Genomic DNA, 59,843 nt, shown 5'->3' with positions numbered 1-59,843 from the left:
ATTGGACTAAACATCATCTTAAACTGCAGCAAAAAAAGTCTGTATCAGAGTTTGTAGTACTTTTAACATTTATTTTGTGACTGGGTTATATAGTAGAAATATATCAATTTAAATATGGATGTAATATAAGAAAATATTTAGCATATTAACAATGTATAGGCTGTATTTCCAATACATTTTAGTCTGTGAATCATATCTGAATATCATATATGAAGCATTGTATAAATTAGGAATATTGCCAACAAACATGTGCTAGAGATTATTGATAGGAAAAATGAACCACATCTCTGGAATCAAGAGAAACCATCTGAATAAGCTGACCCAACAATTGCAAGGTATATTTGCTAGTTAGTAAACTGCAACCTGTGAATGCATACCAAGTGATAAGATAGAGGTAAAAATAAAGAACTGCTGGGAATTACAGACTAGTTTCAACAGCAGGTATTAAGGATGATTGATTTATACATGATCATGTCAAGGTGGGTGGCATAACAGAGCACTTTTCAGTGCTTCATTCCTAGAACCGGACCTAAACAGCAAGTCCCCTAAAGACCCATATCCAGAGGAACAAATATAACCTAATGTAGTTTAGTGCTACAAACTCCTCTTATTTTGTCCCTCTTGCTTATTAAGACCCATTCCATTCAATGCAAATACATGTAGTTAGATGTACACTGATGTTACAGTTCATAAGGAAATCAATCAATTGAAATAAATTAATTTGGCACTGATCTGTGGACTGTAGATTGTAGAAAGTTTTGAGGAAGTGTGCAATTAGTCTGCTGACTGCAGGAATGTCCACCAGAGCTGCAGTCGGGTCAAGACCCTGGTGAGGACAATGAGCCGCAGATGAGCTTCCCTGAGATGGTCTCTGACAGTCTGCAGAAATTCTTCAGTGCAAACCCACAGTTTCTTCAGCTGTCCAGGTGGCTGGTCTGAGATGATCCCGCAGGTGAAGAAGCTGGATGTGGAGGTCCTGGGCTGGCGTAGTTACACATGGTCTGCGGTTGTGAGGCCGGTGGATGTACTGCCAAATTCTCTAAAACGATGGTAGAGGCGGCTTATGGTAGAGAAGTGAAAATTAAAGTCTGGCAACAGCTCTGGTGGACGTTCCTGCAGTCAGCATGCCAACTGACACTCCCTCAAAACTTGAGACATCTGTGGCATTGTGTTGTTTGACAAAACTGCATATTTTAGAGTGGCCTTTTATTGTGCCCAGCACAAGGTGCACCTGTGTAATGATCATGCTGTTTAATCAGCTTCTTGATATGCCACCCCTCTCAGGTGGATGGATAATCTTGGCAAAGGAGAAATGCTCACTGACAGGGATGCAAACAAATTTGTGCACACAATTTGAGAGAAATATGTTTTTGTGTGAATGGAACATGTCTGGGATCTTCCATTTCAGCGCATGAAACATGGAACCAACACTTTACATGTTGCAATTTTTGTTCAGTATAGATTCACCTGTCCTTACATTTGAACTGAATGGGAACACCACTCCCTGCTGCATCAAGCCTTCTTATTAAACCTGAACTCCAGCCTTTTCTTGTGACACACTCTCCAAGCAATTATTAAATACATTCATTGAGCCTCATTATGAATTGATTGATTGTAATGTTTTAGTGATTAGTTAATTTATTTTTTGTCCGACAACAATTTGGATCTTTTAACCCTTTGCCAACACCCATCCCTCCCAAGAGCAGCAGTGTGGAGTGGTGGTTAGGGCTCTGGACTCTGGAGCAGAGGGCCCTGGGTTTAATCTCACACTGCTGTTGTACCCTTGAGCAACATACTTTCCCTAGACCACTCCACTAAAATCTCAGCTGTAAAAATGGGTAATTGTATGAAAAAAATTATGTGATACATTGTAAGTTGCCCTGGATAAGGGTGTCTGCTAAGAAACATATAATAAAGACTATTCAAAACTGCTGTTCTGATTGGGGCATATTAAGATGAGTGTGTTAACCTACAAAAGGTATAAAACAAGCAGGGTAATGCAAGACTAGTGCTAATTGAGGTCTGTGAATAACTAAAGTGTTTTAGATTTCATTCCTATCAAACAATTGAATATATATTTCAAAATTATAATTCTGCTTCCTAAAAATACATTTTGCTATGGGTTGATGCTAGATTTACTTATGTATTCATTTCAGTTGGGGGTAAATTAATAAAACTGGTGGATCTGTCTTAAGTGTTCTCATATTATGGGGTTTAGGTGGCAAGTTTTCATAATACATGATTTTGGTTTTGATCATTATGCAGAGTTCAAGCAATGAGGCGTGCAATTAAGGGCTCAAGACCCCATTATGAGTGGACTCTTTTATTCCTTTAAGATAAACCTGTGGTCTTCTGGAAAGCATCATGTGCACTTTATTACCAAATGTGAGGAGAAAGGAATCCCTCTGCCAATATCTGATGGTCCCAGAGTCTGTGGAGTATATGGGCCATTTCTCCCTGACAGGCACCGTGACTCTGTATGTAGTGCGAGAATTTGATGAGGAGTGTCCTGCCACCCTTGACGAAAGTTCACATGGAGTTTAAAACAGAGGCTCAAGGACAAGATCATTGCTAACATTTCTTTGGCCTACTTCAAGTGCTGCCTGTGGTCCCCCATGGCACCTCCACCACAGAGACAAACTTCTCTGACTGCGCTGCAAACTGCACTGTGGGAGAAAGTGCCTCCTGTCTTCTTGACTGAAAACACAGAAAGTTTGGGATTTGCAATCTTACCTTCAATGTGACCCCAATTTAAATACAGGCAACTATACACACACACACGTAGAGAAAGGTTTATCAAAATTAGTTGGCGATGACTGCATTTAGAGTGTGAAATACTAACCAATTTTAGACTTTAGAAAGCAGTTTGCAGAGATTCACTTCAAGACTTTCATTTGCAAATTTCAATTATGGACTTAAGTACCAATTAAAGTTGTAGGTTGAACTGAATTTGAGCAGGCGCCAGATGGAGGCCCATAAACACTCATTTGGCACCCTCTAGTGGGAATGTATACAAGCACAATCCTTATTTAAGCCTGAATTGGCTTTTTTATTTTTTTGCTACAAAACAATATAAAATGTCAAAGTCACAGCACTTTAAGTTAGTTTATGTAATAGACTGAACTTTTCTGGGTATACTGAGGTCTTGTATTATAGGTTTCTGAATTTGAATAATGGTAACAAAATGTAAAGTTTAATATTTGGTTGATTTCATGCAAAGGCAGATGCAGGCGACCATTTATATTTTCTCCACAAAAATGGTGCCCACTTGGGCAGTTTTTGAACCCACTCTCATTCAGTCTATGATCGTGTGGAATTATAACACCATTTTAGAGTCTTATAAACTGGAGTACAAAACATGCGCTTAACTGAAGGGAATCAGTTGAATGAGTTCAAAGACCACGTTGGCAAGTATGAATTTCAAGCCTTGTTCAGCTTCCAACACATTCAGCTATAGTGCTTTCTTTGCTTTTGATCTTTCATTGTTCTAATCTATGGGAAGAGTAGTACTGCTACACACAAACAAAATCTTAAATAATATTAAATTTTTAATCCTGTTTTTCAAACCTAAAACCGCAAAATTCAGGTATGAATTGCCACTCACCTCACCATTCCATATGGAAAAAACTTTAAGTTTAAAGCAATATTAAAGGAGATAAATAAATAAATAAAACAGATATACACAGAAACAGATAAGACAAAATACTGTATTCAGGAAAATTTATTCAAAGCCAGATCATTTTTTTCATTGTTGTAGTTGAAGATAAATGCATTTAAAAATCAACAAGAACACAGCCAAAACCCACATCGCAGATGCCTTTTTAACCCACACAGAAATGGTTATGAAGAAACAAAAGATGAACATGAGAAGGACAAGATCCAGAAGTTTGTCCGGTAGTGTTGTCCTGAGTTGTGCCAGGTCTGTGGTAATACCGGGATTGACATCACTTTCTACAATCAATTTGGTGAGGGAAAAGGGCAACCTAACTGCATAACTACCACCTGCCCTTCCCATTTCAATCTGAATTTGATTGAGCAACATAACAAAAAATCCTTAAAAAAGATCCTTAAAAGTAGTATTATATGGGTGTCTCACTCTAACAAATGCTTTCTATAAATCCAAGAAAACACTGTATCAAAAAACAAAACAAAACAAAAACAACGTATCCAACAGGAAGGTCTCTTCAAAATACACGCTGTATGGAGAGGCCGTTTGAAACCCCCACTAAAAAGCACTACTATATCTTGTTTCAATACAAGATGGAAGGAAATCAAATGGCCCAAACAAATCTACATCCTGCCCAGCAAGGTCATTTTCGAAGATTATTTTTAAATGACAGAACAGTGTTACCAAAATCACTTTAAGCAAAGTTCAGCTGTAGCTTGCTCACTGTCAGACACAGTAGTTTCCATCATAAAAAATATAATGCACATAATACTGGTGGTCAGTCTCCTAGGAAACATAGGCCACCATTTCAAGTTCAATCTTTGGAAAATTATGGACAGTCAATTTGTTTTTCTGGTAAAGGAGCCTTTTTATGTTTCAGGGGGAGAGGTAACTTTGAAAATGCCATTTCCCCATTAAGGTTGAATGATTTGTATTGTCTACCGGTTCTATTAGTCACTACCGATGTTAAAATAAGTAATTCCTAAAAAGTCTGTGACTTAAAAGTAACAAATTGAATGAAGGAGGTTCAACCATCCTGATTTTCTTTACCAGAAATTACAAATGCTCAGCCATTACTAACAAATACTTGCAAATAGATAAAAATAGGAATACTTATTGAAAAGGATGCATGTGATACAGGTATCAGATCATCTGCCTTTGGACAAATCATAATGATAGTCCTGGCTGCAACTCAAAATCCGAATCCAACAGAAACTGATTAGATGCAGAAATTAATTTACTGGGTCACACAATCTGCCTTGTGACCAGAAGCTTCTTAAATCAAATGGCACAAACTAGGTACAGAAGAACAAAGTTTACAAAATGAGAGGAGGCCATAATAAAAATAAAGACCTTTTGTGTCACCTTTGTATTTGATTAATGTTACCCACATAAGAGTGTAGCTATCTTAGGGTGACTTCTCATTCAAGTCATTAAGAGAGCATGCCACTTTCCCCCCCTCGTAGAAAGTGTAAGCTACTGTAAGAAAGAGAGAGATAAGACTATACACAGGAATTATTACAGCTTAGAAGCAGCCTTATGCTGAAGGAAATGTCTCATGTGACTGTAGTTGCCCTAAATAAATTTCAGGGAGTCGTCAGAGTGACCGAAGAAAGTTAATTTGCAGTGATATATGGAATATATCGTTATTACATTATGCAAATGATTAACAGTAACAAAAAGGAAAAAAGGACAATAAAGATTTGAAGATGCCCTATTTTCTTTACAGTATGGAAGTGAAATGTCTGTCATTTTAGATAAATCATGTGACCTCAGGTTGTGAAGAACGATGCCCATATACAGATCATGGAACAATAAAGGATGAGAAAACTCCTGCAACCAGCTTACGCTGCAGCCAGCTCCTCAGATTTTTATGGAGTTTAGTACTTGATGAGGGCTATAGGCAGTGTAAAGGTAAGGGTTGCAATGGAGTCTACTTCTACAAATAAAGCATGAAGGTTTATTACATTCAGTATGGAATCTCTGTCATGCAGAGGCTTGTCAGGAGGCAGGCCCTTAGTTGTCGCCGTGCTCCTTCTCTTTGGCTGTGACATAGTTGAGGAGGTCGATGGCTGTCACCACGCCAAACACCATCTGCTTGTTGCAGGATGAGCCTTCGGCAAAGTCTGCAAGAGAAGAACAGGGCTGTGATGCAGGAAGACACCGAGACGGGGGTTTCCGGACACAGGCCTTCCACAATGCCTAGTTCTGAAGACAGCAAGAGCGTTCTGGAAGCCTGATATACCACAATTTAATGGCAATGCAATGGATTGCAGTCCACTCTCAAGCATTAAGCACATTAGCTTCCTTTGGTATGAAAAGTGCTATAGAAATGCAAGATATTACAGAAACTTTTGGAGAATTAAAACAATTTATGGATATTGGACAAATACCTTGCAGGTTCTCATTAAGGCTCAGACCAAATTAAACCTTTGACATGCCTTTATTATTATAATTATTTCTTAGCAGACAAAACAGAAGAGCATTATAAAAGTACAATACAGTACAAAATTACAGATTTCCAACTTTTAATTTGATATATGACAGGAGCTGCTCTCTACTACCTATAAGTGAAAATGCAATAGGGTACAAGTTTGCAATTCTTAATTCACTATTCTCGAGCAGGTCAAAGCTTTGATTTGGTCTATAGCAGTCTTGGTACAAACTTGGGTAGTGCATAAACAAGCTCTTTCAAGATCAAATATAAGCTCTTAGCTCTCATCATCTTCAGTGTGTTAAAGCAGTTGAACCGGCCCTGCTCTGCTCATACTGGGGATGAGAGACATCTGAAAAAATCCTGATGCTGCTGGGAGATGTGTTGATACACCAGCAGGTGGCACTCTGGGAGCACAAAGTTATACACAAATGGATTCTGGTGACAGAGGTCCGGACTACTTAAGATCATTCAAAGAAAATCCCCTGGTCCACTTTGAAAGATGTGGCAGGCCAGACTGAATATATTTGGCACCTTCATTTCCTCCCTCTTTAGTTTAATAAGGGTAATGAATTATTAGCTATGTGCAGTGAACGTAGTAAAGAACTTAAAACACCCTTCTGAAAACCTCTCACACAATCTATGTAACAAACCTGAATCTATGAGCGAATATGGATATTCAGACAAATTAACAATATTACTGGTGTGACTTTTCCACAACACTGGCGTTCCCCTGATGTTGAAATTAACTTGAAAGCAAACAAAGCAGTTTTATCTCTATGTAAAGTTCACATGCCCATCTTCACCGATGAACAGATATCACAGACATTTCTACACCCTATCACGTATACAGAGGTAGAGAAAGGTGCTAGGCTTTAACATGTGATACTTGCATGGTTATCAAGAAGATAATCTTACACTGTCTAAGTCACATGAGTAGCGAGAACCTGGCTACTACAAACTATAGCTAGACCACATGTAGATTCTGAAAGATGCTCCGAAAGTCAGGTTATCAAAGTGTCAAAACCACAGGAAAAGACCGAGAGCTGCAAGACCACAACTGGCGACGGAATGGAAGCCGGGTCTTGACTGTGTGGCAGAAGAATTAGAGCAAGAACTTAAAACAGGTTTAACGGCAATATTCATAAGGCTCACATTTAAAGGATCAGACCCAGTGGTCACACAAAGCACAGCAATAAGCTTGAGCTGAGAACCTGCACAACATCTGCATCATTGTAATATGGTAGGATCCTTATATGCCTACCACTTTCCTTTCACCTGACTATTAGGTTTAATTTTGGTTGCTTCGTCGTTCCACTTGAGGTGAATCAGGCTTAGGCTACACGATGGACAGCGTGGATTCTGACGGATCAACACAATATTTTAACAAAAAAAAAAAAATAATAATAATAATAAATCGCCCACCCCGACAGCTTATGTGCCCCTCCTATGATATTTATTTAACGGACAACAAAAACCTTAGGTCACCATGTGGAACCTAAAAAAGTCAAACAAGTTACGAATAGACTTTAGATTCATTATTATAAAAATATATATTTTGTTCAATATACTTTCTGCGGTCTAAGGCTACGTGGAGAGAAAAGAAGGAAACATTGAGGTCATAAGCAGTCAGTTTATCTAATTGTGTAACACACAAACAAGGCCAGCAATGAAAAAATATTATTTTGAGAAAGGACTCTGGAAGTGGGAAGCAAGTAATTCTAGTTAAAGACAGTAAAAGGACATGTATATCCTTACTAGGCCTTTATAATACCATCATCCATCCATTTTAAACAAACACTTCCTCCAGTTTATGGTCACAGTTTCTAAAGACTTCCTATTTTTTCATTTTAACAAAACCAAAAACGTATCTAGATTACTATTAAGCCTCACATCTGTAGGCCTACCCAACATCATTTAGCAATTGTATAGGTACCCCAAAATCCTATGCAAGGTGGAAGGCACAAAATGAAAAACATTACCAATACCTTGCACACTTACTATAGTGCTGGACAAATATATTTATACCTAAATCTGTGGGGATGTGTTTGGGGACACTGCAGAATGATGAAAAAACATTGATTTTGATTTAGGTTGAAGAAACACAAGTGTGTATGTTATTTATTCTTTAACTACAAGCATACCCAGTGCCAAGACAATCTGCTTTCAGCTTCAGTGCAGGCAGAGTAGGCAGCTGCAGTCCTCAATGGCTGGGTTGCTGCAGGTTCTAGAGGTACCTTTCAATTAACAACTTGATTACAACCTGGAGTAAACAGGGGATCTGATTTTGCATCCTAAACATGGCTTCAATTCAGTCATTAAAACCTAAGGTAGACTGAAAACTAAAATACCTTTTGATCGTCAAGGACTGGAATTGCCTAGGCCTTTAAGTGAGTGAGTGGGGGAGAGGGGGAAGTGAAAGAAAGTGACCCTGAAAGGTTGTTGTGATAAGGAAGACCTTTCTGTGCACACAGCCACTTGAGCATCTTAAATGGCTCATTCAGATTTTTTTTCCCCCAGGGACAGGAGTGACTTTGGCTGGCAGTGGGAAGGCTTTACCTGGGAAGGCACCAGGTGTACTTTTATCAGAGCACTTTGACTCCCCGACTGTCCCTGGATTTAAACTCTGCACTCCTTGAGGATGATCACCTGCCAAAGGAAGAAGCTTTTCTGAGTGTTTGTGTTCCCCATGCAGCAACAGTTAACCTGTGCCTCGAGTAAGCATGTAAAATTACCCTCCCCCTCTCAGGGTTTTACATGGTCTTAGTTTATTGCACTCGGGACGAGCAGCGGTTAACCCCACATCATGCAAATTGAGGGTAAAGGAGTGAGTTAATCTGTAAATTACGCATACGGACAGCACGCATACCGTTTTTGCAGGAAAATCACAGAAAGGGTGGTTTATGGCCTTTTTACACTTTCTGATCATTTTCTGTTACAAATTGCACATGTAATTTGTGGGAAAATAATAAAAAATAAAATTCATACATGTTCCATAACAGAAATGCATAGGAAATACATAGTTATGATTTGCGACATATTTAGTTTTCATCTGTGGTTAATTTTCTACTGCGGCTCCCCATCGCATGCAACCTCTAGAAATTAACCCTCCATCACCAGACATTGGGAACCCCTGGTCTAGAGGTTTAATACTTTGTTTTACTGATTTTACACAAGTGGTTTAATCAAGTCACTGATGGAGCTAACAACCCGTGAATATAAATATTTTATAAAGTTAGGATTACAACACAAAGTACTGAACAGTGCACAACCAACACACTATAGAGAGCCTAAAGATAATAGAAGAAAGAGGAGAAATCTGCATTGCCATTAACATGAAATACACCATTGCTAACCATGAAACATCCATCAGCAACTTACTTTACCTTGAAACCCACAATAAACTGACCAGTTATCTTGCCCTTTCATAATTTCGTCATGTAAGGATATACAAAACTATCTGGATGTGTTTTTCCTGTGTTTTTGTATTTGTTACGTCCTTTACTCGAGTATTTGGGTTCAACCCTATCCTTCTCTGTGGCAGTTTTTTTGGCCTCAAACCTGAATGTCATTTTGCGGGCCAAACGTGCAAGCGCATCATTTCAGGAGTTAACACTCCCCCTAAGAGATGCCACCAGAGAGAGAGAGAGAGAGAGAGAGAATGCAGCAAGAAGAGACTTGGGGGCGGAGACAGCTGCAAAGTATGGCATCGCAGTATTTATTTTGTCATTTAGTGATATAGGCTACATACTTCGCAAAGTCTAATTCAGTGATTTCATTTAATCATGGTTCTTCTCAGCATTTTATCATTTAAACAATCCTTATCAACTGCAATACCACCACTGAAGAGCATTAGTATAGCCTGTTGTAGCTTTGAAGGCAGGCAGGCTGAAACTGCCATTTAGCTGTAAACTGATCAACATCTGGTGGAAACTGTGAAATGACCCAGCCAAATTCTCCTGTGTACACTTTCACAAGGGATATCCTGTTGACTCACTGCCACAGACAGGAGCTCCTGTCAGGTGGAGTTTGTTATATAACCACATCACACTGTCACATACACCTCACCCATCAAGAGCCAGAGATGCCGAGAGAAAAAACTCACACTGAATCTGCTCATGGACCACAAGGGCGAAGTGGTCAATCTCGAGGATCCGGGATAGTTTGCCAAGGTTGTCATGCAGCTGGATCTGGAAGACAAGTTAAGGGGATGAATTCAAAACTTATGCAGAAAACATCAGCTCTGAGCAATCTGTAAATCAGGACAGTGTAGATAGCTGACGGCAGGTTTATTCCTCCACATGAAAAATACGTACCTTTTTGAACTGTTTGTACAGAACTTTGCTGACTGGATCAGATGGCTGCACTTTTCCTGCAAGTACTGAGGAAAGCATGTTGCCTAGGGTGATCATTCCCAAAATGACCCTGGTAGAAAATAAAACAAAATAAATAGAAAATCTTAGCCGGGTGAGAGTTTTAAGGCAGCGACAATTACTCTTTTTAGTCAGTCATTACCCTGATGCAACATTAGGATAGATTTCAAGCAACTTTATTATTGGCACCATCTACTTCTGCTTCTGGTTTGTCTTCTGTGTAAATATATACAATAAATCTTATAAATACATTTAAATAACTTCAACAAAACTATTTCCTTAAGATCATGAATGTTTCGCAAACAAATTCAAATTGTACGATGACAATTTAAGAGAAAAAGGGACAGTGGAATTAGTCCCACCACTTATTTCATAGGGCAGTGGAAACTGCTTTTGTGATTATATTTCATAGACACCCTGATCTAGGGTGACTTACAACCGTTACAATAGGTCACATTTTTTGCATAGAATTACCCATTTATATAGCTATTTTTCACTGGAGAAAATCGAGGTACAGTACGTTGCTCAAGGGTACAACAGCAGTGTCCCCCACAAGATTGATCACAAGACCCCCCAAGACTTCTATATAGCATCACCACATGAGGTATCCTTAATAATCTACGAAACTACAAAAATAAAATAAAATATTTACATTAACATCTGCTGTGACCTTTACTGATCTTGGTTAGTTATGAAATTCCCTTACATTTATAAGGTAACCAGATATGTATGAGTGATTTACATAATTCACAAATTGCATGCAAAAGAGGCTCCCCAAGCCACCACATTTGAATTGCATTCAGAACGGAACAGTGGTTTTGGACAACACGCACCCAGAGTCATTGACCACCGGGGCCTGATCGAAACCCTTCTCCTTCAGGATCTCAATGGTGTTCTGGCAGGTGACCGATGGCAGTACAGTTAGTGGCGCAGACAAGTTCAACACTTGGACCTTCATATTCCACCACCTGTAAAGAAGCAGAACGAGGGTGATGACATAATTCTGCTTTGACTCAGATCCCAGATGCCCTTTAGGCCATCATGCCACACAAACACTCTGTCGCACTGTGCGTGACCTAGGAATTGAGAAGCTCTGTGTACCCAATTTGCATGGGTTTATAAAGAAGCAAAACAAGAGGCACTGAAATCTCAGCTGAGGTTAAAAAAAAGTATATATCTATGAAGCAAAACAGACACCTTTGGCCACAACAGAACATTTAATTCAGAATTGACTATGCTTTTCTTGAATGCTAGTCCATGTCTTGGAGGTTGCTAGATAGCCTCGGTTTTTACTAGGTCAAGGATTTAGCTCGGAGTGAATCACAATAAAAAAATAATAATAAGTCTCACCAAGGCTTTGTCACCATGTTCTCTTCCCTGAGGAACCCTTTCTGGTACATCCATGAGTCACTCAGGAACTTCGACCTTGGGAAAGACAACACGCTAAGAGCTTTGGTTTAATCCTTTTCACCTTCATCTAAATCCTCTCCAGGTGTCATATGGAATCAGTATACACATCATTTTTGTGTACACACATAAGAGTACTTCATTCATAAACCAAAAAAAAAAGTCTTAGCAGTTCTACTTGAAATCTTCTCTGGCCTTCAAGACTTATAGAAAATGCACACAAAACAATTATCAATGTGCCAAGACATTGGATAAGAGTTTTCAAAGTTGTATTGTCATTATAGGCCTGGGTAAGTGTGCACACCCTTCTAAGCCTAAAACCCTAACTGTAACCCCAGTGCTCTCTCTCGCCATTGTATGCAGGGTCTCTGCTATCCCTGTTGTCTTACATGTAGTTGCGGATGGAGTCTGGCAGGATGACGACGCAGCGTTGCCCTTCTTTCAGCTCCTTGGCCACCTTCACGGCCGCCGCCATGGCTGTGCCTGAGCTGCCACCTGCGCCAGGGGAAGGGAGAGGCCATGAACCTGGGTCAGCCTTTCGTCCCACACAACCTCATACAAAGACGACTTTAAAAGGACCTCAGACGTGCTTGTTATCCTTCCTAACTCAGGAAAAATGATGATGGTATTACATCTATAGTTTTTGTGCAAAATACAACATTAAGTGCTATAGTAGTTCAAAACGACAGTCAGAAAGAGGCAGAGAAGAGAGAGAGAGAGAGAGAGAGACGCACCACAGAGCAGGCCTTCTTCTTTGATTAGCATACGGGACATGGCAAATGACTCCTCGTCATTGGACTTGGTCCACTGGTCTACAACCTGCCAGGGGCAACAGAGTGGTTAACACACAACACACTACACACACACATTGAATATTCTAATATTGTAATCCAGGCGCACCACCTTAAAAGAGGTCATGACCCCACATCTACTGTCATGAGTCATTATCAGAATGTAAACACTGGTTCATTTCCAACCGTCTTTGCAGCCAGAATTTACATCTTCTAAAACAGCAGCTGATTACTTGTTTTTGTTTTTTCGTTCTTAAGGAATGATAAGCAAGAAGACAAAAACAAATAGAGAAAATAGAAATGTAAATTATAATCTTACTGGTTGCCACTTGAAATAATCGAATGTAGGGGAGCAATATTTGAACACAAGAAGTGACCTCTTCTGTTGTGTGCTCCCAAGCTAACTGAAAAAGCAGAGGGGAAAGGTCACTGTGGTCAAACAGCTGAGGAGCCCTGTGTGGAGACTGTTCACAGAGGTGGGGCTGGGGGGACGACGACAACTGGATGATGAGTGAAGGTCAGTAAACCACCTACCTGCCATTTTGGGGCTGACTTAGTGATTTACACAGGGGTATGGGTAGTAAACAAGTAAATTAACAAATATGAAGGAGAAATGTCTGTTAACTAAGAATTGTTCTACAGTGTGTGAGTTTTAGTGTAACCTGCTCTAACACGATCCAACTCACCGATCTGTCCAGCACCGTGGGGATGAAATCGTATCCGATGCCCTCCACCTCATACATGGTCTTGTCAGTCCGATTCAAATCTTCTGGTTCAGCCAGTATTGAACCCTCGGGATCCACGCCGATAATCTGAGTGTCATACACCACACCAGAGAGTGTTTGAACAGTCCCGCAACAACGGCATTGCAGCAGTATAAACTCACAACTTGTCTTCTGTTATCATAAGCCCCATTATTGTTGTGAAGTCTATGGCATTGCCACTGCACTCAATGGAAAATCCCGCGCAACAGAATGTTACAGAATGATCGAGGGGCAAATTACGGCCACGCGACAAATTTAATTCAGTTGAAAAACAAGCATTTTAAACACAGTAAAGGCTGCTTACTAGGTTGTCTGATGTTGGGTGAACACTTTTTTTTTTATGTAAAAGTAAATGTTTTAAAACAATTTGGTCACTGGAGGTATGGACAGGCAGAAGTAGGAAGCAGTTCTTGAGATCTATCAAGCAGTGTAGTGAAGACGCACCTTGCAATCAGGGCACTTTTCCTTGAGTTTGCGGGCGATGCCAGTGATGGTGCCACCTGTACCAGCTCCAGCCACCAGCATGTCCACCTTGCCTGAATTAATAGACACAGAGAATGGGCACTGTGAGACGACAGGGAAAGCCAGGGATGGGCTATATATGGGTAGGTGACACACCCTGGTGCTTCAGGGCTGGAGTCAAGCACACTACCTCCAATGATCTCTTTTTTCACTGCAGTGTGTGTATGCATGTGTACACTTGCATGCAGAGAATAAGATAACTATCGGTTACATATATTGCATCTCCTTATGAAATAGGGACGCATGTGTTTTAATACTGAGATTAATCAAATCAAAATCTGGAATAGTTTAGCCTGCACACGAGAAAACAACAAAACCAAGGTGGTCTACCATCACACTGCTGCAGAATCTCCTCGGCCGTGGTGTCATAATGAGCCAGGGGGTTGCTGGGATTGCGGTACTGCAGGAAGAGGAGCAGAATATTAAAAAAATATATATATATATATATATTGATTATGGAGATTAAATGGAAGAATATGTAAAACACCTGCCAATTTCTAGCCTTGTATTTAGATCTAAGGAATCGCAAGAAAACTCTTGTTTGAATATATAAATCTTTTGCTTAGCCATGTGTCTGTACCGAACATCATAGAAGCAGCATTTGAGGCAACAAAACTTCAGTATTGATTCCAATCGCTAATACAAGCATTAAACACACTGTGCTCATGATGTAATCACCACAGTAAAAAACAATCCCTGCAATGTAAATCACTGGGATAGCAAATTTGTACACGTAGATTATGTCAGACACTTCAATGATAGTTCTGACGAAATACCCCACATATGCTTAAGTAATTTGACTTACTCTGCCTCCATGCCTAGAGCTGTTAATCACTCACAGCATGGTGGTGCTGTGAATTTAAGGGGTGTGGCAATATCTGTTACAAAACCACAGGATGCGTTTTGCAGGTGTTGGTCTGCGTCACTTCACCCGTCACTCAGAATGCGTGAACAGAGTAAATGCTTAGTTTTAAACTCAAGGGTGGTGCAGGAAACCTCATAACACGGGAAAAGCTGGTGCTGCTTAACATCTCTCCCACATGCCTTCACTGTGATTCACTAAAGTTCAACATGGGAATACCAGGCAGGCTGACTATGGTAGACCATGGTTATTTTTGTGGTAGAGCGTAGTAAAGTCATGTTTAATCCATAGGGAACCACTGGAGAACTATGGTACAAAACATGCTAAAATCTGCTGGTAAATTACCCAGGGTAACCTGCTCTTGACAGTTCGGGCAGCCTGCTGGTACAGTACCTGGTCCAGGATGTGGGAGTTGGGGATCTCGTTCTTCAGTCTCCAGGCCACGCCCACATGGGACTCGGGGGAGTCAAAGCGTGCGCTAGTGGGTGTCCTCACAATCTCAGCCCCCAGAGCTCGCAGCACGTCCACCTGCACAGACAGCACACAGCATACCGCATGCTCAGGGCACAGCAATTCCCCTTTAAACACCACTGGACATCACAGATGGAAGCCAGTTAACAAGGACAATCTTATCCACACTTCTTCAGAAATCTTACTGGTAGTTCAGATTACTTAAATTGTCTTTAGGTGCAACTGACATTGTAAAAAAAAAGCTGCAGAAAATGCTACTTGTACTGCAAAGTCAACTGTGCAACTTAGAGCACAGGTATGCTCCAATGATATACATTACAGGCCTCAGGCCTAGTCGTACATTTGGAATCCTTGGCTGAAAAATGCTCACCTTTTCCATGCTCATTTTTTCAGGCATGACGATGATGCAGCGATAGCCTTTAACAGCAGCAGCCAGCGCCAATCCAATGCCTGACGAACAAAGAGATAGAAACATTTCAAACATCTCTGCAAGTACCGGCAAAGTCATTTAAATGGAAAGAAGACAACCGCTACAACAATAATGTGAGTATCTAACTACTAAGAACACATAGAACAGGGTGCAGCCTAAAACAGTGTCCGTGAGCAGAAAACCATTTCATTCTGAAAATAGTCAAGGTTGTGTCCACTAAGCAAAGACCATTACACTCCAGTATTCAAAGAAAAGGGTGGAATGAACACAGAGTACAAGCAGGAAGAGGGAAGAACTGAAGTCTTTAGGGTCAAGGTTTGATCTGCACTGACAGTATAAGCAAATATCTTATAAATATCAAATATCAAATATCTGTAGTTTAACTGCTGGAAAGGAATGAAGAGCTCCTAATTCGATTACAAATAGGGGAAAGAAATGATTGTTCAAAAAAACGAAACCCCGGAAGGTTTCATGTGACACCTCCCCACTGTTTCTCCTCATTGGGGAAAAGGTGCAAACAGAGTGGAAAAACATTGATGAATACACCCCATTATGTGCAGGCGTGTGTAACAAAGTTTAGGCTCACCTGTGTTTGCTTCCATCACGCCAGCATAAAGTAATAAGTTAATCTTATTATTCATAAACAAACAGATTTTTTTTAAGAAATCCACAGATTCACTATAAAATGGACAGCATCGTTGTTAAAAAGCCACCATGACATTCCAGTGGCAACCTCTTACACACTTACCCAAACACAAACACACTACAAACACACTCACCCGTGTTTCCTGACGTTGGTTCAATGATGGTATCCCCTGGCTTTAGAATGCCTTCCCTCTCAGCATCCTCTACCATCCGCAGACTGATCCGGTCCTTCACGCTGCCGCCCGCATTGAAGAACTCACACTTGGCCACTAGGGAGCCAGGGGGAGAAAGACCAGTCAGATTAACTTCAGACATGCAACACAGGCTAAAGAGAACAGAGAGCAGAGCTGACGTTGACCTGTATTCATTTGATTATACAGTATACTATATGTATCCATACTATGTTTCCAGTAATAAAACCAAGTATCAAGGGACTTTGGTTTGGTTATTGGCATGCAGGCACACAAACAGCTCCATAAAACCAGTTCTTCTGCTGAACTACATAAGCATGTTCTATTACATAAATGCCCAGTTTTACATTGCAAATATGAGCAGCTTGTCATTTATATATATGCGAAAAGGACCCAATAATAATACGACTTGGTTGCTTGGTGGGGAAAATTTCTACTTGTACTGAAGTGATGAGGAGATCCTTCCAGTACACATCGTAAGCTTCCAAATTCCACGCCAAGGTCAATTCAGGTCAGTATGAGAGGTCATGGTATCTATGACTCCCTATTCAAACTGCAACACCGCTGTCAGCTTGCATCAAGAGTGGTTCTGTGCATTGTCGAAATTGCGTGGTTCACACACTGCATTCCTCTCCTAGTCCGAAAGGGCTTTCAGTATTGGAGGCTGAGTTTTTCAAAACTGACACACATACAAACTTTTGAGATTGTAACCTTTCTTTTAGCAACCTGGGTATCTTGTATAAAAACAAGGACTGTTTGGCAATAAAGCACTGCCTCGATAAGCCATGAATGGTTTTGTTATTGTTATTATACGTCTTGGCAGAGGCTCTTATCCAAGGCGATTTACAATGTATCACTTAAAAAAAAAAAAAAAAGTGTGTGTGTGTATATATATATATATATATATATATATATACACTTACAATTACAACAGTGCACCTGGAAAGTATTCACAGTGCTTCACTTTTTCCACATTTTGTTATGTTACAGCCTTATTCCAAAATGGATTATATTCATTATTTTCATCAAAATTCTACAAACAATACCCCATAATGACAACGTGAAAGAAGTTTGTTTGAAATATTTTCAAATGTATTGAAAATATAAAACAAAAAAGCACATGTACATAAGTATTCACAGCCTTTGCCATGACACTCAAAATTGAGCTCAGGTGCATCCTGTTTCCACTGATCATCCTTGAGATGTTTCTACAACTTGATTGGAGTCCACCTGTGGTAAATGCAGTTGATTGGACATGATTTGGAAAGGCACACACCTGTCTATATAAGGTCCCACAGTTAATAGTGCATGTCAGAGCACAAACCAAGCCATGAAGTCCTTTGTTTTGAAGGCAAAGGGTGGTCACACCAAATATGGATTTGATGTAGATTTTTCTTCTGTTCACTCACTTTGCATTTAGTTAATTGATAAATATTATCTATTAACACGTCTATTTTTGAAAGCATTCTTACTTTAGAGCATTTGTATACACAAGATTTATCACACACTTTGGAACACCTGCTTGATACAGTTTTGTTTTCTGTATCTGAATGCAATTATGTCTTATTGCAATAGTAGATGATAAACATGTTTTTAAGTAGCTTGGGAAAGATTTGACCTTGGGAGATAAAAACAAACAAAACACAAGGAGAAATGAAAGGGCTACAAGTTAGAGAAAGACATCCCATTCCAGGCTCTGATAGAACATTTGGAATAAAATACATTTCCAAAAGAGATTATACAAGGTTTATTACAATTTTCTTCATGATGCAGACTGCTCTTGGAAACGGATGTCGAGATGAAAACACAAATACTAAGTTAAAATGTGTGAATACCCGCCTCCCGAGTTGGCTCAGTTGGTAAAAGTGTCAATGCTCTATGAGCGGAGGTTTGCTGGTCCGATCCCAGTTTATGTAATTAGCTGATTTTGACCAGGAGAGCTCATCATTAAATATGTATAAATGGGATCTTTATAACATCCACATATTCCTGACTTTTTTAAAAATCTGATATGCTATTCTGAATTCGTTTTTGTTTTTTTACCTCCGCAAGGAACCAACGGTTAAAAAAAAAAAAAAACTCACAAAATAGCCTAGCAAGGTAAATGGGCAGGTATGCAAAAGGACTGACATGGCGTGTTCAGAACCAAAAGTTCCATGGGGGGAAAAAAAACATACTTCTAGATGGGAAGTTAAAAGCTTCATTAAGATGGAATGGTTGGGGTTCTGTCTAGAGGTTAAACTGTACTGCAAAAATAAGCAGGTTTGAAAGCTTTCGCTGAGCTTACTAAAATAATACCCCAAATAAATCTCTAACCTTTAAATCTCTAAAACGGCATTCACAAAGCCGCCTGGGCACTCAAGAACAATGAAACTCCATGGAGGTTAATTCAAGCTCAGGCTGCTCTCAGCCAACAACCAGCTTGCCTCAGAAAAGAGGTTGCGACGCGTAAAATTTGGCAGCAACATCTAACATCTCAAATCCTATAGGGTCAGACTCTAAAGCAACAATCCAATTCACATGAATGCTTAAAATGTCTAAAGATGGCCTTCCCCTCCCATTTTTTCAAATGTACAATAGCCTGGTCTGAGACAATTACATAATTAAAGTGCAGTGAAGGAAATCAAGCTGAAGAATAAGACTTATAGGTGTAGGTGTGGGTCTCCATTTGCTAAAGCGCACCTATTTTGCATATGGTTGCCAGGAATATAAAACAGTGCTGCTACCCAATGGCTTTGCAGCTGATATAGGCTACTTCAAGAAGATATGTTAAGGTTAGTGTACCTCCTGGCCTGACTCATGCTAAGAATTGTGTGTCAGGGAGACATTGTAAAACTGATTTAAATGTAATCTTCACTTATCTAAGCATAGCATGGGAACTATCCTCCCTGAAGAAGTATCGTCTGCTTAGCTTGCTTAAAAAGATAACATATGAATGACTTAATTAGAAAATGCACTTTTGTTTAGTTTTGTGTATAAATATGTATTTTTGTATCAAGTCAGAGAAACTTTGTATTACTCTGAGGCACTGTTACTCTCCATGCCAATTAATGCATTGAAACAAACACAATAACCTGATTCTTCCACAGCATAAATACATGAAATACCCAAGAACAATACATTACAAAACACCCAGATCAGGATTTTAAATGTATTACACAGCTTTCCTACTAGTTGCCATCCAAGTTATAGCTTTTACATTTGCTGTGTAAGTCCTGTCCCATTTATATTCACAGTTGGGCAATTGTTTTCGGAGTATCTGAAGGAGTCTTGTACTTAGGCATTTTTCTTTCACCTTTGTAAATGTCACACACTTGGCAACCATTCGCGTTGCGTGCAGACTTTCAAAACCAGTCACTACAAAGCACTGTACATCCCCATAAGTTTTAATCAAAAGGAAAATTCAACAGATTACATTTCTTGTCAACAATAATGGCCTTTCCGTCACCTCATAAACTTATGTAAGACTTTCTGACTGGACGTCTGACCGGCAGTGAAACGACTCTTTCCCTCCCAAGGTGAGAAAAACACCATTCAGACACGAAACCTCCTGGGAAAAAAACATCCTCTCACCTTGTTGTGGGTGACAGGAGGTGGGAGACCTCAGTGGTGCATAATTGCTCGATTTGTTTAGCCCTTGCTGAGAACACGGTGTGTGTAATTTCTCCCTCTCCATCACTCCAGTTTTGTGTTTGTTTATAAACAGCCACTGGTTTTCAGAGGCATTTGTAAAACTAGCTGAAGTTCTGCAGTTTGAGGCCACAGATGAGTCATCACAATGGTACACTCCATGGCAAAGTGGATTAATAATGAGGAGAGGCACACCCCCATCCAGTTTTTGAAACAAAGAGTATGTCAGAAGGATTTCCACACATAATCAGCATGACACGGCACTCTCTCAGTTACGAGCAGTACAAGTGCAACCGGTTCACACGTCCCAAAGTCTTTGACACTATTGCAATGGCCTCCTTTTTAAACTGTGTCTAAGACGTGTCTGTCTTCGGATTTGACCAATAAGAGCTGAAACAGTATGTTGGGAACTTACACAATTCACACTTGAGTCCATAAAGCTTTGGGATCTTGTTGATTCGGACCAGAGGGGTGTCACCAATCTTCTTCAGGATGTTTGGCATAATGTTAGGTGATTTTGATCTGTGAAAGAAGACAGTCATTGAAGTACACGTTTTTAATGTAATAGACCACGTTTTTTTTTTTTTGTTTGTTTTTTTGAATCCACATATAGTTCATAAAACAACTTTATTTTTTTTCCCCTCCGCTCCATCACCACAACACTGTATAAAACCATTCATTGATTTTCCCTCCAGTTACTTGGATTATGAAACAATGCAGAGAAGTGAGGTGGCATGCTGAAAAAGTGTCATGGCTAAGTGCATTTGTTGGATGCGTTTAAACATATCCCCATTGATAACTTATTGAGAAACAGTTTTTTAATGTAATATTTGTTTTGACTTTTTTCATGATGCCGTCTCAGCACGCATCAATATCCAGTTCCTAGATTAGAGCAAACAGGGTTTTCAGAGCCGCCAAAACAATCATAGCACATGACAAGTTTAGAAATGCAAACAAATGCTCCAAAGGAGGAAATTGTGTAGATCTATGGATTATTTTCTGTGAAACAAACCCAACGGAAGCCAGCGAGAGCCATCGCCACCCCATAGCCATAGAAAAGAAAATGCACATGGTACTCACGGTTCATAGTGGAAGTGGGGTGACTCTGAGGGGGGGGTACCCAGTTTCCATGTGCACTTGCTGGGTGCATCGGGGCGAATCCAATTCCTTTCCCCATTGGCGTTGTCCTCGCCGTTCAGCCCCGTCTGGTTGAATTTGGTGGCGTGGGGACAGGCGTTGGCAGAGTTGCCATTTTCGGTGTTGGAGGGAACGGAAGGCATTTTTCACCTGAGAGAGAACGTTTTGGATTAATGATCTTTAAGCTTGAAAAACGACTGCATTCCCATCGCACCACAAATCATCCAACAACGTGCTGCTCACAGAATAAGACACCCATCTGGCATAATCCAACAGTGCTCTGCGAGGGGCCTCCCTGTGACCATATCAGGTGCCAGCTGAGTGTAACATGAATGAGACCTGATATGTTCAAATTTAAACTTTTTTTTTTTTTTTTTTTAAGGATTTCCACCACTCCCAAATTATTTTCTTCAATATTATTTCTGCTCATTAGAAGGATCCCTCTGCAGAGATCACTGCTAGGAAAGCTTTCTCAGTGAAATTCATGGTCCATCACAGAATTGCCTATTGAGAGATATTAAGATATTTGGCCATTCACAGTGGTTACAATTGTTTCAGTTATGTTATGTAACAGCAGCTCCTTCCCCTCACAACCAACCGTGACTAAGATACTGCAGGTGTATGGCAAACAATTCATTACATACACTTCAAACTGAAGTGGCATGGTTTTTGGATTCCATCTCTTAGTACTGGGAGACTTTATGCTATTCATATAGGGACAAAAAAGGGGATATGCCAGTTTGGTTTGGTCTTTTTATTTTTATTCTGCAGCTCTCCCTCAGTTACTCAGGGCACCAATGAAATACAGAGGCAAATTAACCTAATTGGCATGACCCATACATCGGAAGAGCACAGAGCTTGTCCCTCTCACTTGCTTGAACATTGTGTGGATTTTATTAATAGCCCCTCATTGGTATTTGGTGTAAATTTGAATAATTGCCTGGCCACACATATAAAAGATGAGCCATCTGCTCTTGACAAATGACAAAAATACCACCTGTACTTACTAAACATCAGTCTATTGGATTAATAGGGATGTAAACAAACGAACATGCAGAAATGTTTCAGCTAGTGTGCAATGTATCCCGTTACCTCACTCGTTAATCTCTTTAAACCAAACCCTACACCCGTAAACCGAGACGGTACAGTTTGGTGGATACCGATGACAAAGCAACAAAACTGAAAGAGGATCTGTTTCAAGGATAATTAAGGACCTTGGTAACCTGAAATCTAGGTTTTCCATAACCACAGGGGAGTCCAAATCAAAACAGGGGCTGGAGGTAATAAAACAGGAGAGACGTGCAAGGAGTCATTTAGCCAATGCCTTTCTCCAGTGTGATGATCAGAAACTTGGAGGTGGGAATTCACTAGACAGTAAAACTTAGTCTCTCTGAAAGAGAATGTGAAGGGAGGTGAAGTAACTTTCTCTGGGTGCCACACAGTGAATATATGGAAATATAGGGCCAGCGATACATCACCACTGTATCAAAGCAGCTCAGTTTACATCCTTCAATAACTTAAAAGTAACCCTGCCCCTCCAATAACAAAATAGTTAAATGAATAAAACACCTTGAGTGAAACTTTGCCAGTTTGTTTATTTCTTAAGGGACTTATTTCTGCCCTTGTGACTAGAAGACCCAGCTAAAAAAAATTACATGGCATTGAACAAGCACCCTGACTCCCCATCTCCAGCTGGCTTGCTTCCCAGATATTTAATCTGCAGCCTCAGCCTGTGAAAAATACCCAGCTGCATCCAAAACTGTGCCGGCTAACAATCTTCTGGAAAACCACCAGCCGACCCCAAAACTGTTAAGTGGAGAGCTTTCGAAGCCTCCATAGCCGTACATTGTCTGTTTTGATCTCATTGTTTCTATGGTGAAAGTGCAACAGCCATGTAAATAAGCCTGTGTTTTAGGCAAATAGCAGGTTATGCAGCTTTGCTTTAGCTCTTCCTTTACAGAACACCTAGGCTACACGTTGCATTGTTGATATACTGCAAGTGACTGAAGAATTGCATCACCTTCATTCAAATACAATTCATTATATCATCTATATAATCTCCTGCATTTGTTCTTCGGATGGTCTGGTGTGCAAGTCCAGCAGTGCCGAGCTCAGAAAATCGGCTAAATGTCAAAGAGCAGCTTAAAGCTAACAAGCCAAGATTATTTGGCAGGGGATTCTCCACAAGTGAAATCCAAGACAGTGTCCCTCACTTTTATGAAGGCCCACTTTAGAGACATTCAGACATTTCTAAAGAGGATTCCTTCAATTTTGTATTGTATTTTTTATGTATTGTTATTATGGGGAAGGAATAAGTGTGGCATGATATCAATTTTCTATCTAGTAAAGCCACATTATGTTGCCCATGTTCTTTCCTCTCATTTAAGGTTTAAAGCCTTGCAAAAACTATTCTGACCTGGAAGAGTTAACAGTTAGTTAATAATCTTACAGCTACTGGCAGCACTGTGCACCAAGTAGTTGCACACCTATCAATTTAATAAATAATAGGTCTGCACACTCTCAACACCCCTGAAACCAGTAAGAACCGCTACTTGAAAGCAAAACACACTTGAAATGATGTAACAAGTAAACATTTTAACTACAGCCTTTTTTGACTACAACTACAGAGGTAGTCTAGCTCTAAATTAACTACTTCAGGCTAACTTTATCTTATTGAAAGTGCAGTTAAAATACACCCCTTCCCCCCACTGTGAAGAAATCAGATATCAAGCCCATCTCACTCACAACGTTATGGCAAGCCAAATTATCATTTAGAGATATCTTAAAATATTTTGAGATATTTAAAGATGTATTTAAATGATTCAGACATTGAGATATCTGCAAAGCATTTAGAGATATCTAAATACAGTGTTTTTTTAAAGATCTCTAAATGATTTGAAGATCTCAGCAAATGACTTCCTGTATTTTGGCTGAGATTATCACTTCCTGATTCCTTATTAATTAACTAATTAACAGGAAGTGATAAGCTTGGGCTAAATACAGGAAGTGATTTGAAGAGATCTCAAAATGTTTTAGAGATATCTCTAAATGAACAGGAAGTCAGTTGCAATTATCTCTAAATGATTTCAAGATATCTGCAAATCATTTAGAGATCTCTAAATGTACTTTTAAATTAGATATCTATAAATGATTTGGAGATTTTGAAAAATGTGAAGATATCTGGAATTATTTGAAGTATCTGCAAATATTTCAAGATATCCTTTAAATGATATAGAGATCAAAATATTTGAAGATATCTTTAAATGAATTAAAGATCTTTAAATGATAATTTGGCTTGCCATACAACTTCACTCTAACGAACCCACACATATGCTTGAACCTCTGTTTGCTCAAGAGCTTGAATGTGTGCATTATAATTTAGTGTCAACAAGAAGAAAACAATGGAAAAGCTTCAGACCCATCAAGGCCACATGGGCGAGACACCATGAACTGGAAACTTCCCATGTGAAAATGGGGGAGGGGAAGTGTCTGAAGCACTGTAACTGAACCCGGACCTTGTTTAAAGAATGACCAACCAAGCTGGACAACAATCCCTAGATTTTATGGAAACCCCTAAGATTGTTACACATTTGACTGAAAAGGAGAGGAAAAATGTTTGGTTGGAGAGACTTCTATAAGAGGCTTAACTTCAGAGAGGTATGTGCCTGATGGGAAAGGAGGATTCTGGGTAGTTCAGTATGAATAATCTGGCAATCTGGACTAAAGGGTTTCCACATCTTCTGCGATCAATGCCCCTCATTGTGAACAATAACCCTAACGAATAATACACACCGAGATTGCATTGGACAAGCAATTTGCTTTGTAAAGATCAATAATAATAATAATAATAATAATAATAATAATAATACAATTATATATAGCCTAACTATTGAGAAAGAAGTTGGATCCGATCAAACGTAAGTTTTGGGAAAAACCTTGAAATGCGCACTGTTATAGCACTGGATCTCTGGAAACGTGTCATACAGATAGACTAAGGCTTCTTGTTAGAATATTTAAAATAAAAGAGTTTGAACGACATTTCCAAGATATCATTTGAATATTGAATTGTCAAAATCATACTAATGTTAACAACTGGGTAGGTGGTTGAAGACAGCTGCAACTTCCCGACTGACGCATTTCAATTTTCCCACTTTGTAAGACGGGAAGTTGCGGTGGGGGATGTGCGAGTTGTGCCCATCTGCGCTTATTCGACAAATGTTAGCAAGAAACCTGGGGTCAGAGGTCAGTGTGACTCTAGCCTTCACAAAAATCATCTACCTAAGCGGGTTTCTCCGGTCAGTTCATTTTTTACGTTGGGAATAAGCGCAACTTTGTGTTTATAACGTTAAATAAACCGCGATCAGGCGGTCGTCTTTGTCTACTGACGAATGCGTCTGTACATGCCCACGTACTACGCTTACCATATTGTACTTATTATAACTGAATACTGCCAGGACGAAGTGTTACAACATACCCCAAAACCAACACCGATTGATGGATGCCTTCAACCCAAGCATATATATTCTCCATGTACATTGACTGACAACACAATCAACATGGATATACATGATCTGAACTTCCCCGCAGATGCTCGTAGTACATAGCTAGTATGTGACGTACACGCCATTTCATTATGGTATGGTATGTCCGCATGTTATTGAACCACATTTACCCAGCTATGCACGCATCCCTATTTCACCTGTATGAAGAGACTGCTATACATATTGATTTCCACACATGCTGTAGTGTAATTCAGCGTCAATTCATCAAACACTAGCGTAACCTGTGCGCATTCTCCTCGGCAAATTTAATCACTACAAGATGCGGCTTTGTCAGCGTTACTCAATGCTAGATTGTAGGTGTGTAGTGAATGCAGACTCCTACAGAGGTCGTATGGATTGCTTTAGGTGACCGAAAGGCTCATTAGTACTCACCCGTGTGGTCCGGTACTTCAAATGATGCAATATCCCTGTACCTATGCTGTCAATTGAAAAAAAGGACCGACTCGTGTGGGGCTGCAGTGGGAGTGAGCGACCAATCGTTTCGGAGCTCGCCTTGTTTGGAGTGCGCGCTGATTGGCTACGGCGTGGGTGTCTGCGCGCTCCTCTCCTCCAATCAGCGCGCACGATTTAGTACATGCCTTCTTTCCGACTTCAGGACGGGAAAGAGGCGAAGTGGATCGTAAGCATGAAATAGTGCTATCTCATGTAATCAAAGATCTATCGCCTATAGTACTTCCCACTTGTCTTATGTTGTGTAGGGTGACACAGCAAATTAAAGCACAGCATATATATATATTACCAGCAATTTTTTCTGGTAAGAACGGATGTTTTTATTTTCTGACTAGACTACAGGGACACTTTTACACAGGACTTTCTCAGCCTTCAGTTGGCTGTCTAGGGGAAAGCTCTCGAATATTGTCTGAACCTGTTAAACTGGTTGTGTCTCAAACACAGTGTATCATTTCAAACGCACAATAACTACAATGCATGTTCATTTTAAAATCCGTAGGAACCTTCTGCATCTTTTTAAGAGTTCTTGATTTTGAAAGCTACTTTAAGACTTAGTGATCTATTCCTCTCCTTGTTTAGCAGGATCCTGAGCAGTCCTTGGATCCCATAATAACCTCATTTTATGGCTGCCGAGGAAGAAGCCAAACAAAACTGGGCTCTGTTCATTCCAGTTCCTTTAATACAATGTTGCTTCTTTATGTGTCTCTACAATTGCCTAACAGAAGCTGTTGAGTGGGCAATAACAATACAATTAAAAGAAAGGTAACCACTAATAGGAGAGGCAATTTGCTGAGTTTAATGATCCCCTCAAGACACTTGTTGAATGAAGCATCTACAACATGACTTGTCAGTTTCTGTACACCATAAACTTTCAGAGCCTAGTACTACTACTGAATCCTCCATTAATCACTGCAAAACAAATAACTTAATCTGATTGCCATTTATCTTGACATTACTCAATGTTAAGGGTGCTGACAGGACGTGTTTGTGGCCAACATCCTGAAACACACCTATGACTGCCACATAACCCCTGAGCTCTCTGTAACTTTCTCTTTCAAAGAATAGTGTTTACTTAATGCTTACAGGATATTGCACATTAATGTAATGGAAAGCAGTGACTTGTCAAATGCATCTCAGTGAAGAATGCCAGCAGCAAAACAATAACAGCAACGAATCAATTCATCTCAGTGCTTGCAATGCAGGTAATAGGTATGGTTTTACTCTTTTAACCACTGATATTTAATTACCCATTTCAGGACACAGTTTGGCAGGTCTCCAAAAATAAGATAAACTTTGACACTGGGTATTGACTGGGTATAGATTTAAATTGCAGAAAGAAGACCCAGATAGCAGGACTGGGTTAAACATGACAAAATGACAATATTGAAGGGAAATACACAGCCAAGGGAAGAGGGAATGGGAGAGGGGGTAGTGTTTCAAATTCTCAAAAAGCTTTTTATCACTTTGACCAAAATGGAGCTGGGTTCACACCAACTGACATTCATGAGCCTGTGTTGCACAGAAGCAATGTGGTCGATCAATTATTAACATAATGAAGGGTTGTTTCAGTGCATAGCAGTTGGAATAGTGCGGTTCACTTTCCCCACAGGCATTTATTTACACTCTATCCTGGATATATCACAGATATATATATATAGAAGATTTACATTCACAGTAGTACACCATGGTATAACTACAGGATGTTGTAGGAGAGACAAGGGAATGATGGTAATGCATGGAAAGGTACAACAGCAAACTATGACTGACTCTTGCAAAGCACATGCATGCCAAAACCCTAGGAAAATTACTAAATGTATGATTTACATTTATAGAAGTAATATTTCACAAAGGGTTTCTGTAGGATTCCTTTAAGCCACCTCACAATCTTTTTCTCCTTGCCAGACATGACACGTCAGTAGAGTATTAAAGTAGTCCTGTTCCCTATTCCCCTTGACAAAACTGACCTAAAAAACAGAACTAAGTACTCAGTTCTTTGTACTTCATTCAGTTTGTGACAATTTAGATGCGGTTCCCTGAAGTTGTGAAATAACTGTAAAGTGCCATATGTAAATGTAATATTTTGGTTGATTTGTACTTTACAAAACAAAATCACAAAGGCCACAAACTTGAGTATGCCCTCAGGTTTTCTTGAATTAAATACAATACTACAAACATTTTCAACCTTTCCTCTAACTCCCATTGGGTTGTTACTGTACACTCCCACTCTTAGAACGGCACTTTTGGGAAAATGTGCAAGAAGTTTTAACACTGATTTGCACAGGTAGCACAAGAATAAAACCACATACACAGTCATCTTATTTTGATGCATAAGTAGCAAACGGTCCTTTCAATCTGGATGTGGAAAATTAGTCTTCCGGAAAGAGTGGTATATAATCTTGTAAATGCAGCTTACAGAATGTGGGATATTTACCACAATCTACAAGAAGAGACCACCTTTGTCTTGCTGGAAAAAATAACTTCTAAGTAGCCTTAAGCCTTTTTGACATTTATTAGAAGAAATAACACAGGCTGTAGAAGCACTACAAAGTTTGTTTTATTGAGAAAGCAAGCTTTTTTTTTTTTCTTAAAAAAAGAAGAAAGGTAACAAGTCCAACATTTCAAACACATTTTGGTCATTGTAAGACTACAACAAATTCTATGTGGGTACGAACAATCTCATCTCTCCCTCAGAAACGGCCGGATCTCTCCCGATCCCTCGATCTTCTCCTCTCGCGGTCACGCCCCCCGCCTCCACCTCTGCCTCTGTCCCGGGAGCGGGAGCGACGTTCACGAGATCGCGAGCGAGACCGGTGCCTGAAAAGGAAGCGGACGCAGAGTTTTTAAAAGGCGTGCTGATGAGCCAAGGTGCTGGCTTTTCAAATACAATTTTCATGGTAGCGGATATAAATCTGAGCTCGACTCACAAGTTTGTCCTCACACTGAGATGAGTTGTCTCGTCATAATTCCTTAGGTACAAAGTAAAAAAAATTAATCCACAAGTCGTGTTTGCAGTGTGAAGTGTGCTGTAGTGTACTTTCTGCATCCTCCTGCTTTCTTTTAAAGACAATTAACTTCACACAAAACCTCCCCACTACCTTCAGGAGTTTTCAGCTCTATATATAACTGGGTTGGTGTGTGGAACAGGGAGGAGCGGATACCAGAGTCTAGAGCTTAAAACGTATGTGAAAATAAAATGAAACATGCATGACAATCCCTTTTTTTAACCAATGCCCTCATGAAGATCATGAGCCCATCAAAAACAGACATTAAAGGCAATAACAAATGTATAATTTCACTGGTAAGTAGAAGATGGTTGAGGTCATCATTTCAATAAGTGCTGAAACTCAATGAAATGGGTTATTTCTCTTTGATAAAACTCAGACTTGTTTGACACGATTCCTAGCTGCAGTGTTAAACCCATACATTAGAGCCTGCCAAAGCCTCAATCTGTGGCCTAGCTGAAAAGTAACAACTAACACAGCTTTACAAAAAAAAAAAAAAAAAAGGTTAGTATACAGTAATAAAAATGGAGGGGGTGGGGTGGGGGTGGGGGGGATGAATCATTGTCAGTATGTTACTCTTATAATTAGATAAACCTCCAATCCATTTATTTGACAGACCTAAAAAAGTAATTTTATAATAATTGCCAAGTCTTTATATAACAAAGCCATTAACCTGAGAAATTACCATGGACATCCCTTAATCAAGGAAACACCCTGAAGACCTTAAATCAATTAATTGGTGGAATGCATGATTTTGGCATCATATCAGTAATAACCAGTCAGCCACATATTCTGTCAGGTGTAATCTTCAGGATGCTGCATGTATAAACCTTCAGGGTTTAAACCTATTCACTAAGCTGCATATCTTTCCATCATACCTGAACCCCCAATTTCTTGTGCTCAAAAACATCTCTAAATGCTTTAAGCAAGAACCTTGTTGATCAACTAGGGCCAAAGATTATATTAAAACCAGGTGTCAACATGCCATCAATCAGAAGACTGAAAGATCAATGTAAAATAAAAACAGTTTACCTTATAAAGAATTCATAGTGCCAAGGTCATTTGGCAAAAAACAGTCTAACCTGACACTGCGGTAAATGGAATATGTCCTGGTCTAGTATTTATATATAATAAAAGGATAAAAAGCATGAAGATAATCACTATCCTTTCTGGGCTTATTTTTCTCAGCAGACACTAGCTGGGAGGATTCCTGCCCTACATACCCTGGGAACACGGGCATACCCTAGTGACCCATAGTGGGTTACGGCCCTATCAGCCAGGCTCTTACCTTTTCCGGCGGCGACCATACAGCTCCCGACGGAGCTCCCGGGAAATGGGCTTCAGGTGCATGAAGTTGCAGAACCCTCCTCGAGTGCACTCTCTGTGGAAGGACACAAACACCTGACAACTGCAACAACAGACACCGACTGCCTTATCCCTAGACTCAAGATAGTGGACTGGTTACAAAAGACTGATAAACTCAAAGTGGACAGTGGCTTCTGCTGTTCACATGATGGCTCTAGCTGACATATTATTATGAAGTACAGGGTTGGCAGAACAATACAGATACACCAATATTGTGCTAAGAATTTGATGGTTTCAGAATGAAAATCATGAAGGCTTTTATTTACAGTGATTCAAATCAAGTTTAAGGTTTTTATGCTGCTTTTCCTTATTTGAGAATCTGAATGTTATATAAACAGAGCAAGATTCATAATTTTAACATTAAATACATAGATAAGTGCAGTTTCAGAATGACAGAACCAGAAGGTGCAAGATCCACTGGCCTGAACTTGGAGCTGAGATACATTCACAAATCTTTCCTGTAAAAAAAAAAAAAAAAAAACTGTCCGACATTTCTTACAATTAACAAACATGATGCCTGACAATTACCCCATCTCATACTGGCGACAGCAAGCTTCCCTGAAGTCTGTGACAGGTGAAAGCTCTGCATGAATGGGCTGCCCATTGAACCAGCGGTTATTTAAATCCATTACAGCCTTCTCAGCATCTTCCTCTCGACGGAACTGTGTACAAAAAACAGACACACACACATATAATACTACACATAAAAACCGCACTTCACACCTTTTCCATTTAAACAGGAAACCCTTTCAATTCATGACTGAACTTTAATAAAACAGCAGGCCTGAAGCAAGGCCTAACTCTTACCTTCACATACACGTTGCCAACCAAGTGATCCCCCAGATTGTCACAAACATTCATTTCTTCCACTTCCCCGTATTTCTCCTCCATCTCTGTGAAGACCTCCTGCAATGCCAAGACCACACATCAGCCCAGACACATAGGCAGGCATATTGAAAAGGTTGATTTTCCAGTTGTGCATTTTACCTGTACACGTTCACCTTGACATATTGAGTCTCACACAACAGAACAGGGATTCCCAAACCGGTCCTGGAGGACCCCCTGTCCTGCAGGATTTTGTTCCAATTGAGTTATTGTTTAATTGAATCCTTAATTGAACAATGTACAGTTTAAATGAGTAATTAAGAGTTGGAACAAAAGCCAATAGGACAGAGGCAGTTTGGGGATCCCTGCAATATAATAAGGACAGACTAATTCTTACAGATGTAGGTTTTAGATGCACAGAGGTGCATCAAATAAAACATTGCTGCTGATCTGAAAATAAAACTTAAAACAAGCAAAATCCAAATAAGAAATCTGACTAACAGAATGCCCCATGGAAAAAATCACATTCCACTTAAAAGTACCACTTCAAATTTGAAGAGACTGTCAAAAATCTGTTCTAATTATGCAATAGGGGCACAATTACAGGAATGTTGCAGACACTAACGGATATATGCATAACATTGTGCAAGGGTTCTTTGGAAGGATTGTGAAAGCAAGCCAAATATGGAATATTTCCGGCATTGTAGATTAAGATAATTGTTTTACCAGGGACATGAAGAAAGTGACTATTTGAAAGATGCCGCTAAACTGCCAACAAAGCTTCGGGCAAAAATTAGTGATGACAAATACAGTAGAATAGGCTCCTACTTGTGGAAGGTTAACTCCACAAGTAAAGGGGTAGAAAATTGAGAGCCAAACTCTGTTCACTCTAAAACCCCTCACCTGAAATGCGGTTAATGCCATTTGGAGTGTGAATTTCCAGTGTCCAAGACCAATTTTTGTTATAAAGGGGACAACTAGTCTTTCATACATTTATCAATCAAACTGCATTCAAGAGCAAAAATGTACAGAGGACGTTGAGCTTCACTCACCTCAAAGAATTCATCATAATGCTCTTGCATTTCCACATCGCTAACAGCGCCTAGAAGTAGAAAGTGTTGCATGATTGTCACAAGTACACAAGACTGTAGGAAACTTCTCTAGAAATTAAAGGATCCTAATTTGTGAAACAGAAAGCTGCAGATTAGCAGAAGTTAAAACCTGAAAAACATCAACACTATCTTTTTACTAACAACCAATAACATTCACATTAGCCATTTTTTAAACTGATGCAGAAAATCCAATACAATAAAACAATACTAATGGTCATTTAGGAAGACCTTCTGCAAAATCCAAAGCCATTCTAGGTGTAAAACCATTTTTGCAGAGAATAGCATGGACAATTTTTCCCAGAAGAGAACTTCAAGGTCCTTGCCAAACAGGTTAAAAGTCGTGAAAGGGACAAAAGTGAATATAATGCAGCTCGATTCAGTGGTTTAAATCTGGCTAGTTTGTTAATTAAGCAGGTCTTCAAGTTGAAATTCTTGGAAAGGGCTGAACCATTAAACTAGTTTAGATTGCGAAATGTTTCAAAGGCTATAGGAGACTGATTCATAAAAATAGGAAACCAAGACATTTGCATTACTTCAAAGGGGAGAAACTGTCCATCTTATCCTCAGTGTTTCCTGACCATGTGTCCAACACCAAGTACTAGTCCCAGATAGGCAGCAGGGAATGCTACAAATGACCGTTTTTATTTTATTTTTTAAACATCTGGCAAAAATAACCTGTCAATGTTACTCACTCTGAAAGCACTTTCCTGGGAAATGCAGGATGACAGGTAGAAACCTGGTCTGAAAGGACCACTACATGGAGATAAGCATGCACAGATACCTGGCTTGCATCAGAGAGGGGTCCCTTTGCATACCCTGAGGATGAGGGGCCTGGGACACTGAGGGGCTTATGTTCTCACTAATTCTCTTTGGGCACATTAACAAATCATGTTTTAAAGTTCTATAACATTACAATAGAATGTCTCCCATGCAGTTTCACTGTGGGGATTCAAGGTCAAAATGTTTAGATCACTATTTAGTGACACAAAGTGCTTTAAGGAAGGTAATATTCAGCCAGAGACCTACAAGTCCCCATCCCTCCATTGTAATATGTATACAGTGGTACATGCAGACTGCATTAGAGAGATCCCATTGTAAGCTTTCGAATTAAATGGAAAAACAAATTGGCACATAGGACTGCTCAGGAAGAACTGTCTTGCCCAAATGTGGAGTAACTCAAGAGGCATCTCAAGCCAGTTTGGAAAGCAACAGCTTCCTATTGCAGTGGGGGGGAGGGGGGAGTTCAAATTCAGATAAAATACTAAAGACAACAACAAGAAAAAAAAAACAGGAAAGAAACACTAAAAATGAAAATCAATGCCGCAGGATCCTGCAAACGAGTTTAACTTACAGCGTAAACCATCAGCAGACTGGGCAGTGTTTTGAGGGTTACGGTAAATGTTCAAGAGGGCAATGGTCTGAAATACAAAATGTAAATTTTTGTAAAAAAAAAATTAAAATAAAGATTGCCTTTTTTTTTTTAAATTTTGCTTTTTGTATTTTTTTTTTTCTTCCCCCCATTTGAACCACGTGCTGGCCCCAGTACTGGCTGCAGGCCAGGCGCTGAAAGAAAAATGTTACAGGCCTCTGCAGTTCTCCTCTGGGGCGGTGTCCAGGCCGGTGTCCAGGCCATGCTGCGCTGTGCTGTTGTGGGGGATCTCAGGATAGCACAACCATTACTGTCCTCCAATAACCCAGACTCAGTGGCACATTGGAGTTCCGGAGACCAAACCTGCACGAGTGGCACCAAATCAAGCCTCCCAACCCCGGATCTATTATCTTTTCTCTGCTAACCCACACTGTGTGCCAAGTTCATCAAGATCGATCAGTGCTATTTCAGGCACTCTGTCCAGCAGTCAGGGACACTTGTACAATGATTAAATACTCTTGATATATACACACGAGTAGGCCACACCTTTAGCCTGGACTCTCCATTGCTAGCATACGGCAGATGAAGACACATGAGCATCTTCTGCTCTAATCTCCAGACAGTATGTTTGCCTAACAGACATCCTCAGTAGCTCGTATAAAGCTTTCAAGTCCTGGACAACAGACCACCCAAGAAATCAAAGACTCTGCTAAAGTCTTAATTACTCATCTACCATAAAAAGACACACTGTCTTCTCATTAAAATTAATCTGTGACAAGTTTGATGCTAAGCCATGCATGATTTAATATAGCTCATTTAAGTCATTCCATAATTAACACTCACCAGTGGCAATGTGACCAAAGGTTAGGGGTGATGAATACCACCTGAGAACTGTCAACTACAAGAGTGCAGTAATGAGGTTTCTTTTCCTGAGATCCCCTTGGAATAAAACAAACATTATGCAGTTAAAAGTACAAACAAAGCACCCCAAAAGACGCAACGAGACAATACTTGCCCACAAACAAACCTTACTTACCTGCTTAGCAGATAGTGGCTGTGCTTCAGCTCTGCTAGGTGGGGCTCAACAATCTCAAGTACTTCTCACACAATGTGATTGTATTAGTATATATTGTAAATATATATAATTGAGGTTTATTTCTCTAATTGAATAAGGACACTTTGGCTGGAATATACTAGAACATGGCAGCAGCATGTATGGAAAATAAAATAAAATCGAGAACATCTGAAAACAACAAGGACAACCTCTATATATATTACAAAATCAGGTAAGGCGAAAGTTTGCAACTACAGCTCAATTAAACATCAAGTGTGTCAAAGACAAGTCACACAAGATGGACATTTGTAGACAAACACGCCAGTCATTTCGATCATGCATTTCCTAGATGCATAATGAGGTTTTACAAAAAACAAAACAAAAACGAATATGCCCGAACAATGGTCCAACGTGTTAAGCACTAGAGTGCCACAAAATCCACTACACTCTGATAGGTTTAAATACTAGACTAATATTTTGTGAAGTACAAACCTGTTCGAACAAGAGGGAGAGAAAGTATCAAGATGGGGGGTGGGTGGGAAAGAGAAGCCTGGCAATGACAGACCAGACTAGGATGGGCCGGAATCGGGTCAACAGTGAAAGGCAGTCACAGAGTTCAATCAAATTGAAATACTAGTACTATAATCAAATCATATTGCTGCTCTTGCACTCCAAGTTGGGGGGAGGGAAGGTACATCAGAATACGAGGACTTTTTTTTAGCAGAGCGAAAACAAGGAACAAATATTTGAGGCTTCTAGAGAAGTACTGGTTTAATTATATATACAATAAAAAAAATAAAGTGGGGTTTAGGAACTCCCTAAATTAAGGTTCTAATGTAGACAAACACGACACGAGGATCGGATTAGAGGGGAATGGGGGAAAAGAAAAACAATGTAAAGGAATGCTGCAGTGGCTGGAGATTGTGAATTTGTTGGGCCGGGGCTATGTGTGACGTGTACTGTGGACTTGTTATCCCCTGCTAACAGGACTGAGGCAGCCTCACTTTGGTCTGCTATCACCAGTTCAGCAGCCCCCTGTATAATAACTATTAAAAGGGATTTTGTACCCCTATTCTAAAATATTTCTCCAATAGTGGGACTTACAGTGTGAGCCGTCGGCCGTCTGTGCACTGTTTTGGGGATTACGGTAGATGTTTTGAATCAAGATGGTCTGTAGAGGGAAAAAATAAAAAAATCAAATAAAATTCCCCACTGGTCTGCTGAGCATAACTAAATCAAATATATTCTCTCCCGTCATCGTCTTGCTCAAAAAAAAAAAAAGTAAAACCTAGACAGCTCTCTCATGGAATTAGAGGAGAAAAAAAAGCAAACCAAGAAAAGGTCTGTGTTCCTTATTACAGTATGAAGGATGAAGACATCTTTGAAGATTGTGGAGATCAGGTTCCCCTTTCAGAATCATCTGCCAAGTAAGATCTGAGTCCTCATAGACTGCTCAAATTGCCAGACACATACTAGAGTAAAACAGAAGCTGCTGGATGGGGAGTCTCTGATTCAAACACAGTCCAGCCTAGCAAGTCTGGTATAGCAAATATTAAGTCAACATCTGTCATTAAGCACCTTTAAATGGCTCAAATCTGGGAAATGAGGGAGGGGGTGGGTTGCAATCGATTAAACCTGCATGGGTCCAAAGGTTCCTGCAGAATACGCTAAATACTTTGAAGTCAAAAACCTTTGATTGAAATCAAAGTTTAAAACCGAATGCAGAAAGAGGAAGCACAATCAAGTTCAAGGTTTCCTAGGCCAGATCTTAATGAGTAACAAACAAAACAAGAACAAAACCATCTACAGTATACATGAAAATGGAGGACTGCCAGCTCTTCATGAGGGACCTGTATTACGGAGTGCAGGCAGGGATCAACTCATTTGGCTTTCCACATCCACTGGTTACCATTGTAGGAGACTCCAGCAGCTTCCCATAGAGCTGCCTGTGCACCCCAGAACAGTGCCCCCCCCCAGACGGAGTCCGTCTGAATCCTGGCATCAAAAACAGATGTTTGCCAATTGTGGACAAATCCCTTCTTCCTTAAATAAATTCCCTCATACTGATAGAGGAAGAAGCTGGGGGTTCCAAAACCCCTATGAAATGGCGAATAACTTGATTATGGATGGGAGTGCCTTGCTTTTGCCAAGTAATGAGGATGCATCTATGTCATACTGAAGATTAACTTATTGTGCATTACAAATGTTCAGATGATGCAGCTATTTAGTACTTCCTTTTGTCAGTACATTTTGCACTTTAGTACAAGCAAATTTCCAAAAAGGCCAGCTGCTCACAAGCTTACCTAAAGAAGCTGCATTAGCAAACAAAAGTCAACATTTCCCAATTCTCTGTGGTTAATATTTTAGCAGGCAATTTGCTTTCAGAATTAAACACCTTGTGCTGCAGAGGCTGGAAAAATGTAGCTGTAGACTAATTTTAATACATTAAGAGAACAAAATTGACAACATAAAAAATAGATACAGAAAGGGAGTCCCGCACTACTATTAATTGAAAAATAATTATGAGGGAGAGCACTTTACTTTGGATGTTTACTTCTAAGTTGCTACTTTGTGAATGGTGCCTACTGGAATGAAAGTGCAACATTTACTGTCAGGATAACTTATCTAGGGTTTCCTTTTACAGGAAAAAATACTTCTAGAAGCAAGATAATACTGATACGGCTTTAGAAAGTAGGAAAGAGGGAAGAGAGCAGTTGGTAAAGTAAGAACTACAAAAGGTTTCCAGCACTTCTATAAAAAAAAAAATAATAATAATAATCAGCAAATACAATGTAGAACACTTTTGGGGGGGGGGGGGAGTGGGGGTGGATGGGAGGTGGGGGAGATGCTTTACGATAAAAAGTTCAAAGAAAATATCAAAGGAAGAGATGGGTGAGAAGTTGCTACATATGGCACAATTAACAGAACATAGAACTCTATAGACCAGGTCAAATTAAAGCAATACAATGCAGTGTACAAAGAAAGTCAGACAAAGCAAGGCATCTTGAAACCAAGATCAGCAATCCAAAATTGTAAGCTGCAGGTTTAGCGTTCATTTGTATTAGACTGTCAGTAATTGTTATATTGATAAATTATACATATATACAATAAAAGTATATTACTAGAGGGAAAAGTTGATGCATGAAACATAGTACTAAATGTCTACCAGTTTAGGCTGACATCTCAGAGAACATTCTTCAGCTTAGGGTTATACACCCTCTAGTGGACATCTAGGCAAATGATCAAATTAGTCTTTCCATTAAATGCCAAGGCCCAAAAAACATGGCAGCTTACTGCTCTGCCAAACCAGACAAACTTGCATAAGCAGAGCTTGTATATAGCTTAATCTAGAAATAAAGATTCGCATTTTACAAACCACACAATCCAGGTCCCTAACATTTAACCACACAGAAAAACCACGCCAGCTAATGTTACATCACCAAATTCCCAGAAAACCTGTCTTGTGAAAAAAAACTCTGCAACTAGACAGAACCTTGGCATAATACATCTATTATTTTTTTATAATGCACACACAAGTTTCCCTATTTAAAGTTTTCATCACCAAGACAAGAATTTTAATATTAAGAAAATTAAGGTAAGTCAGACTTCAGCAGCATCAACCTCAATAACAGTACACAAGACTTAAATAAAAAGCAAATTCTACCACAGACTGGCCAGCTTCCATTGTCACAAAACCCAACACAGACCAGTTGTTTGTATAGGATGCAGTTACAGCCAGGCTCTCATCTAGTTAGGCTACACAGGCATTGTGCACCTGATGGAAGAATTACTAGCTTTGTCTAGTTCTTTATCAAACTAGACAGACAAGGGAAAAAACCTAGATAGAAATTCAACCTCATCTTATTTCAATGGAGATATGCAGTCAATTTCAGTTATAAAAAACTACCCAGATGAGAAGGTTGTTACAAACAGGTAGAAGAGTTTTGATTTATTCCTCCATTTTCTTAATGGTTGTTTAAAGGACTCCTCCATGTGCTCAGAGGTTACAGAAAGTGAAGGATCCTTGATAAGGAGAAAAAAAAAAACTGCTGGTTCATTAAACCGTTTCTAGTTAAACTAATGGACTGCAAAACAATTGCGCAAAGGCCAGACTGCTCACATTAGGGGTGACAGGAGAAGCCCAACACCACCAGTTTTGCATCAGCCAGTCATACAAACGAAGGGCACATTCACACCTAATTCACTTGCAAAATTGAATCGTGATTCACTCGCAAAATACTTCTCAGTACAGTGTCAATTTGTTTCACACCAGGACATTTTAATCAAATTTGAAATTCTTTGGAAGTTAATTCATTTTTGTTTGCGTGGTTCACTTGCAGCTTCATGTGGACCACAATTATATTGGTTTCCCCACTGTGCTTTTGGAAAACGCTCTGTTCTCTTACCATTTATTTATCTTACAAATTTTGTTTAAAGAAAAAAAAAAAATGCTGTGGTCTTGCTCTGCATTTCATTAATTTGTTGCTTTTATGGTACAATCGCAGAAGAAACAAAATGATTATTGCATATTGCAGCAGAAAATAAGGAATATTAGAAGGTTCAAACTATGACATTGGCAGCTACTGCAGATTAGTGCCTTTAACCATAAGCTTGTATTTCAACCACAGACAACCAATCAGGTGAATATGAAAATGCTATCTTTGTAGTAATTTGAAGGGATTCAACACAGCCACCAGACTAGGTAGTTTCTGTTTGAGTCCATCACTTCCACAGTTAGAAGCGGTTCATTTATAAATGATGACAAGGTTTGGTAGAGCAATCTGTTTCAAACAGAAAATTGATCTGTATCCTAGTACAATTCCTCACTATCACAGGTTTCACATATAGCTCAAACTGAAAAGCACTTCAATCTGCTTCAATCCTAAGGTGTTAAAGCCCCCTAAGGCCAAGCAAATGCTATCCAGAATACCTTGAGAGCACTTTCATATGTTGGCTCATGAACAGGTACAGAAGTATTTAATCATAAACCCAAAGTTTTATTACTCAGTGGTTCAATGCAACGTTTCATGTACTTGTTTAGGTAATAACTTACATTAACAAAAGACTACAGCAGTACAGACATCCAGCAGGGGATGGATGTTTGCTTTGGGAATGAAAAAAGGTCACTTGTGGAAGATAGCAAATCATACTAAGTATTAATGAATGGATAACAGAAAAAACTAATGTAAAACTTTGAGAAAAATAAGTACATTATGAATGTGTGTGGGAGGGCATTGAAGGAAACCAGAAACTACCAAAAAGACTAAGCAAAACAGATCAAAGAAAATGAAGGAAAGCTCAACACATGCTTGCTATAAAATGATGAAAAATACAGTATTTGTTCTTAAATATTACTCAAGGTACTCTATAAAACCATGTTTTGCAAACCATGTCCTTACAAGGAGGAGAGAGGGGCACAAAATGATAGATGTGGATAAAAAAAAAAAAAAGATATGCAAAGAGCAGGTCTGGTTGTGTCGGATTTTTTTCCAGCCAGCTATTCATTAAATGAAAAAGTGAAGCCCCAACAAAATGTTTGCATCTTTGGTAGCGTATCTGTGACGAGAGGTCATTATGGCAGCAAACACACAATAACATTTCTTCAGCCAAGCATGAACTCTGAAAGAACAAACCAATAGTTAGTTTGAATACAAATAATAAGGCATGCATCTATTACATATCAGATTAACTGTGATAGTGTGACATCTTGGAAACTATTTATACTGTCAAAAAGGATGTTTTATAAAGAAACCACTCAATTACAGCTGATTTATGTAAGCAAAATACAATTGGAAGATATAAAACAATTAAAAGGCTGCAAAGCTTCAAACACATTCAGTTAAGTAAATTGCATTTGCCTGTCCACAAAAACAAACAGATCTTCAGTACTTCTGTTTTATTAGCAGTTATTTATACTATATCAGCATCTCATATCGTTTTCAATATAACAGGGCAGTTGTAAGCAAACCGTTTGACTAAGTTTAATAGATGGATAACTTTGGTCCTTGTTAACAAACAAAGCTTACAACAACAAAAGATTTAACCTGGCAGGTATAACATTCGTTATCATTTCACAGACAAATTAAATACAGTACTGTGAAAAATGTTTAATTGGCGTCAGTAGCTCTTGAAGAGAATAAGACTTCTGCGTGAGCATGAATGCAGAATGAGATTTTAATTAATTCTGAGATGCTACCTAAAGAACCAAGAACCACTATTATGGATGCAGGCAAAAACAAACAATGAGCATTTAAGTAAAGAATTCAGGAAAGAATATTAAAAACATGCATTAGAATGACTTACAATATTATTTGCAAATGTAAACAATGAATTCACAGTCTGGGGAACCCTGTGACTGATGGGAAATGATATACAATGCTACTTTTCTGCACAGTGCATACAGGGCCACAGGCATAATTACCCACATTTTATTAACTGGGTTATGAATCAAATTTGACTCCAAGATTTATCCTACCAGATGACAAAAATGTTAGCAACACAAACTCACAAGGAATCACAAGTGTGATTTATGCACAGAAAAAAACAATCACAATCTTCTGCACAATAAGATGACCTACTTTGAGTGTATTAGTATTGCTAGTGTTGCATAAATATAAATAAACATGCAAAACAAAATGAAAAGCACATGAAAGGTTAATTCTCTTCCACAGCTCTGGAATTCAATGTTTTGAGTGGCTTCTTTGCAAAACCTAGGTACCAATTACTACATTGGATGTATTGATATTACCCCTTCAGGGATTTGTGCAGATCGTGAAGCTAAGCACATCGTTCAACGTATCAGCAGATACATCCCTGTACAGACAAACTTACCTGGCTGAAAGTTGGCTTATTGTGCAACCTGGAACACCGGTCTCCATGGCGACATGCCCCAATTTTAAAGTAGAATGAACAATTGACTCTGTTTTCAAAAGGAAAGGAGAAAGATGATCAGAATCAAAAGGGAAGCACTCTGTAGCACCCCTAACAAAAAAATCTGCTTTCAAATAGTTACATTACAATGGTAAAGCATTCATATTAAATGTTGATTCTTGTCAATCTGCCATTGTAATTATACTTAAGTCCATGTAGATCACCTACCACATGCACTTAAAACAAAATCATTAAAATAATCTGAACAGAAAGTGCTTAGAAAAAATAAAATTACATCTATAATAAATGCAGAATACATTTCCATGTAACTAGTTTTTCCATAATGGTCCTTAATGGGTTTAAACAAGTTTAAACATCCTGACTAGGGCAGGCCTGGGAAAATCATAAACAAAACCTGGCAACATGTGCAAAAATAAAACACTTTGAAACTAAGGATGCACATGTTTCTGAGCGTACTGATTCACTGACAACATAAAGGCTACTACTAAGAAGTACAATCTTACACTGAAGTTAATGCAGCCGTGATTGTGATTACACAGGATTTTGGAAGATGCTCGAAGAATCCAGTGTACATTGCCTGGTTAGTAATACATCTAGGTACAATGTAGCCACGAGAGGCGTGCTATCGATATTATAAACGTTATACTTTCAACTCATTGTAAAATTATCTATACAACCCATGACCATAATTTTAAAATCGGTAGCCATTAAAAGCAATGATTATTAAAATCAACAACTTCCTGGTACATCCTAATGTGCCCTAGAAAGCAAAATAAAGGTCGATTTCTTGTAGCGCAATTTCCGCAGTTCTACACAGATCTGCACCTTGGAACCAATTATATTACACAAGCAAAGTGCAGATCTGCGCAGCCCTGCCGAAACCTGCGCTACAAGACCGCGACCAAATCGGATCAGTAGCTGCATTTTTGTACCCGATGCATACATTAATATAAATGTGTATTCGTTTTCTGCGAACATACAGCAGATAGCTTGCTAGTTAAAAGTTGCAGTAGAGCAAAAATATATTTCCCAGCAGTCGACTGCGATCAACTAATTATTCATCGCTGCCTTGCCGCTTCCTTCGGCCGGGGCTGCCCGGTCTCACTTCCAGCAGTAGGCCGTTTCAATAAAAACAACGTTTTAATCAATTTCCGACGTGTTTCGCTTATCAATACCCTTTCAGAAACTATAATGTATCATTTGGCGTCTTTTTGTTCGTTAGTTGGGCTACTTAGTCGTTTTTAACACCAAAACGTGGGCAACTATTTTATGATTTATCCGACACAATAGCGAGCAGGCCGACCAGCCCCGTTTGCTCTATCTCGGTCATAATTCATCCCGCTCACGCGAAACCCGGCGTCCCTGTCCCGTAATAAACAGCACTCAGGTGTTCAGACCCACAATAAAGTGCCCATATTGTAGGTAAAAACCCCAACGCTGTGCACACAGGGTTAATGGATCCCACATGCCACATTTTGCCCTGTCCCCTCTCTCGCCGCTAGTGCCACTTCTCCAGCCGCGCTTGCGAACTCCACACCTCCGCCGGCATATGAGCGTCGTTTTTAACAGCCGGCCGCACAGGAAACAACATTTCATCGAAAAGCGTCGATGCAAACCGCCAGAAAACACATAAATACAAAAATACACTCACTTGTCTTTCTCTGTGCCGAAAATGGACGCCAAGTACTCCGCCATCTTCGACTCCAGCAGCAACCACAGCCGACTTGCGTTCTACGTCATCAACGAAAGAGTCCCGCGCAAGTGCGTTGTTCGAAAGGAGGCCGAGAAGGTTGAATTCGTCATCGTTTTTGGAGAGAAGGAACATCTACCGTAAATGCGCCTGAATAAGAGTAGTCAAGTTTTAATCACCAGATACATGTATTACGGTAAACTAAATTTTACAGTGAAATTGCAAAAAATAATCACTGCAATGTAATGTATAAGGATGTTCAGAATCATCATAATTATTATAATTATTATTATAATAATAATAATTATTATTATTATTAACAGTAATAATAATAGTAATTATATTACTACTACCACCACCACTACTACTACTACTACTACTACTACTACTACTACAACAACTAATAATAATAATTCATAATAATCCCCCTGTCTTCTTTGTTTGTATTATTGCCACCATGACAAACAAACAAAAAGCACATTTGGTTGCTTAAAAAAAATACTGGCTGGCTGAAAGTATTGTAGTTTGGGTAATTTGCATGCAGGCATAACATGAAGAGAGAGAAAAACGAATAAATGGATCCAGGTACAAACAAATGTAGGTGACATTACAGAGAGACTGAAGATGTAAACATGCCAATGGCTTAGACCCATTGCAAGAAGAACATACAGTTAGGTCCATAAATATTTGCACAGTGACACAAATAGTCATCATTTTGGCTCTGTACGCCACCACAATGGATTCAATAGGAAACAATCAAGATGTGCTTTAAGCGTAGACTTTCATCTTTAATTTGAGGGTAGTTACATCCAAATTGGGATACCGATGTAGGAATTACACACATTTTTATATGTGGTCACCCCAATTGTAGGGGCTCAAAAGTATTTGGACAAACTAACAATCATGAATTAAATTGTGAGTTTCCATACTTGGTTGCAAATCCTTTGCAGTCAATGACTGCCTGAAGTCTGGAACCCATAGACATCACCAGATGCTGGGTTTCTTCCCTGGTGATGCTCTGCCAGGCCTGCAATGCAGCCGTCTTTAGTTCCTGCTTGTTCTTGGGGAGTTTTGCCTTCAGCAAGTGAAATGCATGCTCGATTGGATTCAGGTCAGGTGATTGCTTTGGGTCATTGTCCATCTGCACTGTGAAGCGCCGTCCAATGAGTTTTGAAGCATTTGGCTGAATCTGAGAAGATAATATAGCCATAAACACTTCAGAATTCATCCTGCTGGTTTTGTCAGCAGTCACATCATCAATAAATACAAGGGAACCAGTTCCCTTGGCAGCCATACATGCCCATGCCATACCATGCTTCACAGATGAGGTGGTATGATTCAGATCATGAGCAGTTCCTTCCCTTCTCCATACTCTTCTGTTCCCATCATTCTGGTACAAGTTGATCTTTGTCTCATCTGTCCATAGGATGTTGTTCCAGAACTGTACAGGGTTCTGTAGATGTTTTTTGGCAAACTCTAATCTGGTCTTCCTGTTTCCTGATTAGATCTTGTGGTAAACCCTCTGTATTTACTCTGGTGAAGTCTTCTCTTGATTGTAGACTTCGACACAGATACGCCTACCTCCTGGAGGGTGTTCTTCATCTGCCCAACAGTTGTGAAGGGGTTTTTCTTCACCAGGGAAATAATTATTCTGTCATCCACCATACTTGTTTTCCGTGGTCTTCCGGGCCTTTTGGTGTTCCTGAGCTCACCAGTGCATTCTTTCTTTTGAAGAATGTACCAAATAGTTGATTTGGCCACACCTAATGTTTTTGCTATCTCTGTGATTGGTTTGATTTGATTTCTAAGGCAAAACTGAAGGCAAAACACCCCAAGAACAAGTAGGACCTAAAGATAGCTGCAGTGCAGGGCTGACAGAGCAACACCAGGGAAGAAACCCAACATCTGGTGATGTCTATGGGTTCCAGACTTGGGATTTGCAACACACTATTGAAACTCACAATTTAATTCATGACTAAGTTAGTTTGTACAAATATGTTTGAGCCCCTACAATTGGGGTGACCACATATAAAAATGTGTCTAATTCCTACATCAAATTAAAGATGAAAGTCTACACTTAAAGCACATCTTGATTGTTGTGGCGTACAAAGCCAAAATTATGACAAATTGTGTCACTGTCCAAATATTTATGGACCTAACTGTATCAAAGATTAACCAAAGGAGATATAGATTGCCAAGGGATGAACAACGACTGAGCAGACAACCACGTAGAAGATGGGAAGTTGATACCAGAAGCATTGCTGATGTAACCTGGAATAAATACACTTTTTTGCTTGTTCTTTCTTTGTCGATTTTCATAATGTTTTACTCCAGTGCAAACATTGCTTTTTCTAACTCCAAATAAAAAGGCCCACACATATGTTCTCTATTTGTTGGATCTGCAACCTTAAAATTACTTTCAGGAAATGGAAAGCAAGATTTTGGATAAATGTTTTTATATATGTTGTTGTTTTTGTTTCCTTTAAAAGGAACATTTATGTAAATAAATATGGTAGTAAGCCTATTTCATGTTAACAAATATTAAGTCTAACAGTTATGAGGGTTAGTACAAAAAATCCCCAACATTTTAAACATATGATCAATACATTATCCCTGTTATAAATGCTCACTATTCATTTTAAACCGGCAAAAAAAGCTATGTTAATGGGCAAAACAACAAGAGAAACAAAATTTGAAACAAAATCCCCACTGCATTTGTAACAGTGCGCTTGGTTTCAACAAGAAATAAACTAATAGATGTATACAATTCAACAGATGAAAAAATCCAACAGAACCCCCTCTACACCACCATCAACCCTTAACCAAGAGGAAAGCATGACCAACCACAAGGAAATCATGGAAAGGAAATCCAACTCTTTTTATTTAGATGAACCATTAATTAATAAAACAGGTGTTCTCTTATTTCTGATTTAATTTTCCCAGCTGGTTAAAGAAGGATTTAAAATATAGCTTTCTGTTACATCCCATACTCTCGGGTGTTTCTAAGGTCGACACAAGAGGTCGTTATTACAGCAGTTGTGACCGCTATATTCCCAACGAACAGACAGAAACCAAAGGAGCTCAAGTGCTACTCAGTGTGTGAGTTCATACCAAATATAAAGTCAAATATACATTTCAGTTATTACCTTCAAATTGGAGTTCTCGCTTAAGTTTGGAAGCAGAGCTGAGAGGTCACTGTATGTCACTGGGTGTTACACAAAGTAGGGGAGACTGGGGACCATTGTAACATTTTTGACCTCCGACTGATTTGATGATTTTTTAATACAAACCACTGGCACCTGTCTGCTGTGATTTCAATCTGTTTTGTGTTCTAAGAGGTAATGTAATATAAGCTGTAGTTTGTGTAATTATTTACCCTTACATTTTTTGTAATGCAGCAGGGGGTTAAAACTATTTCTACAGCAATATGTTTGAGCTATTGCATTTGAATGAGGACATATTAAACAACTGAAGACATTTGAAAAGATAAATAAATATTTGTATTGAATACGATTATTAAATAATTGGATTAATAGCAATAACAATAGCAATACAAATAATGATAATTATACAAATAATAATAAGATTAATAAATAGGCTAATTGGTCTCAGTAATCCTGCTGAAGCCAGGGGAGGCTCAGTGCACTGGTTCCAGGCTAATATCCACCTTTGGGAGTTGTTGATCTGGTTACTATTTGAAAAATAGGTTATAGAATTTTCATATTGTAATATCATGTTCTAGAATGTTTTGTTGATAGTAACCGACAAAGCACAAATTATGAACTTAACTAATTTAATCTGCAATAAGAGACACTAGTACACTTACGTTCTTGTCCTTGAATTTATATTCTAAAACTAACCTATTTAAGACCAAATGGAGAAGGTAAGCTGGTGATCTAAATGTTCTATATTTTCTTGTTAATTATTTGCAATATTTGTTTAACTTCTATTTATAAAGATTATCCAGTTAAGGGTGAGAGTCTTCAACTTTAAGACTCAATGGCATGTCCAGATATATTTGAAATTGTACATACAGGTAAAATGTATTTCTGATCCTCTCAATTAGCTAGAGGACAGCTTCTCCACTGGGGGGCGAAAGAGATCTGCTTCCCAGGCAGAGGTGGATGTCAGGATTACTGGGACCAATTATTATTATTATTATTATTATTATTATTATTATTATTATTATTATTATTAATCAAATTATTTAATATGCTTTCTTATTCAATAAAAATATTGATTAATCTTTTAAAATGTCTTCAGTTTTTTTCACATATCCTCATTAAAATGCAAAAGCACTAACATTGCTGTATAAATAGTTTTAACCCCCGGCACCATTACAAAACTCCTTTGTAACATGTAAGGGTGAATAATTAGTCAAACTACAGTTTATTATTACTATGAGTCAGACGTTACAACTGACCCCATGATCAGGGTCAAATATAACAAGTTGTGAAAATTCATAAAATAATAGAAACCATATATTGAACTTCTTTTATACAGGTAATACATTTTTTTCCAAAAAGAACATTCACAGAAAAATGTATATGCTTTATTATATTACTTAGGCTGTATATACAGACTCATATAGTGCTTTGTACAGCTAAAACAGGAAACAGTCCCACTTTTCAAGCTGTAAATGTTTTGAAAACTGCTGCTCCGGTGCTTCAAGGGTCCAGACAGTGCAGGACCAGTTCGGAATGCATACTTTCTTCTCTATCTTTTTTCATACGTTTGCTTTCCATTATCTATTAAGGCTTTTTCATTGCACTATATCAGAAAATAAATACACCTGGAGACTATATACACACACATACATGATTTTGTATTTAAGACCTTCATTTCCTTTTAAAATATTTTCAAACACACTTGCAACTGTTCAGTTTGAATAAATGAAAAGGATACCACTTGCTTTCTGGCTTTAAGTCCACCATTGTGTTACAGAAAGAAATGTATGATCCTATACTAATCTAATGGGGCCATAATACCAATCTGTAAAGACACACACACAAAAAAGGGTCAAATGTAATATGTGTTACAACTGACCCCAACCCAGGGTTGGTCTAAACATTTTTAGACAAGAGACAAAAACATCAACATCTAGCAATTATGTGAATTGAGATTACATATATAATAATATATATATGAGAATGCAAACTGGGGCACAATCACCAAAAACAAATTGGTTAAAGAATTGTACAAACATAGCTAAAAACATGTTTTGGGGGGGATAAAATCTTTAGGTTTTGGTACAGCCAGCTCATTTCTCACATGCAGGTTGGAAACCAAATTGTATGTGTCCAGAGTGAATGACATCAGTCTACCTTGACTGTGATTAGAGAAACTGAGGTGTTACAACTGACCCATTGTAATAACTGTCCTCAGTCTCCCCTACCTTCACATAAGTAATTACTAGTAGTACTTTATTTCATTCAGAGGACTATGTTTTACGTTTTCATCATTATAAGCTGGTTTCATAGTCCTTTCTGGATGAGCAACAGTCTTGTAACAACCCCATCAACAATACTGGGTAATCCAAAACTGGGTTTATGTTAGCAAGTAGGAGTGGCTTTAAGGTGTGGGATGAACATATAACAGATGCTCATGTCTCAGAGGTCAAAGGATTATTACGTTTTTGTGTGTGTGTGTGGAATCTCCTCTCTCTCACCTTTCTAGAGATCACAGTACTGGAGCATGCAGAGAATAGCACAGCTGAAATGTGCTAAAATTAGTCACAGGGTGGGCTGCTGAGTCTAATAATAGAACCAGAGACACAGACAGTAGATTTGCAAGGGGAAATCTGACTTCAGATCAATCCCACAGTGAGGGGGCTTTTGGCATATGATTAACATTTGCCCTTTGTTGCAGATGTGTAATAATAAAAAAAAATCTTTACCCAGAAGATTTTAATTGACCTTTTTTTCACAAATAGGCACACAAAAAAAAAACTTGTACATTCCACTCCACATCATGTCTGCAATTGAAATACGGTAATTGTTTCGACAGCATGTTCAAATTTTGAAATCTTCCAAAGGTGTCGCAAAGAGTTGGAGATCAATCACACTGAGAACGTAGCCTACTTACATCAAATATATTTTATATATATGCTGTGCCTTGCAAAAGTATTCAGATCCTTCCTATGGTGTCCCATTTTGTGATACAAACATCTTTTTTTTTTTCAAAACTTGAATGCTCAAACTGAACTTTTAAAAGAGAAGTTACAGAAAATGTCAGCAAAAACTGAAGAGGAAAAAGTGAAATATTTCCATCAACTCAATATTTGGTGGAAGCACCTTTGGCAGCAAATACAAGTCCTTTTTGTTAAGTCTCTACCAGCTTTGCCCACAGGCTTTGGGCAATCTTTGCTCATTCATTTTGGCAGATATGATCTCATCATTGTTGCAGGATCACTCAGGTGCTTTGTTGCAAACTCCATGCGGGCCTTGAGATGGCTTATCAGGACGAATGGAAAGATGGGTTCCTTCTTGCTGCCCTGCCATAGTTTTGTGAAGTGTTCTGGATATTGTTGACTGATGCACATTTTCTCCCATCTCAGCCATTGGACTCTGTAGATCTTTCAAAGTTGTCATTGGGTTCACAGTGCAATCCCTCACCAGTTTCCACATTGCCTGGCTGCTCAGTTTGAGTGTCTGGGTGGTACAATGCACCTTCATTGCTCACAGGAACATTCAGAGACTTCAGTATCTTGTCTGCGCTTATTTTAGCTTTATTACTTATTTAGAAACTTATTTAGTTTCTTTTACTCATTTTACTCCTTGGTACACTCCTGAATTAAGCAGCTTAAAACTAAAGGCCGTCGGCTGGAGCGTTTGTATACCAAAACTGGTCTCACAGTTTATGCTCATCATATGCAACATTATAAGGATGCTTTTTTTAAAGTGAAATCTGAATTTTATACTAATTTAATTAGGACAGATGAAGGGAATACTAGATCTCTTTTTTCTGCTGTAAACAATATATTAAAGTCACCTGTCTCTACCTTTACACATGTATTCTATTACTGTATGTAACATTTTCATGGATTATTTTAATACCAAAATTAAAATTAAAAAGGAAATACTTTTAAATATTGATGGTTGTGGCCATCACCTGTCAGCTTGATCCTCTTCCAACGTATTTAGTTAAAGCATGTTTACCTTCTCTGTCTTCTTTAATTACTGAGATCGTTCACTCTTCACTGTCCTCTGGCCTGGTTCCTGTATCATTCAAAACTGCTTCAATAACCCCAAACCAGGGGCAGATCCTCCTAATTTTGATAATTTTCATCCTGTTTCAAATTTACCGTTTATTTCAAACATTTTGGAAAGGTGTGTTGCAGTTCAGATTAATGATTATCTTTCAGCTAATAATTTGTTTGAACAATTTCATTCGGGTTTCCATCCATATCATAGTACAGAAACCGCTCTTGTCAAAATTACTAATGATCTGTTGTTGGCTGCAGACGCTGGTCAGCTGTCTATACGCATTCCTCTTGATCTGAGTGCGGCCTTTGATATGATCTCACATAACATCCTCCTAGACAGGCTGGTCTCAGCTGGAATTACGGGCACCCCCCTGTCTTGGTTTCTATCATATCTTTCTGCTCGCACTCAGTTCACACAACTTTTAGATTTTACATCATCACAAGTTATTACTTGCAATCCACAAGGCTCAGTCTTGGGCCCTCTTCTATTTATTATTTATTTACTGCCCCTTGGTCATATATTTAGTTGGTTATATACTTCCAAGCACACTTCTTCCCTTCCTCCGCCCTCTCTGTCTAGCTGTTTATCTGAAATTAAAAACTGGCTCTCATTTAATTTTCTTAAATTAAATTGTGGTATAACCAAAATTCTCCTTGTAGGCAACAATTCTATTTTGGCAAAAACTGATTTTTTCAAAAACTGATTTTTTCTGTGACTATCGATCAGTCCACTGCTTCTCCTTCATTACAGGTTAAGAGTCTGGGTTTTCGTCCTTGATAGCACCTTATCTTTTGAAGCCCATGTTAATAACATAACTCGCTCTGCATATTTTCACTTACGTGCAGAACTCAGCTGCAAGAATCATTTCTAGAACTCCCTCTATCGAACGTTCTTCAACATTTGCATTGTCTTCCGGTTAAGTACCGAATTGATTTTGCTTCTTACATACAAGGCCTTAAATAATCTTACTCCCTCATACCTTTCTGATCTTTTTCATACCTATACACCTACTTGTACCCTTAGATCTTCCTCGTCAACTCTTTTTGTTATACCACGTATTCGTTTGAACACTATGGGGTCTAGAGCCTTACTTATGGAATTCCCTTCCTCTGGACATTCAGTGAAAGTCTTCATATTTTTAGCTTTTTAAATTGGCTTTTTCATGATTGTGTATACATTGAGTTCATATTCTGTATCTTCCAGTGTTTTATAGTATTCATAGTATTGTTTGCTTAATGTTGTTATTGTTGATGCTTTTATGGATTACTCTTTTGTGTTCTGTTTGTAAGGTGACCTTGAGTGTCGTCAAAGGCGCCTATAAATAAAATGTATTATTATCATTATTATTATTATTATTATTATTATTATTATTATTATTATTATTATTTTCCATTTTTGTCATATTACTTATCTATTTACTTATTTCTCTTTGTTTTGATGTAGGTTGTGTATATACCATTTTCATTCCTACTTCAAAGTGTCATGACTGCAATGCTTCTGCTTGAATCTGACATTTATAAAGTTTCGGTACCTTAAATTCTTGAATACACTCGGTTCACCTAGTGTACATTTTTTCCGAAACATACATAAGAAACTCTCAGCTTCCTTACCGCAGGTTGTACTTTCTCAAGTCTGAAAATCAATTCCTCTTTCGTTCTGAAACAAAAATCATAATTGTTGGCTGAATCTATCGTGAAGTAACATAAAATAAAACAAAACAAAATGTATTAAATAACCAATTCAGTGCTTAAATACACCCACACTTACAAACATACAGTGGGGGAAAAAAGTATTTGATCCCCTGCTGATTTTGTATGTTTGCCCACTAACAAAGGAATTATCAGTCTATAATTTTAATGGTAGGTGTATTTTAGCAGTGAGAGACAGAATAACAAAAAAAAAATCCAGAAAAATGCATGTTAATGAGGGAAATAAGTATTTGACCCCTTCGACTTAGTACTTGGTGGCAAAACCCTTGTTGGCAATCACAGAGGTCAGACGTTTCTTGTAGTTGGCCACCATTAAGGTTTCGAGGCTGACGTTTGGCAACTCGAACCTTCAGCTCCATCCGCAGATTTTCTATGTGATTAAGGTCTGGAGACTGGCTAAGCCACTCCAGGACCTTAATGTGCTTCTTCTTGAGCCATTACTTTGTTGCCTTGGCTGTGTGTTTTGGGTCATTGTCATGCTGGAATACCCATCCACGACCCATTTTCAATGCCCTGGCTGAGGGAAGGAGGTTCTCACCCATGATTTGACGGTACATGGCTCCGTCCATCGTCCCTTTGATGCGGTGCAGTTGTCCTGTCCCCTTAGCAGAAAAACACCCCCAAAGCATAATGTTTCCAACTCCATGTTTGACGGTGGGGATGGTGTTCTTGGGGTCATTCCTCCTCCTCCAAACACGGCGAGTTGAGTTGATGCCAAAGAGCTCGATTTTGGTCTCATCTGACCACAACACTTTCACCCAGTTCTCCTCTGAATCATTCAGATGTTCATTGGCAAACTTCAGACGGGCCTGTACATGTGCTTTCTTGAGCAGGGGGACCTTGCGGGCGCTGCAGGATTTCAGTTCTTCACGGCATAGTGTGTTACCAATTGTTTTCTTGGTGACTTTGGTCCCAGCTGCCTTGAGATCATTAACAAGATCCTCCCGTGTAGTTCTGGGCTGATTCCTCACCATTCTCATGATCATTGAAACTCCACAAGGTGAGATCTTGCATGGAGCCCAAGACCGAGGGAGACTGACAGTTATTTTGTGTTTCTTCCATTTGCAAATAATCGCACCAACTGTTGTCACCTTCTCACCAAGCTGCTTGGCGATGGTCTTGCAGCCCATTCCAGCCTTGTGTAGGTCTACAATCTTGTCCCTGACAACCTTGGACAGCTCTTTGGTCTTGGCCATGGTGGAGAGTTTGGAATCTGATTGATTGATTGCTTCTGTGGACAGGTGTCTTTTATACAGGTAACGAGCTGAGATTAGGAGCACTCCCTTTAAGAGAGTGCTCCTAATCTCAGCTCGTTACCTGTATAAAAGACACCTAGGAGCCAGAAATCTTGCTGATTGATAGGGGATCAAATACTTATTTCCCTCATTAACATGCAAATCAATTTATAACTTTTTTGAAATGCGTTTTTCTGGATTTTTTTGCTGTTATTCTGTCTCTCACTGTTAAAATACACCTACCATTAAAATTATAGACTGATCATTTCTTTGTCAGTGGGCAAACGTACAAAATCAGCAGGGGATCAAATACTTTTTTCCCTCACTGTACATGCATACATATGTACGTACATACATACTTACATACATACATACCCCTTGGACCCGGTTTCGATTCCGACATTGGATGCCTGTATGGATTCTGCATGTTCTCCCTGTGGCCATGTGGTTTTCAGGTGCTCGGGTTTCCACCCACTTCCAAAACACGTGCTGCTTAGGCTGATTGGGTGCTCCATATTTCTTCCCCTCCTCCACTCTTTTAACTTCTCTCTCTCCCCATCTTCCCCGACTCACAGGGCAGGCTGCCAGATAGACGTCATCTTCTCTAGAGGCTGCTCCCCTTCAACACTCTTCGTGACACCCATGGACATCTCAGACCACCACTTTATCTCCTTCTCCCTTTCCCTCCCCTCCCTCCCCAGTCCACCCACTCCCTCTGTCACCTTCCACCATAATGTCCGCTCCGTCTCCCCCTCCACCCTTGCCTCCACTGCTCTCATTCTCTTACTTTCCATTGATTGTTTTTCCCATCTGTCTGTCAACTGTACTACTTCCTCTTTGTTCTCCTACCTCACCTCCTCCCTTGACTCTCTCTGTCCTCTCAAATCTCATCCTATCCGTCCCTCCCCTCCTCAGCCTTGGATCTCTTCCGTTCTCCGCTCAACCCAATCCACTCTGCGCACTGCTGAACAGAAGTGGAAGAGGTCCAAACTCCCTCTGCCCTTGAACTCTACTGCTCCCTACTGTCAACATTCTCCTTTTCACTCACCTCAGTAATGAAGTCTTACTTCCAATCACACTTTGAATCCTTTGTTAACAACCCCCGCAGACTCTACTCCCCCTTCTCCTCCCTCTTCACCCCCTCCCCCTCCTCCTCCTTCCTCTCTCTGCTGATGATTTTGCCTCCTTCTTCTCCTCCAAGATCACAGATGTCTGCAAGCTCTTCAACAGTCCCGCCTCCTCTCCCATACCGCCGAAGTCTCCCACCAATCAAGCTTCCTTTTCTTCACCTCTTTCAGACTCTACACTTTCCTCTCTCCTCCTAAGTCACAAACCCACAACCTGTGCCCTGGACCCTCTCCCCACTTGCCTCCTCCAAGTGACCGCAACTGATCTACTCCCCTTCATCTCCTCCCTCCTCAACTCCTCACACCTCTTTGGCTGTTTCCCTACTGCATTTAAACAAGCTGCTGTCATCCCACTCCTCAAGAAACCTACCCTTGACCCCACCTCTCCTCAGAACTACCACCCTGTCTCCCTACTCCCCTTCCTCTCAAAGACCCTCGAGTGTGCTGTCCACTGCCAGATCTCTTAATTTCTTTCCTATCACTCACTTCTTGATCCTCTGCAATCCGGCTTTACACAGCTCACTCCACTGAGACGGCTCTCCTGGCAGTCACTGACTCCCTCAGCTGTGCTTGAGCGGCCTCCCTCTCCTCAGTCCTCATCCTCCTTGATCTCTCTGCAGCATTTAACACAGTCGATCACTCCATCCTCCTCCCCTGCCTCGCTGATCTTGGAATCTCTGGGACTGCTCTCACCTGGTTCTCCTCCTACCTCAACGATCAGACCTACCAAGTGACATGGCGAGATTTCTCATCCACCCCCTAACCTCTCCTCACAGGTGTACCCATAGGCGGACTGGCCATCTGGCAATTCCGGCAAATGCCAGATGGGCCTGACTATTTTTTAGGAAAAAATATATATGGCTTTCTCATAACGAGCATTTGGCTGATAAGAGCCAGCCCCGCTACTAAGATCAATGGGCCAGCCCGGTTTTCTGATTGGCTGAGGAGGAGGCTGAGCTCATGGTTATGTAAATTCACATTCAAAGTCAAACGCACATCAACAGTCAAATTAAAAATTGAGTAACTGTGTTATGTCCTCCCAGGTTTGTGACATTAGCCCCTGAGTGTAATTAGTGGTGGTTGTGTGTGGAGGCTGTTGGGGGTTGTGTGGAGGAGGTGATGGTTGTTTGTGCTTTGGGTATGGGGGGCTGGTGTGACTAAAATACCAGGGCTGAATTTTGGTGCCAGTGCCCTCCTGGGCCCTCTCCTGTTCTCTCTCTACACTCGCTCCCTGGGCCCCCTCATCAGATCCCATGGTTTCTCTTACCATTTTTATGCAGATGATGCCCAGATCTTCCTGTCTGTTTCCTCCTCTGACACTCTCACCCCCTCTCGCATCTCTTCCTGTTTGTCTGCTATCTCCATCTGGATGAACTCACACCATCTCAAACTCAACCTCCAAATCTGATTTCCTCTTTCCCCCCCTATTCCTCACCTTCTGCTGACCTCTCTATCTCACTCCCCTTGGAAACTACGACAGTCTCTCCCTCTTTTTCCGCTAAGAACCTAGGAGTCACCCTCGATCCTGTGCTCTCCTACATTCAGCACATCACCACGCTGATACACACCTGCAGATTCTTCTTGAGCAACATACGCCGAATACGAACCTTCCTCACCAACTTCTCAACTCGTAGCTGCTCGTCCAGTCACTGGTCCTCTCCCACCTGGCCAGCCTGCAACTACTACCCGCCCGCTCCAGCTCATCCAGAACTCTGCAGCTCGTCTGGTATTCTCTCTGCTCCGATTCGCACACGTTACTCCACTGCTCCGCTCCCTCCACTGGCTCCCGAAAACCGGCATGAATTCAGTTCAAGACACTCACCTCCACCTATCGTTACCTCGACTGCACCAAGTCACCTACCCTCGTCTCTCCATACATCCCCTCCAGACCGCTGCGGTCTTCCGGGGCCAGAAGACTAACTCTGCCTCCTCTCCACTCTCCTTCCTCCAGAGCCGCTCCTTCTCATCCCTGGCCCCTAAATGGTGGAACGACCTTCCCACCGAAGTCAAAACAGCAGAGTCCTTGACCTCCTTCCGGCGATTACTCAAGACACATCTTTTCAGACAGCACTTGTAATTCATGCCCTGTTTCCACTGGTGGAGGCCCCGGACGCTTAAACTGGTGTTTCTACTGTCTTAAGTGTCCGGACGTGCCCAGGTTTTGTGGATGGTTAACTATCTGCTGCCAGACATGGCCGTTAGCGTTCGTCACACCCAATAAGGGAATACTTCTCTTTCAGAAGCGAGATGTGTGATTGACTTGTAGACAGACAGGGAAGAGATCAGATACATTATGTCGGAACAGTAGCACCCGATTTTATTAATATTTTATGAACAACTGGACTGTGTTTCAAGCTGTTGTGCTGTGAATGGTGTGCAGGTCTGTTGTATAACAGCCCCGCAGAGACAATCAGTATGAAGGTGAACATGATTGAGTTAATTTAGACTTAAGTTAAATGCATGACTAAATACATACAGCAGATCTGGGTTTCCCTCTAAAACATTAAGGACTGGTTTAATAAATGCGTCCATGAAACGTGCACACTTCAGTTAAATTATAACCTGCTATATTGTAGCTGCTGTTAATGACTGTATTATTAATGGTGAAACGTGTGTATAGTGTTTCAACCGTAACTTGCCCTGGGTAAGGGCGTCTGCTAAGTAAATTAAAAATAATACGGCAAAAAGTGTTGTTTGCAGTTACAAATCTGTAGTAAGAGTAATAAGTTAAGGAAGTCAAGTTGTGCCATTTAAAATACATATCTACTAGCACATATCTTGATGATGATTACAAAAATAACAATAATAATAATAAATACCAAATATTTATTTTATTGTTACACATGGAAACATTTTCTTACGGTAACTTAATGCTTATCTGAATATAATGTCTATACATGTTTAGCTCTTCCTAATATCTCTTAACAGAAATGAATATTTAATACGCTGTTTACAATCATGTAATGCATAAAGAATCAAATAGCCACAAAAGTCCTTTCCACGTCATGCTGTGACGTCATCGCTCGTAGTGTTTTTTGTTTTTGTTTTTGTTGTGTATGTATTATCTTCATAAATATATTTCACTGAATACGAAATGACGTTAAACTCTTTTATTGTAATAACAGAACGTACTTAACTGGAACAACTCTGTTTTTATCTGCGCAAGCTCTGATATAGTAGATGGTGCTTACATCAGCTAAATGTAACAGTTAACCCTTAAGCTTCTGAGCAATAGCACAACATAACAGTTTTTAAAACAAAACACAAACCAAACCCACAATCGCTCTGCTCCTACAACAGGGACGGAATTGCTACAATGGCCTGGTTTTACAAAAAGCTCTGGCACACTTAAGCCAGACGAACCGAGGCTTTAGTCTTTTTTCATTCTCCTAAGATTGCACTTATACAACACTATGTCATACTCTTGTATTTGCATTACTAGCACTTGTATTGTTTATTTTGATTTCCCCTATGCTCCCTCTCCCTTAGTTCTTACCTTTGACTTATCATCTTGTCTGCACTTTTACAATCTAGGATGTAAGACTGTATATATTGCTTGTATTTCTTATACATTTGTGTAAATTCTACTTTGTATTGCTCTTATATTTTGTAAGTTGCCCTGGACAAGGGCTTCTGCTAAGAAATAAATAATTATAAATAATAATAATAACCTCACATATGAAAGAGCACACAACAGCTATAACTATGCGTCTGATAACCTCAGCAATTAATTTGCTGTGATAGGGATTGCACGGAAGTAACTTTCTGACACTAGAGCAGAAGGGTCATTTTATCTGACTGCTATTACACATGGAAAGTTCTGATAAAAAGATATGTTGAAATAATTTACTCTAGCTACTTTGTATTGCTACCCGCATGGGACAACATTTATATTGTTAATAAATGATAGAAATGTGTGATCTTTTTGTATATTTAAAATATATTCAATATATTTATATGTAAATCTATTATCCATATATTTATTTTATAAACTGGAATTATATTGTAGAAAATAATCTCACCATATATTTCCAACCCAAAAATAAATATAACAGACTAAAATATATTTAAAATTCATCCCATATGTCCATGTGTACAGTGGCTGCCATGTTAAAGACAGGCTGGGCTTTACAGTTTCATTATTTCATTGAAAAATCATTGTTTTAAAAAAAGAAAAATGTCAAAAACTAAATCTAAAAATAGGCAGAAAAGGAGAAGTGAAATACCTGCTCTTGAACTCTCTTGAGAAAGCTTATTCTTGTAAAAACACACTTTGTATCTCATGTTTCATATAGCAGAGGTCTGGGCTACATTTCTGTTTACTTTGTTGGTGATTTTGAAATGTCACCTTGTCCTTGCCCATATGTGGTTAGCACAGCACCTCCAGTAGATTACAAGTTTGAGAGCGATGTCATCTGGACAAACATTACCAGAGAAGCAAAGTATTCGCATGTTATCATCCAAATCGCTGACATCAACAGGACAGGAAATGACAATGATCATTTATTCAGCCAGGACTTTGAATTCAGGAAAACGACACATAAATGAGAAGATAAGCTATCTTTAAATAAGTTAAAATACCATTATGTTTTAAATACGTAAATTGTGGTAATCTTAAAAAAAAATGGGAGGGACAATTTATTGAGGTCAGGCAAATAATGAAACAAATTAAACAAAGATTTGGGTTAAATTTACCTCACCCCTGTAGTGTAATTATAATTAAGGGATAACATTATAAACTGAATTATGTTCATATGTCTTTGTCCTGAAAAAATGTGTTTTCTTGTTCATACATTTTTAAAATATATTGAATTTTGCCTTTAGCTGCTTGCTGCTGAGAGAATAACCATGTAAGTATTAATATTGATATAACAACCCTCTCTTAATGGTCACATACAGGGCCCTAATAATTACAGTGCTGTT

General features: G+C 39.4%; 2 protein-coding genes across 7 annotated transcripts; both read right to left on the bottom strand.

Annotated features, from left to right (window-relative positions):
* Positions 1-3,703: 3,703 nt before the first annotated feature.
* Positions 3,704-26,362, bottom strand: cbsb (cystathionine beta-synthase b). Of its 3 annotated transcripts, none has more exons than XM_066706917.1 (17): positions 26,259-26,362; positions 21,268-21,474; positions 20,603-20,709; positions 16,501-16,635; positions 15,662-15,741; positions 15,214-15,348; positions 14,289-14,358; positions 13,881-13,972; positions 13,359-13,484; positions 12,616-12,700; positions 12,271-12,376; positions 11,825-11,899; positions 11,308-11,442; positions 10,418-10,526; positions 10,207-10,291; positions 8,661-8,750; positions 3,704-5,793 (listed from the first exon to the last, which is right to left on the bottom strand). In XM_066706917.1, the coding sequence occupies exons 2-17, from the start codon at positions 21,465-21,467 to the stop codon at positions 5,684-5,686; spliced, it is 1,740 nt and encodes a 579-aa protein (XP_066563014.1). In that variant the 5' UTR covers positions 21,468-21,474; positions 26,259-26,362; the 3' UTR covers positions 3,704-5,683. The 3 variants fall into 3 exon arrangements, with proteins under 3 accessions (XP_066563014.1, XP_066563016.1, XP_066563015.1); XM_066706918.1 differs by lacking the exon at positions 3,704-5,793 and adding an exon at positions 8,259-8,338; XM_066706919.1 differs by lacking the exon at positions 8,661-8,750.
* Positions 26,363-28,872: 2,510 nt separating this feature from the next.
* Positions 28,873-43,729, bottom strand: u2af1 (U2 small nuclear RNA auxiliary factor 1). 4 transcript variants are annotated; one of them, XM_066706914.1, is made up of 9 exons: positions 43,606-43,729; positions 41,895-41,982; positions 36,168-36,234; positions 32,581-32,630; positions 31,511-31,609; positions 31,232-31,365; positions 30,627-30,719; positions 29,261-29,302; positions 28,873-29,150 (listed from the first exon to the last, which is right to left on the bottom strand). In XM_066706914.1, the coding sequence occupies exons 1-9, from the start codon at positions 43,647-43,649 to the stop codon at positions 29,024-29,026; spliced, it is 744 nt and encodes a 247-aa protein (XP_066563011.1). In that variant the 5' UTR covers positions 43,650-43,729; the 3' UTR covers positions 28,873-29,023. The 4 variants fall into 4 exon arrangements, with proteins under 4 accessions (XP_066563011.1, XP_066563009.1, XP_066563013.1 ...); XM_066706912.1 differs by lacking the exon at positions 36,168-36,234 and adding an exon at positions 33,992-34,058; XM_066706916.1 differs by lacking the exon at positions 29,261-29,302.
* Positions 43,730-59,843: the final 16,114 nt, after the last annotated feature.

The sequence above is a fragment of the Amia ocellicauda genome, chromosome 6 (assembly GCF_036373705.1).
Source record: "Amia ocellicauda isolate fAmiCal2 chromosome 6, fAmiCal2.hap1, whole genome shotgun sequence".
NCBI lineage: Eukaryota > Metazoa > Chordata > Actinopteri > Amiiformes > Amiidae > Amia > Amia ocellicauda.
Note: the sequence above shows the minus strand (reverse complement) of the source record. Positions and strands in the feature narration are given on the sequence as shown.

What these genes read in the sequence shown, in the direction of transcription:
- cbsb (XM_066706917.1), bottom strand. Translation starts at nt 21,467, where the DNA reads ATGCCTTCCGTTCCCTCCAACACCGAAAATGGCAACTCTGCCAACGCC. An exon ending in ACCAACGTCAGGAAACACGG is followed by an intron (nt 15,742 to 16,500) that starts GTGAGTGTGTTT and finishes TTTGTTCGTCAG; the next exon opens with GCATTGGATTGGCGCTGGCT. An exon ending in GATTCTGCAGCAGTGTGATG is followed by an intron (nt 13,973 to 14,288) that starts GTAGACCACCTT and finishes CTATTAATTCAG; the next exon opens with GCAAGGTGGACATGCTGGTG.
- u2af1 (XM_066706914.1), bottom strand. Translation starts at nt 43,649, where the DNA reads ATGGCGGAGTACTTGGCGTCCATTTTCGGCACAGAGAAAGACAA. An exon ending in ATAAGCCAACTTTCAGCCAG is followed by an intron (nt 36,235 to 41,894) that starts GTAAGTTTGTCT and finishes TTCCCTCTACAG; the next exon opens with ACCATCTTGATTCAAAACAT. An exon ending in TTGGCAACGTGTATGTGAAG is followed by an intron (nt 31,366 to 31,510) that starts GTAAGAGTTAGG and finishes TTTTGTACACAG; the next exon opens with TTCCGTCGAGAGGAAGATGC.